Here is a 72089-nt window from a genome sequence, read left to right as displayed (position 1 = left end):
AACAATACGCTGCCTATTTCTCCAACTTAACACAAAATCATACTAACAAGCAAGGTGTTGCTACCTTAATAAAAAAAGATTTCCCACACAAACTTCTCCCTACATGTTTCAACATTGCCACAATAGCAGTAGAAATATTTATTGGATTTAAATTAACCATCCTAACTATTTACATTCCTCCACACCAAAACTTTAATATCAAAGAACTACGCGATATAATCGGACCTATCCAAACACCCGTACTTATACTTGGTGATTTCAATGCCTGGAGCCCTCTTTGGGGTTCCACATGTACTAACCAAAGAGGAAAAGTCATAGGAGACCTTCTTTTAGCGGAAAACTTTACAGTTCTAAACGACGGTTCTCCTACACATTTTTCTACTCATAATTCATTCACGAATGTTGACTTGGTCATTTGTTCTTCTGCTATCGCCCCCAAACTTAACAGCCAAACACTAACTGATCTTTATAACAGCGATCACTTCCCCATTATAACCCACTTATCAACCCCTTTATCCAGAAAAGGGTCGGCGAAGCCAAAATTTCTGTTGGACAAGGCAAATTGGTCCAAATTTCAACAACTCTGCGAAAATTTGTCTGCTGCAAGTCCCATTGACGATAATATAAATAAAGAAACAGCTACGATTACCAAAATAATCAGAACTTCTGCTCACCTCTCTATCCCCCAAACGGGTAAAAAAATCTTCAAAAATCATGTGCCTTATTGGTCTACGGAGTTATCTAAACTTAGAGAAGAAAAACAATCACTATGGTTAATTTACAAAAGAACTCGCTCTATTGATAATCTAATAAAATACAAAAAAGCCAATGCAGTGTTTCGGAAAAATATTAAAGAAGCTAAGAGGGCTTGCTTACAAAAACTCACCGAAGCTATCAATCCGTTAACAAATCCCAAGAAATTATGGGCGGACATAAAAATGCTCTCAGGCTCCTATACCCAAGTTAATATTAAATGTATTAACACTCCAAATGGCTCAATTTTCGACTCAAAAGACATAGCTAATCATTTCGCCTCTGCATGGTCCGATTATTCAAGCGACTCAAATTTCCACGCTTCTTTTGTATCAAATAAAAATAAACTCCTTAGTAGAAGGTACAGCAAAGTACAATCACCCCCTTACATTACCGAATCTGACATAACCATCGCCGAATTCGACTTTACCTTATCTTCAATGTCAGGCAAGACGCCTGGTGCAGACAGAATTTCATATCCCATGCTAAACAACTGTGCTTTAAGCCTCAAAAACAGAATTATTAAATTGTACAACAATATTTTATCACAAGGTGTCTACCCTCAAAGCTGGAAAAACGCGGTGATAGTAGCCATTCCGAAATCCAATGTGGTGTCTACAGATGTTCTTGGTTACAGACCAATATCACTCCTCTGTTGCATGGGCAAACTATTAGAAAAAATAATATCAAAACGTATCTCGTGGTTCGCACTAAATAAAAACCTTCTCAGTCAAAACCAAGTGGCATTTAAGGCAGGGCAAGGCACTTTGGATGCTTTACTCTTGTTTGATGATTTCGCCAAAACTTCCTTATCCAAAAGAAACCACATATCCACTCTCAGTTTGGACTTCGAAAAAGCTTTCGACAGAGTTGGTTCCCATGTTATTCTGCGACAGCTTGAGAAGTGGCAAATTGGTGAAAAAATATTTAACTTTATTAAATCTTTCCTAATCAATCGGAAATTCATGACTAAAATCAATAACACTTTTTCGAACACGTACAATATGTACAACGGAATACCACAAGGATCACCACTGTCTGTCATACTATTTATAATCGCATTTAACGAAATCAGTACGATAATCTCTAAATATAAACTCATTTCGCATATTATTTATGCTGATGATGTGCTGATCTTCTCCAAACAAAATAATCTAAATACTGTAAAAAATACCTTCTTAAAAATCGTTACTGAAATTTCAAATTGGTCCAATGTTTCAGGTGCGAATATTTCTATAAACAAATGCAAATTATTCCATATCTGTAGAAAACACAAATGTAATAACTTCAATCTAAGCTATAATAATGTAAATATTGTAAATACTACTAGTCTTAAATTCCTAGGTATAATATTCGATAAGAGACTTACTTTTAAGGAACACTGTACAAATCTACGTAAGCAACTAATTTCTAGGCTTAATATAATTAAGTATCTATCATCAAAACACTGTTTAATTCACATTTCTTCTCTCATCAATATTACAAGAGCTTTAATTTTATCTAAGATTGATTATGGTCTCCCTATCTACGGCAATTGTGCCAAAAGCAACATAAAGCAAATCTTTGCACCATATCATGCAGCTGTTAGAAGAAGTATTCGGGCATTCCCAACATCACCAATAAAGTTCACATTAACGGAAGCCGGACTCCCATCCATCGAGGAAAGAGTTACATATACTTCGCAAAGGCTTATTCCAAAACTACTATTATGTAATAATAAGCTTTTATATAGTATAGTAAAAGCCAAATGGACCGACGATACTAACTCCACTACTTCTTCCACTATTTCTAATTGCATTAAATTAGCTAAGGATTTAGGTATTACAACTATACCGGAGGAAAAGTCTATTTCTTTTGCCCCATCATGGCTACTCAAAGAATCTTCGTTCGATCTACATCTTCAAAAACATCATAAAAAGAACACCAATTCCAGGGTTTATCAAAGTTTGTTCAAAGAGCGCATTGTACAACACTACGTAGATTGGAAACTCATTTTTACTGACGCTTCGAAGGCCGACTTCTACACGTCTTTTGCTATTGTTGATAACGTTGGAAAGACATTAAAAGCTGGACACCTGCCCAATTACAGCTCAGTATACACCGCAGAAGCAGCAGCCATCTATAATGCGCTATCCCTAGTACAAAACTCTAACTTAAAAACATTAATATGTACTGATAGCAAGTCTACTATCTCAGCTCTCCTAAATGCATCCAACAAATCCTACCTCATTGCGCAAATTAGAAACATACTAATTGGGAACACAAACATTAAAATTATGTGGATCCCTGGACATGCCGGTATTACCGGAAATGAATGGGCCGATGTAAACGCCAAATTGGCGGGAAAACAGCCATTGATTGTTTTTGACTACATCGAAAAAAACGACATAATCCATTTAATCGTTTCAAAACAAAAAGCCATAAAAGTTAATGCCTGGAAGAATGTGCAACACCACTACGCCATCTGCAACCAAGAAGGGGAAAAACCTGCTTATCCGCCAACAGGCCATTGCCAAGATATAAAAGCCTTCGTTCGCCTTCGTCTTGGTCATACGTCATTAACGCATTCCCATTTATTGAATGGAAATCTTATTTCATCCTGCCTATACTGTACATCTACTGGATGAATGCCCCTTCTTCAACTCAGCAAGGGCCAAGTATATTTCAGAATAATAAAGCTCTTGATCTATTAAAAATAACATCTATTGTAAACATCACAAAAATATCTGAATTCCTATCTCATACAAAGTTAAAAAAATATATTTAAGTTATCCTTCCTTTTTAAATTTATTTATAACATATAATTTTTAGTCTGTAAAAACATATTGCTTGTAAATAATACCTACATGGAAGGTTCCATCTTTATTATTTAAGTCATTTATAATTAAGCCGTGAGCTGAAAGCCTCTGTAGCTAGTGCTCCTTATGTTTAATGTATAATAATAATTGTATTATTATTTTACAAATAATAAATAAATAAATATAATATAATAGTCATGTTTATGTTGTTACCTAAATATTTAATTAATGTAGGCAGGGTTCTCATTTACTACTCCCTAGCAGCAAAATTTCTAAAATTATTGCTATGCTATCGCTACCGCTCTCAATTTGTCGGCTATGCTGTGCCTTAGCATAACTATGTCAAAGTGTATTCAACAAAGTGAACTAAGTATGTATATGACATTTAATTTTTCTTTACGCTTATATGACATGAATGTTGTCATTAACTTAACCCTTACATTTATTCAAAAATTCAAATTCGGAAATTCAAAAGTAAGCAAATTTCAAAACGGAAAACAATATGTTTTTAAATAACTGAATAAAATGCCGAATACTTGTTGCCTATGCAAAACAACTCATGGAAGCAACTTACCAATGTTTTGTGCTCCAACTGACAAATCGCAACGGAAGGAATGGGAAAAAGTATGTGGCGTACAACTCAGTTTGTCTTCGAGAATATGTGGGCTACATTTTAAGGCAGAGGAAATAAAAGAATCTCCCCTTAAAAGAAGACGACTAAGCGCCGATGCAGTACCCTCATTAAACTTACTTCCCAATCTTCAAGAAAAAAAGTAAGAAACCCTCATATTTTGATAAATAGAAATTTTACGTTGTTACTATTGATTAGGTCTCAAGGCAAACTTGTTTGCGCGAAAATTTTAACAACTGATCGGAAGCTATACATGCTGTGCTGTAGTTTTTGTGGTAAGGAGTTTCTGTTGTGGAATTGGTGTAAATTTCTGGTGCACATGAACGAGAACCACGCGTTTTTTAATAATGTTCTTGCCAACGCAGCTGTTCAAATCGAGTAAGTTATTTTTGGTTGTCTAGTTTAAACAAGGCCATGCATCAAGCCCTCTCTAACCTGTAGAGGAAAATTGCCTTGCAAAGTATCACATGATAATACTTGTATAATGAACATCATTTGAAAATATAACGCACAAACACTGGTTATTTTACCTACATATATATGGTAAGATATCGTGGTGCCATGCGTTTGTATTAATACTCCTCGTTGTATAATGTGAATATACTTTGGGGTGTCTTTAGACTAAATTTTAATGTGATATGGCTAATACGTTTACATGTAGGGGCAATCATTTGTCGGAACCGATTAAATAAAATGACAGTAACAAACAGCCCCCTTACAACATGTCATACATTTTGCGTTATAATTTCACCTTCTAAACAACTAATTGATCATACAAAGCATGGTACTTATTACATATATGTTCATGAAAAGTATAAAGCATTCAATATAACGATTTTTCTTAGTTCTTAATATCTTTCTGAGCTGAAAACCGTATCATTTTCTTATGTATTAGCGATGCAGAACATATAGTTGCCACGGAACAGAAAAATTTAGAACTTCAAGTTAGGTCGCTAGAGAGTGAAGTAGCGAGCTCGAGTAAGCTTGTAACCGCAGTGAAAAAGTTTTTTACGGAAGGTCAGATTATGAGGCTGGTTGTAAATAAAAATATACATTGGTCATGGTCAGACATTTCATCGGCCGTTATCTTACATGCATCAGGACCGAGAGCATATAGACATTTGCTAAAAAATGGTTATCCTCTTCCGTGTGTGGCCACTTTGAATAACTGGGTGAGAAAATTGAAAATGGATGAAGGGCTTTTAGAAAATGTGATTAAACTTATGGAACATAGTAAATTAGGTAAACAGGAACGGATCTGTGTGCTCTCCATAGATGAGATGAAAATAGCTTCATGCTATGAGTACGATCCGATGGAGAGAGTCGTGAGAAAACCATCAAACTATGTGCAATTTGTATTCGTTCGAGGTTTGGTGTCCTCATGGAAGCAACCTATTTTTTATGGATTTGATTATAAAATAAAGAAAGATACATTGGAGAACATAATCTCAAAACTATATTCAGCACACTTTACAGTCGTTGGAGTCGTTTCGGACATGGGGCCTTCTAATCAAGCAATGTGGAAAGATATCGGTATCTCAACTTGTAAGTGGTATATTATTATATTTTTATGAGAATGCTAGAATGCTTCTTAATTTTTTTTTTCAAAATAAGCGATGAGCATTTGGAAGTAAAAGGCGCAAGCCGTCAAAAAGTGAAGCTTGCTGCGCAACTATTTTCGAACACGTGTGCTAATGCTATAAGAAGATGCTACATAGATGGACATAAAATATATACCGCAGTGGAATGTGCAGATTTTATCCAACTTGTTAATAACTGGTTTAATATTTTTAATTCTAATATTCGTTCTAATCAAACTCCGTTCACAATGCCATATGGAAAAGCACTTTTGCAACAAAACGAAGTGCTCGAAAAAATGTCAAAAATAATGTCTGAGCCCTTGATTCCAAATAAATGATGCTCCTTTTCAAAAGGGAGTAAATATTTCCACAATGTCTCTTAAGCTATTACTTGAGTACCTACATGGAAACGTTGGGATGGAATATATTTTAACGCAGCGCCTGAATCAAGACATCTTGGAGCATTTTTTTGGCGCTATGAGAAGAGTTGGGGGTCAATATGACCATCCGACACCGCTACATTTTAAATATCGACTTCGAAAATATATGTTTGGTAGATATATTTAAATGATCCTTTAAAGTGTTTTTATTTAATTTGTGTTTTTTTTTGTAGCACGGAACACCGAAAGTTTAAGCTCAACATTGAACGTACAAGAGGACGATACAAAGTGGCTGACACTAGATCCGGAGCCGGAATATTTTTTAAAAGATGAGATATATATACATGAAGAACACTTTTTAAGTAAAGAGCTTGACAAAATTAATAATCAAAATTTAAGTAGTACAAGTTTGGGTTCATTTTATGAAGATGGACTGAAATATTTGGGTGGTTTTTTAATACACAAATTAAATTTAGGTGACAGAATTTCAACTGATAGTACATGGGCATGGGTAGACCAGCGAGGGGGGACAGGACTTAAAAAACCGAACCAAAATTTTTTAGACCAGTTAAAACTTTTAGAAGACGTGTTTATAAATGTGAATAACGACAACATTTGCAGTGACAGAAATTTGTAGACATACTTTTTGATAAATGCAAAGATATTGCTCTTGAGGATAATGTCAAGAAATTGTTTTTTAGGTGCAGGATACATTTTCGAATCAAGCATTTGAACAAAAATTTGAAAAATAAACAGTTGCACCAAAAATATCACAACGACAAAAAAATGTTTTATCCACTTACTTGAAAATACAATATTAGAAACAAAACTACTCATTTAATTTTTGATTTATGCTTTGGAATGAACTATATGAAAGAATTATAATAACTATTATAATTTAAAGAGTCGCATAAACATCTGTATACAGTTTCTAATAGTTTGGCGGGGTACTGGTTACGACATATATATATAGTTACAATAAAATTTGTGAATAATGTTGCATTTATACACGTATGTAATTGTTTGTAAAATAAATATGAAGTATAACGTTGAGAACAAATAAATTGGTTGTCTCTATTTCTATTACGTTTATATTAACATATATATGTATGTAAAGCAAGTGGCTTCATATTGTTCAAGAATAAAAAAAAAACACACGGGTTAATATAAACAAATACATGAATTCTTTACTATTTTATTGTCAAATAAGCGTAAGTCAAATACTTAGTTCACTTTGTTGAATACACATTGAGCAATGTAAAGTATGTGCTCTACTCTGCTCCGAGTTTTGTTAGGTAAACAACTATAGCTGAAGCGGGAGCAAAAAATTAAATTCTGCGCTATGCTCTGGCGTAGCGGTAGCAAAAAATTGGGAGCGGTAGCACAGCAGAGCAAATGAAAATTTTCATGTGCTACAGCTCCCGCATGTGTTTGTTGTTTTTTTTTCTTTTTGCTATTTTCTGGCATAATATTTGAATTAATTGAATAATTCAAACAAAACAATGTTATGCAAATCATTTTGGCACTTGTTGCGTCAAGTGCCTTTATAAATCTAAAATCAAATATTTTAAGAAATATATTAATAAAGCGAATTAGATAATAATTGAATAAATTAAAATTTTTTTTTATTATGTAAAATATTTACCATTTTTATATTACCAATAACATCATCTATTCCAAATGTATTACAATACTCAATTACTATGAATTTTCGAAATTAACTTTAACTACATATACTTTCTCCCTTTTTATATACATTAGGGTGTTTTGTTTTTTGAACTATTAATTTTTTTCAGTCCTGTCACGAAATTTCCTTGGAAATACGCCAAAAAAAATTCCCTGAAAATTTTAGCCCTACATATTAACATTAAGAACTGGACCGAGGCATGTAAAATTTATCTTTAAATTCCCACAGATCAGAGGTATTTTATGGCATCGCTTAATAGTTCAAAAAAAAAAGACACCCTAATGTATATAAAAAGGGAGAAAGTATATGTAGTTAAAATTAATTTCGAAAATTCATAGTAATTGCGTATTGTAATACATTTGGAATAGATGATGTTATTGGTAATATAAAAATGGTAAATATTTGACATAATAAAAAAAACAAATTATAATTTATTCAATTATTATCTAATTCGCTTTATTAATATATTTCTTAAAATATTTGATTTTAGATTTATAAAGTCATTTGACGCAACAAGTGCCAAAATGATTTGCATAACATTTTTTTGTTTGAATTATTCAATTAATTCAAATATTATGACAGAAAATAGCAAAAAAGAAAAAAAACAACAAACACATGCGGGAGTTGTAACACATGAAAATTTTCATTAGCTCTGCTGTGCTACCGCTCCCAATTTTTTGCTACCGCTACGTCAGAGCATAGCCCAGAATTTAATTTTTTGCTCCCGCTCCAGCTATAGTTTTTTACCTAACAAAACTCGGAGCAGAGTAGAGCACATACTTTACATTGTTATGCTAAGGCAATGCTGTGGCTCCCGACAAAGTGAGAGCGGTAGCAAGAGTAAAATGAAATGCTACGAGAGTAGCGTAGTTTTTCAAACGCTGAATGTAGGTCAGTGGTCGGCATGAGAGGATCAGTCACTGTGTTGGTGAGCACGAAAAAAAAGTAGCTCAGTGAGAAATTGGAATTAAAATTAAGCAAATTTTATAATTAATTAAGAGTATAATGAAAATTAACAAAACCTCTTCTAAAGATATATTCCCTATTATCTTCAAAAGACTTGGATCCGTGTTTGAATAGTTCGGCCGGCAATCCGTCGGCCCCTGCCGCTTTGTTGTTCTTCAGGCGGGCGATTGCTATTCGAACTTCTTCATGGTCGGGCAATGGAATGTCTGCTCCATCGTCATCGATTGGGGAATCGGGTTCGCCTTCTCCTGGCGTTGTGCGTTCACTGCCATTCAGCAGGCTTGGAGAAGTGTTCCCTCCATAATTTAAGTATGCTCTGGGCATCGGTCACTAGATCACCTTTGGGGGTTCTACAAAAGTATGCTCCGGTCTTGAAACCTTCTGTAAGCCGCCGCATTTTTTCGTAGAATTTTCGAGCATTACCCCTGTCGGCCAGCTTATCAAGCTCTTCGTACTCACGCATTTCAGCCTCTTTCTTTTTCTGTCTACAAATGCGTCTCGCTTCCTTCTTCAACTCTCGGTATCTATCCCATCCCGCACGTGTTGTGGTCGATCGTAACGTTGCGAGGTAAGCAGTCTGTTTTCTCTCCTCTGCGACACGGCACTCCTCGTCGTACCAGCTGTTCTATTGCACTTTCCGAAAACCAATGGTTTCGGTTGCAGCTGTACGTAAGGAATTTGAAATGCCGTCCCACAGTTCCCTTATACCGGGTTGTTGACGAGTGCTCTCAGAGAGCAGGAGTGCAAGCCGAGTAGAAAATCGTTCGGCTATCTGTTGTGATTGCAGCTTCTCGACGTCGAACCTTCCTTGTGTTTGTTGGCGTGTGTTTATTGCTGCACAGAGGCGGGTGCGAATCTTGGCTGCAACAAGATAATGATCCGAGTCGATGTTAGGACCTCGGAGCGCACGCACATCTAAAACACTGGAAACGTGTCTTCCGTCTATCATAACATGATCGATCTGGTTGGTGGTTTTTCGATCCGGAGGGAGCCAGGTAGCTTGATGAATTTTTTTATGCTGGAATCGAGTACTACAGATAACCATATTTCGGGCCACGGCGAAGTCGATCAGCCTCAACCCATTTGGGGATGTTTCGTCGTGGAGGCTGAATGTACCGACCATAGTGCCAAAGATACCTTCTTTACCCACCCTGGCGTTAAAGTCGCCAAGCACGATTTTGACATCGTGGCGGGGGCATCTCTCATAAGTGCGCTCCAAGCACTCATAAAAGACATCTTTGGTCACATCGTCCTTCTCTTCCGTCGGGGCGTGGGCGCAAATCAGCGATATATTGAAGAACCTCGCTTTGATGCGGATTGTGGCTAGACGTTCATTCACTGGAGTGAATGATAGTACTCGGCAACGGAGTCTCTCTCCCACCACGAATCCAACACCAAACTTGCGCTCCTTTATATGTCCACTGTAGTAAATGTCACAAGGACCTACTCGTCTCTGTCCTTGTCCCGTCCATCGCATTTCTTGGACGGCGGTGATGTCAGCCTTTATTTTTACGAGGACATCAATCAGCTGGGCAGCGACATTCCAGGTGCATGCCCTCAATTCGTAGTCCTTATTTCGTTTGCCATGGTCATCATCAAAAGGGGGGTCTCTCATCTGAGGCTGTGTTTTCTTTGTCATTGGTACTGATTTTTACGTGGCGGGTCCCAAACCCAGCGCACAAACCTATGTAGGGGATGTTTCGCCTTCTCACATTAGCTCGCCCTCGAACGGATGTTCTTAGGCTACCCAGAGGATACTTGGTCAAAGACCGGAAGTAGTGAGCTGCTTGAGCCATGTGTAAAATAATCGTTTCTGGCCACTCCCAAGTGAATGGCGATCAGATAACTTTCCTCACTTGCGTGAACTTCTACACATGACTCCATCCTCCATTTGTTACGGCTTACTAAAGCGGTGGCATCCGCGAAAGTGGATGTCAAAACGTTAATAGCTGTTGGAATGTCTGCTGTATAAATTATGTACAAAGTTTGGCCTACCACGCTACCCTGAAATACACCAGCCCATATTACTCGTTCTTCTGATATGAAGTCTGCTACTTTAACTGTAAATTTCCTGTTTCTTAAATATGCCTCCAAAGTTTTATGCAATTCATAAGGCAAGACGTTTTTGATGACCGTTATAGCAATATTTGGTAACTCATTAATAAGCATTTTTGGAGTAATATTATTGTGTCCTGATGCCTTTTTCGGATTTAGCTCTTTTATGATTCTACAGTGTAATCCGGTTATAATGGACTCCACGGGACCATGTCAAATTGTCCATTATAACCGAGTGTCCATCTAATCAGAATATAAAATTTTTAACTCAAAAAGTAAATTTAATGTGTTTTTTATTAAAGCAATAAAGTTTATGAATAAAAATACAAAATTAAGGAAATAATAAGTTTAATTAAGTCTTTTGAAAAAAGTCAGTGATTTTCTTTTGGGTGAATGCCTTATTGGCAAAATCTCTTTGTGGTTTGATTTCGAGTTTATTGAGCAAATTGATTGCATCTGAACTATTCTCTTTTTGTTGAAAATATAGCTTCAGTTTCCTAGAATAATTCGTAGCGTCTTCTATTTTTATTATAGTTTCGGGCTGTGCTAAATCTTCACCACCGGAGTCTTCTTCAAGCAGCTCATGCAGAAAGTCTTGAATTAAGTCATTGTCTGAGTGTTCTTCTGTGGTTATAATATTCTTATCAATCCTTGAATATTCATCAAACTTGCTTAAAACCACTACGTTATTAATTTCGATAATTTTGCTTAAAGGTTCATCGTCCTCCGGGGCGAAATTTAATCCATCAGGAATGTCTTTTACCAGACCAGCATGTCGAAAACAGTTTCCATTGGTTTCCTTAGAGACACTTTCCCATGCAACACTTAACATATTGACAGCATCTAAAAGACTCACAGCTTTTGCCGGGTTTGCTTCTTCAAGAAGGTCCATAATTTTCATCAGAAGCTGCTTTCTATAAGATTGTTTCAAGCTATTAATGACGCCTTGATCCATAGGCTGAAGAACCGATGTAATATTAGGCGGAAGAAAATGTGGTTTAATGTTGTGAAGATGAACTTGAGGATGAGCAGAGCAATTATCTACTAATAGCAAAATTTTAGTCTTGGCTTTTATAAGTTCACAATCCCATTTCTTTAAATAGTCAGTAAAGGTCTGAGAAGTCATCCAGGATTTGTTGTTAGCACAATAATCTACCGGCAACGTTTTAACGTTTTTAAAGCATCTGGGGTTGTTATATTTTCCTGAAAGCAGGCATTGTGCAGAAACAGCGGATTGTATTAAATTGTATTTAAAACTTACCAATAACCAATAATTTCCGTTTTACCGTGCCCGATGCATTAGCACAAATCATGGCAGTTATTCTTCTTTAGACATTTTCCGCCACTGTATGTTTCACCTTTGATCTTATGTGTTTTGTCAGGCAGCATCTTATAGAAAATTTCCGTTTCGTCCACGTTAAAAATGTTGTCTACGGAATAGTTGTTACTTATTGTAGGCCAGGTTTGTAATAGCCAGTAATTTGTAACACTTTGGTCCACAGAAGCCGATTCACCACAAATTTTGCCGAAGCAAATGTTATGCCACTTTTTACTGGAAAATTATTGGCCCTTTTCTGCTGAAACCATTTAAACAGTAATTCATCAACTTGAGGATGTGTCGCAAATCTTATTTTTTTCTCTTGTCGTTGACTTTCCAATCATTATTAATTTTTTCCCGATTAATCCATATGTTCGAAACAGTCTGTTTTTTTAGGTTTTTGTTCAAGCAAATGTCAGCTTGGGAAGTTCCTCCTTCAATTTCGATTATAGCTTTCAGCCCACCGCAGAAGTTGTTTGCCTTCTTTTACTTATTTCCAAGAAAAAATGAACATTTTCTGCTGCAGAGACTGATTGTGTTTCTTGATCGAATTCGGGGAAGAACAAAATTTTGCTTATTGCCAACTGATTGCCAACTTTGTTTTGAAATTTGATTTTGAAACCTTCGGTTATAATGGACAAAATCCGATTTTATTGTCTATTATAACCGGAGTCCATTATAACCGAGTCTACTTTAACCGAGTTTTTTACATATGTTTGAACTGGGACTTGACAAAGAGGTACATAATAACAGAGTTTCCATCTCAAGCGAGTCCATTATAAATGGATTACACTGTATTAACTTCAGAAATAGAGTCTTAAAAGACTGGAGTGACTCGTTAACTGTGTTGGGTAAGCTGGACAGCTCAAAGTTGTTCTTTGGGCAATTAGGTTGAAATACCTTTTCTAATTGATTTGCAAACCAGTTGCCTTTTCCTCACCACTGCGTGCCCAATTACCATTCAACTGTCTTAGATAGATAGATTATTAACGAGGTAATGCTCCGCGACCTAGGGTTTATTGTGCCCTCTCCTATATCACATGACTTCCCAAAGTTCCAGCAGCCTGAATAGTTCCAGGAGTTTGCCGGGCGCTATTGAGGTGATGTGATCCCTGCTAATGTACATGGAGCCCAGGGCCTTAAGCTTTCTTCTGCAGATTGCTGCACAATCAATAATTAGGTGTGCTGGTGTTTCCTGTTCCAGGTCGCAGAACCGGCAATTAGCACAGGAGACTATGCCCATGTTGGACAAGTGCTTCCTGAGCTTGCAGTGCCCTGTGTAGATCGCGACGGGAAGGCTGAATTTCAGCTCATTAAAGGTGTGTGACCCTTCCGCTAAGAATGATTTTGGTCCCATCATCTTGGAAGCTGCCGCAGAGCGGGCCAGTTCGTCGGCCCTCTCATTTCCTTCTATTCCTTTATGCCCTGGAACCCAAATTAGGTGCACCAGGTTGCTCAAGGATAGGCGGTTTAGCCTTTCTATACATTCCTCTACTAAAAGCGATTTGGTCTCATATGCTGAGATCGCTTTAGTGCCGCTTGACTATCGCTGAGAATGGCTATGCGCTGTTTGCGATAGTTGCGGCGGAGGTTGACTTCTGCGTACTGACATATGGCAAAAACTTCAGCCTGGAAGATACTTAGGAAGCATCCCAATACTAGCCCCAATACCTTCCGGTGTTTTTGAGCCGTCAGTGTACCACTGGAGTACCGTCTTCAAGCAGCATTTCCAGCGTGGAATCGCTCCACTCCGTCTTGCTGCCCAGAGTAACTCTGTAGTTCCTTTTGAAATTAATCATCTTCGTGGTGCCGTCCTTTGGGAAGAGGGCCAGCGGTGTGCTTTCCGCTAGTGCCTCCATCTGTCGAGAGGACATTAGCTTCCCTCTTCCGCAGCCCTCTGCTGACATAAGCAGTATGTTGGAATCTACTAGTGGCTTAAAAGACTTTTGGGCTTTCCAAAGAAAGTTTTGCTTCCTAGAATTTGGACACAGTTTCTTTACATAATTTTCAGTGCTGCGTTCTTCCTCGCGTTAAGGCGCTTGTTTTAACTTACGTACAGCAGATTTCAGTTGAAGCAGAGTTGAAGGGGAGCGACTTAACTGTCTACCTCGCCATTTCTCATTTACAAGTTTTTCTATTTCATTATTAGTGAAATTTCTAATTTTTCTAATTCTAATTTTTTGGTGTTCCAATACAGCTGCATTAGTTATTACATCATTAAACTCTCTTAAATTCCATTAATATCTCTTCCTGTATTTATTTTGCAATCAATATTGATGTGGCTGCTGATATATTTCCTATACTTCAACCAGTTAGTTTTATGAAATGTTAGAGAAGCTTTTGGCTCAAATATGGTGGGCTGTTCGTATAACTTTATTAGTACAGGTGAATGATCAGATGATAAGTCTGTACATGTATCAGCTTACTACAGCAAAATCTATTAAGTCTGGTATTTCTTTCTATCACTGGGTCAGTATGTCCGCTTACCAGGAGATATTGTGTCCAGGTTATTATATTTATTCATAATAGTGTTCGTTTGTTTTGCGTTGTAATCTCCACCTGCTAGAAATCTTTGACCTAGCGTTCGAAAAAAGTCTTTAAATTCGCTATCTGTAATTTCAAAACGAGGTGGACAGTATATAGCCGTAAGATTTAAGTCACAACCCCAATTTTTTAGGGATATTGTTGTAGCTTGTAACTGTGCTGTAGCATAAGATTCTAGAGAATAGTGGTTTAATCGATTTCTAACCAACACTGCCATGCCACCATGCGCTTTTCCATCCGCATGATTTATAACATAGTCTTAGTCCCGGTATATTGAAATTATTTTTATTTGTAATACTATGTTCGGACCGACAACGAAAACATGTTTTCGTGGGAGAAACTGGTTTTCGCACGAAAATTTGTGTTTTCGTCCATGTAAAATCTGTCAAACAAAAACACAGTTTTTGCTGAAAACTACTTGAAAACTTACATTCCACTCATTTTAATCGGTGTCTGCTCTAGTTTAATCGCTGTTTTTGGAAGACATATTTTGGCGGTCCTAAATTGTCACTTGATATTTGTTTACATTCCATATACAAAAACATCTGTCGCTTGATATTCTCATATTATATGTTCATGTTCAGACCGAAAATTTAAAAGATTATTGTAATAATTGTTCTCATTGCCGTTAGAATGCTCAAAAAACAGCTGTTATTGTCATTCAAGAATTCACATCGCTTAATATTTATCATAAGAAAAGATAGTCATAAAGTATTTTGAAATAAAAAGACGGATTTTTTTAATATTTTCCATATAATAGAAATAATGGATTCATTTTTCCATTTGTTAAGTCGATTTTCAGATGAAATTAGACCCATTGCTTTAAAAAAAATTTGTTTGTTTACATTTTTTCCCTTTGTAGTGTCTAAATCAGCTGTGATAATGTAACAGATTTCCAGTGCTGACAAGTAGATTGCGCAAAATCAGAGTCGCACAGAGAGATTTAGCGTGGATCAGTTTCAAATCATTTCAATGAAGTGATTTGGAACTGTCATTTTTGTATGGCGAAATCTTGATAAATTTTTAAGATTAGTGGGATAATCCTTTCAACAGCCGAAATCGTGTGATTAAGTGTCGGTCTGAACATGGTATAACGGTGTTAACCAACGTAAATTAGAGATTATTATATTTCTGTCTGAAAAAAATATAGATGTAATGCTTATATCAGAAACTCAACTTATACTATGTTCGGACCGACTCCGGACTCAAAACGGCTGCTTGACGCTCATAAGCTCAAGATTGGATGGGTGGTCTGCAGAATAAGGGAAAAGCCGAACCTCAGAAAGTGTTTCAGGTGCCTGGAATACGGCCATCTGGCGAGGACATGTACGAGTGAGGAAGATCGAAGGACATGTTGTGCTAAATGTGGTGAAAAGGGACATTTCGCAAAGGAATGTGACAAAAGCCCATCGTGTGCAGCATGCAAAAGCAGCGGGAAAAAGGAGAACGGACACCGGATCGGAAGCTGGAAGTGTCCTCTATATCAAGCGGCGTGCAAAAAGACAAACTGAGAGTTGTCCAAATCAACCTAAACCACTGTGAAGCGGCTCAAGAGCTGCTGAAACAAACGATATTCGAAAAAAAGATAGATGTGGCCATAGTGTGTGAGCAATATAAAGACATAAACGCTGACACGTGGATCTCAGACAAGGAAAAGAAAGTTGTCATATGGGCTTGTGGGGGCAACGCCTTCCAAGATAAGCCGCTTCTGGGAAGATCTTACTATACTTACTATAGCGAAGATAGGTGGCATTTATTTCTACAGCTGCTACATATATTCCCCCCGAGTGTGATGCAAGGTGACTATGAAATAATTCTAGATGAGCTAGTGCAAGACGCCCTCACTACCACGCCAAACGTGATAGCAGGCGATTTCAACGCATGGGCAATTGAAATTGTAGTAGCTACACAAACAGACGGGGTAATGCTCTACTCAAAGCGTTTTCTGTGTTAGACGCCGTGCTGCTCAATACCGGAATAAGAGAAATAAGAATGGACGGAGATCAATAATAGACATCACATTCGCCAGCAGCACGCTGGTTCGATCTGCAAACTGGAAGGTGTGCGACTTTTACACACATAGCGATCACCTGGCCATCTTGCTGGAAATCCGCAAACATACACAAACTCGATCCAGCGTAAAAAAAAAAAAAATAATATGGAAAAAAGTATGGAAGGTGGAAACGTTCGATGAAGAAACTTTCAAACTTATGTTGGAGGGGAACCTAGATGGTGCGATCAACGTTGACCGACAGGCTGAAAAACTGGTGAAGCACCTAAGCAAAGCCTGTGATGCTGCTATGTGTAGGAAAAGGCATAACATAACCCAAAAGCCCGCATACTGGTGGAACAAGGAGATCAGCACATTGAGAAGCGAATGCCATAAAGCGAGACGCCTCTGCCAAAGGAGCCAAGGTACGCCACACCATACAAGATTGCGATAAAGTTTTAAAAGAAAACGTAAAAAACTCAAGAAGGCTATCAAAAGAAGTAAGTCTTCGAGTTTTAAAGAACTTTGTGAAAAGGTTGACGAGAATCCGTGGGGTGACGCGTATAAAATAGTGATGGCGAAAATAAGAGGAGGTAAAAGTCAAGCACCAACCTGTCCGAGCCTCCTAGAAAATGTGGTGAAAACGCTTTTCCCAACGCAAGAACCACAATCGAGTAGAACGTTACCAACCATGATGGAGTCTGCAACTGTAGGCGAGAAGGAGGTAATGGAAGTGGCGGAGAGATTTCGCAACGCAAAGGCTCCAGGACTGGATGGCATCCCGAACAAGGCACTGAAAATTGCCATCAGCCATAACAAGAGGGCATTCGCCGAACTCTACACACGATGTCTGAATGAAGGAGTTTTCCCGAAAGTATGGAAGAAACAGCGGCTGGACGGACAGTGACGGACATTGCGGCCAAAGCCATAGAGGGCACCAGATGGATGTTTGGTGATAAAAAATACTGCGCAGTTGTTACGCTGGACGTGAAAAACGCATTTAACTCGGCATACTGGCCACATATACTGAGAGCATTAGAGGTAAGAAACACCCCGGGGTATCTTCTAAGGACAATTAGCAGCTATTTGCCTGACAGAATACTGTTGTACGATACCGATGCAGGTCCAAAAACCTACACGGTGACAGGTGGAGTACCACAAGGCTCCGTACTAGGTCCACTACTTTGGAATGTGCTGTACGACGGGGTGTTACGATTACCGCTGCCAAAAGAAGCACAGATAATTGGCTATGTGGACGATATTGCCGTAACGATCGTAGCTAAAGAACTCTTGCAGATACAGAACATATGCAATGAGACCGTTTCAAAAATTAAAGACTGGCTAATGAGTAACAAGCTGCAGCTTGCAGGTGAAAAAACAGAGGCAGTGCTCATCACGAGCAGAAAAAGGCTAGAAACGGTCACCTTGAACATAGATGGATATAACGTTGTAACTCAAAATTCTTTGAGGTACCTTGGCGTTATGATCGATACGAGGCTCAATTTCAAGGCGCACATTGAAAAGGCCTGTGGTAAGGCGGCTAAAGTGACTGCGGCCCTGTCGAGGATCATGGCAAACATTGGTAGCCCAAGTCAAAATAGGAGAGCTCTGTTGGCCAAAGTTAGCCAGTCAGTGCTTATGTACGCAGCTCCCATATGGGGGACAGCCCTGCGTCAAAAAACTTGTGTAAATAGGGCAAAGGCTGCGTCCAGGCTATGTGCCCTGAGAGTTACCTGTGCGTTTAGAACGATGTCGCACGAGGCGAGTGCTATCATATCTAGGCGCCTAACGGTCGACGAGCGCAAAAGGAGAGGAAGACAAGTCTCGATGAGTGGCAAAAGCAATGGGATGCGGCAGATAAAGGAAGATGGACCCATAGATTAATTAAGAATGTACCAACCTGGATCGACAGACAACACGGAGAGACAGATTTCTACTTAACGCAGTTCCTATCGGGTCATGGCTGTTTCAGGGAATACCTACACAAATTTGGCCACGATGACGAAACACAATGTTCCTTCTGCGGAAATGCCGCTGAAAATGCAGAGCACGTCTTTTTCACCTGCTCGAGATATGTAGTAGAGAGAGAGACTATAGAAAAGCTGACAAATGAAAGCATAACGCCCGACAACATAGTGAGTCACATGCTGGGATCACAGCTGGTGTGGGCTAAAATGAAAGAGCGGGCCGCAATAGCGCTCTTAGAGCTCAGAGCGAAAGAAAGGCAGCGAAGAAGCATAAGACCACATGAATAAGCCGAGTGGTAGGTCGTGAAGAGCCAGTTATCGCCCTGCTTGGCCCTGCGATGTAGTGCTACCCGCAGGTCCGAATACAAGCTACAGCAGCCGGAGTTAAGGGTTTAGTACGTAGGCATTCTGTTTCGCAATTCCAGCATAGTTATTTATTACTGTCTGGGCGTGGTCCCGAAAGAGGTGTCCCTAGCGGACAATATGAATCGTGCATGCTATCAGTCCCACCCTGGTAGTATCTTTAGAAGATTCCCCCTTCGGAAACAAAAAAAAAAAAAAACAGGGCAACCCCTGTAGTTAACTGTGTGATTTCCTCCACAATTGCTGCATTTTTTATTTAAATCCTCTTTTTTAAGAGTACATTTTGAAGTAGGATGTAGATCACCACACACCACACAGACACTGCGTAGAGTGGACTATGCTTTCGTGTGTCCATACTCTTGGTAGTTTGTGCATTGTACTCGACCATTTTTTTATGTGGTTCCTCAACGGTGCTTCTGCGATGGAACAGATATTATAAATTGTAAATCGGGTGTATTTAATTTTTCTTTAGTTGGTTAGAATTTGTCATCAATTGTATTTTGAACATTGATTGTGATAGTTTGTTCCTGTTAAAAATATTTACTACTGATTTAATGCTAAAACCACCTTCTTCCAGTGGTTCTTTAACATCATTAGAGTCTACCGAAGACTCTATACCTTTTAGGAGAACAACTAGGTCTTTTGAGCTCTTCAGTTGGTAAGAGTAGGAATTTTTGTTATTGTTTGACAAGTACTTTACAATATCCATGAAACTTTTTTCAGTGTATGTTTGAATTTTTGTTTCATCTACATATGTTGCCTTTTTCCAAGGGCACAATATGAAAATTGTTTGTGCCTATTAAATTACTTATTTTGGAGATAAGTGCATTTGAGCTACGCTCACGCAAATTTGTTGTTGCCCGATTGTTGTTTACTGCTACTTCTACTGACTGCGCTTGCTTAATTTTCATTTCGACTGATCGTTGCGATGACTCGTCATCGCCGTTACATTTTTTTTTTTGCCAGGCGTTGTTTTGTTGCCTCGACAAACCTGAAGTAGGCCTACGGCCTTACTGGTGAAGCTGCGAAGCATTCATTACTGTTTTTATTTTATTTTATTTTTGTTTTTATCTATTTATTTCGCGCACTATTTGTTTATGTTTATTAATAATAATTTGTGAGCACTGACTTTTATTGGTTGTTTGTTTTTATTTTATTATTATTGATTTTTGCACAACCTGAATCCACGAAGCGAATTATTTTATTTAGAGTTCCCGATTGTTTTGCAAAAATATTGCGCAAAAATGACGTTAGAACGTGTGCTTAATGAAATTTATGCTATGTGGTTAGCGCTGTACATGTGTATGCTATACATTGATTAAATTTAGCCTCTTCAGTTTATATCTCATTTAAAGTTGCCGCGAAGTAAAATTTAGCAATAAAACTATGGGCTTTTTCGGCAATGCATTAAATGCTAGGAACGCTGTTGACTTCATGCCCCGAAATACTCTTAGATAGCAAAAATTATCAATTCCTATTAAAAAGGTACCAAAAAAGTAAGAATAGTGTAAAACAAGGGCACAATTCCGATTTCTTTGGCGCCGCGCGATATTCGACTTCAAAAATCAGAAATTTTCAAAATTCGAACATTTCAACAAGCTATTTCACTACATTTAACACACATTATGCACATTTTTCACTTCAAATCCATTTAATTAAAGTGTAGACATTTAAACAAATTCACAAATTACACTTTTCGCAGGTTTTATAACTGAGATTTATATTTTAAAAATTACTTTTTACACTCGTAGTGAGCATGATTTATGTGCTAACAATTGTGAGGAAATGGATCGCTGCCATATGATAACAAGCAAATATGAGCGATTCGCTGAAATTTTTCTTTTTCGCTATAATTCCTCTGTTTTTATTTGGCAATCTTAGTTCTAATAAAAACATGTGTGTCTATAAATTATATTTCAAAATAAATTAGTATAAACAATATTTCAACGCATATGGATATTTTCTTATATAAATTTAATAAAATATAGTAATATTATACGATAATATTACGAAAGAAAATGAAAAGTATAGAGTACAAACTCTCTTTTCATACATATTTAATAATATAACAAAATAATAAAGTACTTAGGTTACTTCGGGTATTGCCTCGATCAGGATTATTTTTTGAAAGAAGTACTACGCGAAAGTACTTCAGTCACCCTGGGTATTGGCTTGACCAGGGTTATTTTGTCAAAGCGCGGCCGAAGGCCTCCAACGCAGAAAGCAGTCTGAAGCGAAAGTACTTCAGTCTCCTGCATATGATATAAATTTTATAATATTATCATAAAGTCCACTCGTTTTCCTCACAATTGTAAACAATCTAACCTTTTCAATGATGAGTGTGCTAAGTGATTTTTAAGTTAATTAAAACAACAACAAATTAAAAGTGAAATATGAACGTATTTTAATGTTTACACACTGTATTTAAATATACAAAGTGAAAAATGAGAAAAGATTAAGTGAAACCTTGTGAAATACTAAGTGTTATTTATACAAACTTTTGAATTTTTAATCGGGAATACTTTGAAAAATATAAGTGTTAGCAACATTATTTTTGCATATTCCTCCTCTGGAGAAGCTCCCCTATCCGTACATACCCCATTTATACCGACTTTCCGGATTTTTACCCGACCGCCAAAGTCAGGAATCGTGCCAAAACAAGAAACTTATTATTCGCGAGTAGCTTTAAAGTCAAAAGGATAATTCCAAAAGTGATAGTTTAATGCACTTGACGTAATCTTTTTCTTCTATATTCTACAAAATTAAGAAAATCCTCATATACAATAAATCAGTAATATTAAAATTAAACTTAACATATGTATATAACTTACAATGACATCTTAGCTAGCAGAGTTGGCTGTGATATCATTTTTTTGTGCAACTACTTTTCAAATTTTGAGCATTTCTGCGCAACAGCTGCGCCACTGATGCTTTTCTGAACTCTAGATTTCGGCAAAAATGTCAGTTTTGCTTTTTCGAATATGCATACTGCCCAGTTTGCATTACCTGCAGTGTTCCCAACTTAGGGGTTTTCCCCCAGATTTAGGGGGTAAATAAGTGAGATGGGATTTTTTTAGGGGTTTAAAATTTTTAGGCGTATTTTCAGGGATTTTTTGACTCTTTAATATTTTTATATTGATAACATTATTATTTTTTGTTTTATAAGATAAATATACAAATGGCTGTGGTGTAAACCAATGTAGCCAACAGAGACATTAACATTTATTTCTCGACCTACCGACTCATAACGACATCTAGTTCGTAATTCTACAACCACTCTGTGGTGACTGGCGGCAATACTGGCGCCACTGGCGGTTATTTTATAGCCTGTGCATATGGCGGCGTATGTTGGTATGTTTAACATTATTGTCAGGTAGGATACCGCCAAAAAATAGGTTAAGAATATTCTTACGACAGTTGTTATTTCAATTTTGGTTTGTATTGTGTGTCGAAAATAAATTTGTTAAAGATGCCGAAGGACAATAAAAATAAAAAAACGTACAGTCAGAAGTACACGAAGATTTGGGAAACAGATCCAAACCTAAAAGGAAAATAGATTTCATTGCATGTTTGTAATTTATAAATGATCCAGAAAAATAATTAAATTCAATATTTATGATTTTTTATTAGAGTACCATAGGCGTCATCTAACTACTGCTGTACGGCAGTACTCGTTCTTCAATAAAATTAAAAAAGGTTTTTTTTTTTATTTAGTTAGGTATACAGGTAGTTGTTGGAGTGGGTGAGCTGGTCAGCGGTGTTGGTAATATTTGACATGTTATGACTTTTTCAAAATTTATTTCGGATTTAGACATAATGCATACTTGAACAATGGTTCTGTTCAGACTAACTCACCCTGCTCAACGTTGGCCAACGCCGAGTTTTGATGTGCATCGCTGCTTAAACTTGGCATCTCGGACACAGTTGCATCGATAGATGTGTGATGAGTTTCTGAGCCCGCCATTTTAAAAAAGTTTATTTAATAAGATTCAAATCGTATTTAATGAGCATCATAGTCATTAGTCTGAATAGAGCCAGTATAAGTGTATAATGACTGTGACGCAGCTGGCTGTAAACGTTTTGAAAATATCTCAAAATTCGGATTAGCATTTGCCACTGTTCCAATTTCAAACGCTAGTGTAGAAAGTGCATTCTCCGTCTATAATGTCATAAAAAATAAGTTGCGGAATAGACTATCCATTAAAATGTTGCAAAGCATCTTGATGGGCTTGACATTACATCGAAATGGTGGATCGTGTACAACATTTAGTCCATCCAATAAAATGTTAAAATTGTTTAATGTCAATATGTACGATTTCAAAAAATGTGAATCTTCAGATGAAGAAGAAATATTTCATATGTTAAATATTTTACAATAAAAAGACTTTTGAAACATTGTAACGTGGCTTTTACCACCTTACAATAATTTACTTCAATACTGTACATCATTTACCCTCACCATACCTCAACAGAGAGCTTTCCACCATACTAGAATTATGCTGCACGTAGTAAACTTCACCTCACCGCATTGACCAAAGCTACGCACACAACTTACCTCACTACGCTGACGAAAGCTGCGCTATGCTGCTATACAAGCAAACACTTCACACCGAATGCGATCATTTCTTCCAGCTCTCCTGCGAGGACGGTTGCCCAGCAGTCAGCAGCAATAGGCAGCGGTAAGTGAAGTAGCTAGTTGTGGTAGACATTGCGTTGAAAAGATATCACGCCTTGGCGTGATGCCAGTGCTCGCAATGGCTCTGCCCTATATACAGTAGAATTAGATATTTCGATGGGATTCGCAGGCATTGCGTTGAAAAGGCATCACACCTCGGGGTGATGCCAGTGCTCGCAATGGCTCTGCCCAATTGATGTTGTTAGTCTTCGCAGGCGTTGCGTTGAAAAGGTATTACACCAAATCGGTGTAATACCAGTGCTCGCAATGACTCTGCGGTTATGTTAGTTTTCGCAGTCGTTGCGTCGAAACTCGACTCGGTGTGATATCAGTACGCGCAATGGCTCGACCGTAGTTGCGTTGTGATACAGCGACATCACAGCTGCGCGGCCTCGAGCAGCGTCACTACCGCTGCCCGCATGCTAGTGCACCGTTGCGCTGCCTCGAACAGCGTCAGTACCGCTGCTTGCACACCGTAGTGCACCGTTACCAAACTAACGCGATTAACAGGCGACTCGCACGTAAGTACAGGCTAGAAAAACGGGATAGTGCTGGGTCAGTTGCTAACCGGAGGTCACCGAGTGCAGGCGATATTTAATTATATCTCTCCTTCATCAGAAGCCAGAAGACCATCACCGCCGTCTGGGAGTAACTACTCCTCACCAGAAGCCAAAGGACCATCACCGCCGTCTGGGAGTAACTACTCCTCACCAGAAGCCAAAGGATCATCACCGCCGTATAAATCACCGTGCCAACTTCAACAAGCGTCAACGCCTGGCGCGCCAATTTCGCTCGCTTCCATCTGACTCGCCGTATAACCACACGCTGGTCTGGCTGTCCACATAAGGGGGTGTGGATACATCTTTACGAGAGTAAACACTTTTCTTTGCTAAGAGTTCGTGGGTCCCAAGGCTGACCCTGGAGCGGCTGAGCATACCTCAGCTATGGACGAAACCCCATTACAACATATTTTATTCTATATCATTATGTATTTATATTTACAGTAGACGCTCTATAAAGTTACGTTTTTAAAAGTTTCCTTCCCCCCAAATTAGTTCCCCATTCCATTTCATATACTCAAAGAATTGAGAGGAAATGCACATTATCATTGGCTATTGGTTACAAATCTCTTAACCAAACCTCTAAAAGTTCGTTTTTAAAAGTTACGCTACTCCCGAAAGCGTAACTTTATAGAGCGTCTACTGTAAATATTTTTTAGGGGGACAACTCAATAATTAAGGCGATTTTAGGGGTTTTTGACAAAAATTTAGGGATAAATATTTTTGAGAGTTAGTAACACTGATTACCTGAAACGCTCTATATGAGCCTAAAATTTAATTTAATAAATTATCAAATTTGGTTGAAATCTATTCACGATTTCATCAAAAAATAATTGTTAAATTCTATCGCAACTTTTTTTTTAAATGTTTTGCTTTTGATTCGTGGAAGTTTGAAGAGTATAAAATGTTCGGTTACATCCGAACTTACCGAAGTGCCAGTATAGTGTAATACATATAGAAAATATTTCATCTATCAAGCGGATTAAAAACAAATCATACAAATATTAATCCGCATATGCATTTATTAAATATTCATTACATGATACAAATAAAGACGACAACAGCATTATTCAGTTTTTATAGCGAACTTTGCTTAGGTGTCTCCCAATATGCGCAAAGGATTACAAATAATTTCAATACAAATTTTAGAAATGGAACTCAGCAGGCATCTATCATCCACACACGATTTTTGTACACATGCTATTATGCTTCCAAAGGAATAAAACTTCATATAAATAGAAATAAATCATTAATAAATATAATTTGTAATAGCAAAATGAAATCCTTAATAAGGGATTTCAGCATAAATCCAGATAAAGCTAGGCTATTTTCATTATGCCCAAATTGAAGATAAATCCCAGATTTTAATAATACGATCCTGTCCGACGGTCAATAACAACTTTCGATTCTCATCCAAGTCCATATTAATGATAGAATGTTTTGCATCATGAAACGAAGCCAATGAAGGACGTCTAAAACTTGTCGCTTTTTTAATATATTCTCACAACATATAAATAAACATACTCAACACTTTGTAATTGCTTATAGCAAGGATCACAACAACGGACATCGAATTCAAATCCCATTATAGGAATATTAATACGGTTTACAGAGCAACTGTCACATACTGCCTTTCCACAGTGTCGACAATGGTGCTGTCGAATGCCTGAAAATTATAAAGCATATTATAGAGTATTACTAAATTGAAAGCAAACACTACTAGACTATTTCCGAAAAACCTAAAGAGCAACTGAAGTTAATTTATTATAGCTGTCTTCAATTCAGAAAGGTTTAAAGTGGAGTCGATTTTAAAGAAAACAAACCGAATCAAACAAATTACCAGCACTTCCGTTGGAAACCTGTGCCACAATATATTATCACATGATTACACAATTGCGTTGCGTTTTTTCTATGATGGATAAAACCTTTTTCAGCAACAAAAAATATTTGCGGAATCTAGTAATTTCATGAATATATAAATATATTTTAATAAATCAAAACATAGATAGGATCCCAATAGCATTACAAAATTGCGGTGCAAATGTTCCAAGCTTAGTTCAAATAGGTTCATTGGATACTGTCAGTTTTAGACTAATCCTTAAGATAACTTCCTGCTACAGTCACCGAAATAAGTAAAGTATACAAGCGTTTTTTTGTTCATTGTTGATCAATACTTATTAGTGGCACCGGTACTTTTGTAGTACCGTTACTTTCTGTTTAATTTGCGCACTTGTACATTCAGAGCGAAATAATTATAGCGTACAATAAGGAAAAGTATTCCGTATCGGCAAGACGTTCCATTTACTCTTTATTTTTAAGGATTTTTAAAGTGAGTTTGTTTTAAATAAATAATCAAAAAAATATTTAAAACTAATATTTAATTTAGTAACTAATTTAGAAATGCCTCGCGGAACCCATTTATCGCTTGTTGAGCGCACTAAAATTCAAACAATGCGGGAATGTGGAGCTACAATAAGAAATGGACATCATCCAAAGGTTGATGAACGGTCGAAACCGCAAATAAAGCGTTTGGCAGTCAGTAAAAACATTTCACCAGCAAAAATTAGACTTCAACTAAATCTTGAAGTGTCCACCCATCGAGTTCAGCAGATTTTAAAAGAGAATATTAACATCCAGTATGCCAAATGAGCGCCTCAGCCTAAGTTGCTGACTCGGCACAAAACTGGGAATAACAAATAATGGAGAGATATTCGACGACCACTAGAAACAAGGCTTTCGAGAAATTGCAAGGGAGGATCTCATATGGTATGGGGAGCTTTCGGATACAATGGTACAACCCCAATTTGTTTTGTAACGCTTAAAATTAATTCTTTGAGTTTTATTGAACTGTTAGACAACGTCATAATAGACTTTTCGGAAGGATTTTGTGAGGAACGATAGATTTTTCAGCAAGATAACGCCGCGATACACAATGCAGCTGCAAAAAAACGTTTCTTTATGGACAGAAATATAGCATTAATGGACTGGCCCGCTATAAGTCCCGACTTAAACCCCATGGAAAATCTCTACTATACTTTCGCAGCAAGTTTATTCCGGTGGTCGACAAATTGATACTGTTAAAGATCTAAGGAAGTGCATTGAAGCCGAATGGAAGAAAATACCCATTTCCACCCTTCGCTCTCTAATTGAATCCATGCCGAGGCGCATAAGTACCGTTATTTTGGCTAACAGTAACCATATTAGTTATTAACACTTCGAATAAGTTTGATTTAATATGAAATATTTGTTTGTACGCTATCCTTTTTTCGTACCAAGTGAATTGAATTTTTGAATTATTTTATTAATAAGTAGTCATTTTTGTTTTTAAATATTGTGTAAATAATTTTCGATGTTGATTCCATTAATAAATAACATAAAAAATAATCATATGAAATTTAAAGATGCATAAAAGAGATTTTTAGCTTGTACACTATACTTATTTCGTGGACTGTACAATTTACATCGTCGAACAACGTAATAGTGATGCCTACATTTCTGCTAGGAAGTTTTCACAGAAATCATCATTGCAGTCATCAACTTGGAGCAGCCCTGCTTCCTAGGGACATTACAACTTTTTACAATACCCAGCGAGCTTCAAAACACCTACAAAATTTCGGTCTTGGACAACTTCCAACATGTACTGAACACTATTTGAAGTAAAGCAACTGCGATCTGGATGCTGAAGGAGTGCGCGCACGATATATTAGGTCTACAACTTTGCTTCCGCCGTTTTTTTGTAAAATTAAGGCAATTTTTCAGTTTTTATACAATAACGGTGCAAATATGTTTTCCCTTATTCCCTCAAAAAGCAATGCTTAATTAACACACGAAATGCTTTATGATCCATTTCTTTGTAAACTAACACAAGTTGCTTTAAAAAAATTCTAGATTTTTTTAATACCTAATAGAAATCAAATAGATGGTAGTAGTAGAGTAATAGTATTATCTATGTATGTGTCAGCCTCAGTAAAACGTGGACGGGTCCTCAGAAGAACTTTTCTTGGAATTAAAAAGAAAAGCAAAATTTCCCGCAAATGTCGAGAATTCGGCTCAAAAGTGACATTTTCAGTTGAGATTATTCTGGGATGCAAACAGATCTCTACAAATATTTTGTTGGGTTAATGTTGACACAAATGTCCAATATCGATATAAAACGATTTAATCGACCAGTGCTTGACCCTAGAGACATCTATTGAAAACCGGCGGAAGCAAAGCAATTCATCTCTTACCATTGTCCCAATAACCTAACTTAATACGATAGAGGCATGCCTATGCATTTCTCCCACCAGCATACATTTCATATTACATGAACACCTGGCCGTAAAAAAGGTTTCGTGTGGATTGGTGTAAAGAAATGCTGAAAAAATACGATCGCGGTGCTTCAAAAGACGTTTATAAGATCGTCACAGGTGACGAATCATGGATCTATGCGTATGAGCCCGAAACAAAACAGCAATCGACAAAAAAAAAAATAAAAAAATAAAAATAAAAAAAAAAAAATTAAAAAAATTTAAAAAAATAAAAAAAAAATTAAAAAAATATAAAAAAATTTAAAAAAATAAAAAAAAAATATAAAAAAAATAAAAAAAATAAATAAGAAACCCATTTTCGTTGATAAATATGCCTATTTACATTATTAGGCCAGAAATATATGTATATACAGGTATCCCTCGAATAACACGGTTAATTGGTTCCGTGTTAATCGAAATCGTGTTATTTGATACTAATAAATCATACAATTTTGGAGATTCCGTTCCGTGCTATTAAAAAACCGTGCAACTCGGAACTCGAGATCCATACAAATTTGTACATTTGGTTGCAACGATTAATTAAGAAAACATTAAAAATAAGAATTTTTTTTTTTTTTATTTTTAGTTATAAAATTTAAGTTATACAAAAATAACAAAATTCATTCAATTTAGAAAAATGAAACTTAAAAATTTAAAAGGTAAAATTTTATAAACGCAATAATTATTAAATTACATATGTATGTTCAACCACTGATTCAAATGCATTATTGCGTCATACTACAAACAGTCGTTCGAAGAAAAATTATACTCAATTTTTAACAGGAATTTTCGCGACTTCGTGTAATTCGAACTCCGGTTTATCCGAGGGTTGTCGCAATTTTTAACCGTACTATTCGAGATTTCGTGCAACTCAAGTACCGTGCTATTCGAGGGATACCTGTAGCAACCTACGTATCCCTTTCTCCGTCGAACAATAAACAGCTCCTTTCCTGGATCTACAGCTAAGTGATTTCGACGACAGTTAATTTTGTACTTTCCTCAACCACGGCTTATACCCTTTTTACGATTTTATACTCCACACGGAATTGGAATTGAAGTTAGAGCAATTCAACTCCAGTTTCACCCTACTCTTTTTGGTACATATTACGATTTTGAACTATTTTCAGTCGAAGTTTCATTGGAATAGCAAAATTGTCCACTCGAACTTCCTAACACCAAGGAAACAAAAGTTTTATTGACAATTAAATGGCTTTTAACTAATGTTTATTGCATATTCATTAGTTATTCTCGTTTAAATCGGGAATTATTTTGCTTTTTTTAGTAAATGAGATGAAATAGGTTTCCACAAACTCTTTATTTTCTTGCTGTCGCTAGTTATCAATAATAAAATGCACAATAGTTTTAATTTTATACTGAGAGCAACCTACGATATCTACAGATGGTTCAAACGAAATTAGTTTTTAAATGTTATGAAAAAATTAAACACAAGTGACTGAAAAGGAGCAAAATGCTTCAGAAATATAATTTTACTTAATATGCATATTTCTAGAAGTAGTAGATTGTATTACCTCTTTATGTTCAAAACACTTCCCACGGTCCCTTAATTTTATTTTAATGTTTCTAAATTGTAGTTTGTTTCGTCCAGTTTCGCGATTTTACTCGACGGCATCAACAAGAGTTTCTCTTTTCTATTGTTTTCTATTATTTTTAACCATCCTCTGCTCAGAGGAAAAAAAACTTCCACTCCGCTGGAGAGATCAGGTGGAGAAAGACCTAGTTGCCATTGGTGTCTCGAATTGGCAAACAGCGAAAAGAAGAAACGACTGGCGCGCTCTTGTTAACTTGTGTATAACCGCGTAAGCGTTGTCTTTGCTAGTAAAGAAAAAGTCTACCCCACTGACAGAGTTGAAAACCGTAATAACAAAAAAAGTTGACGTTTGAAAAAACTTCAAGGGAAATTGTTTTTGACGGCTTGAATTTAAAACCACATTACCAAATTTCAAAACTCCAACCTAAATTTAGATGAGTTTAAAACCTTAGGTGTTCGCTATAAAAGCAATAGGCTGCACTCTGCATACTGCATACGATATTATAATACCGCAATCCGGACAATTACTGAAATCCGCTTAATGTCTCCTAACGAACAGGAATGCAACATGGTTCAGCTGTACGGATACCTGATACCCGCTTGGTTATCCTCGAAATCATTTAACATTAAGCCCAGAAAACGTGCTTTTTCAACGGGGTCGGACCATAGAGAGAGGTGTAGTAGATGAGTAGGATTTGCTGGTGATTCAAAGAGATGGTTAGTCATGGGGGTTCTTATAGTTGGTATGTCGGGGACTATTCTAAATAAATAGGCGTTTAACCTGTTATAGTATCAAAGAACAGAAGTTGAGCAAGAGTCATTTTATATTATCGCTGCAACTTGAGCAAAGGGTGGTGACTTGACTCTAATACGCCACTCTTAATACCTCCACAGTGAATGGCCGTCAGTGCGTGTCTAAAATGAGTTGCGTTCGAAGTCTGGTCGGCGTTTCTGTGAAAACATCCCAGCAGAAACCTTTTGGAGAGAAGTTCGTTATGGTCCTTAACCGAAACCGTACGGATCTCGCTGTGTTCGACCGAAGACATCAAGAGGCATTCTGTTAAAGTCCGGAGTGCTATATTCCGACATGTCTGAAGCTTCTTCGTCTGCGTATCACTGCTTCCAAGCTACAGAATCCCCAGAATGTGTTCTATGTCCCAGAACTTTCTCGCTTCCTCGCGTTAGGAGTCTAAAACTTGCTAAATCCACGACCACCTTATTCACGAACTGGACGAAGAAGAACAGACTGAGTACCGAAATCCTAATATTCTAGGAGTAACATTCACCATTGTCACTAAAGTACAGAGCCGCAGCAATATTCTGAAGTCGCTAGCCGGCAGCCCTAATGACAATTACGGTACGCCTCCTAATGTCTCACATCGAGCACATTCAAAATGCTACGTGTAAAGGAGCATAAAATCCTCTTCTATAAGCAGTTCCTTCTCGCCTTATAAGAACATGCAGAGATTACTATTACAAGAAAAATCACTATCAAAAAAATCGAGAGTTTTTGACGCATTCATTTGATATTATCGATATCCAATTTCAAAACATTGACCAATATGCAGTGGAGGTGTAGACCATACATTTGAAAAGGAAAATCGTCACCATGTACAGTATATCTTAAAAAACTACTACACTTAATTTTGTTAAAATATTCTACTTTCTGTCCAAAATAAAGATTTAAATCATGGGTTAAATTATGTCAACGAGAACTTCGATAATCAGTATATATCCGATTTTATCACACTTTCAGTAATATTGAATATAACTTCAACTTACCGATCCCAATAGTTTTAAATCGCCGTAATGAAAGCCCCTAGCTTGGTAAAATCTGGGTCATTTCTGATAATGTAGAATAGACTGATGTGAGGATTGTATCAAGGGGTGTTATTTCGGCGATATATTCTTCATTGGGCTCATAAGTAGAAAGAATTAGGCGTGGTTATTATTCTAACATCCAGTATGCCAAATGAGCGCCTCAGCCTAAGTTGCTAACTCGGCACAAAACTGGGAATGACAAATAATGGAGAGATATTCGACGACCACTAGAAACAAGGCTTTCGAGAAATTTCAAGGGAGGATCTCATATGGTATGGGGAGCTTTCGGATACAATGGTACAACCCCAATTTGTTTTGTAACGCTTAAAATTAATTCTTTGAGTTTTATTGAACTGTTAGACAACGTCATAATAGACTTTTCGGAAGGATTTTGTGAGGAACGATAGATTTTTCAGCAAGATAACGCCGCGATACACAATGCAGCTACAACAAAACGTTTCTTTATGGACAGAAATATAGCATTAATGGACTGGCCCGCTATAAGTCCCGACTTAAACCCCATGGAAAATCTCTACTATACTTTCGCAGCAAGTTTATTCCGGTGGTCGACAAATTGATACTGTTAAAGATCTAAGGAAGTGCATTGAAGCCGAATGGAAGAAAATACCCATTTCCACCCTTCGCTCTCTAATTGAATCCATGCCGAGGCGCATAAGTACCGTTATTTTGGCTAACAGTAACCATATTAGTTATTAACACTTCGAATAAGTTTGATTTAATATGAAATATTTGTTTGTACGCTATCCTTTTTTCGTACCAAGTGAATTGAATTTTGAATTATTTTATTAATAAGTAGTCATTTTGTTTTTAAATATTGTGTAAATAATTTTCGATGTTGATTCCATTAATAAATAACATAAAAAATAATCATATGAAATTTAAAGATGCATAAAAGAGATTTTTAGCTTGTACACTATACTTATTTCGTGGACTGTACAATTTACATCGTCGAACAACGTAATAGTGATGCCTACATTTCTGCTAGGAAGTTTTCACAGAAATCATCATTGCAGTCATCAACTTGGAGCAGCCCTGCTTCCTAGGGACATTACAACTTTTTTACAATACCCCGGCGAGCTTCAAAACACCTACAAAATTTCGGTCTTGGACAACTTCCAACATGTACTGAACACTATTTGAAGTAAAGCAACTGCGATCTGGATGCTGAAGGAGTGCGCGCACGATATATTAGGTCTACAACTTTGCTTCCGCCGTTTTTTTGTAAAATTAAGGCAATTTTTTCAGTTTTTATACAATAACGGTGCAAATATGTTTTCCCTTATTCCCTCAAAAAGCAATGCTTAATTAACACACGAAATGCTTTATGATCCATTTTTTTGTAAACTAACACAAGTTGCTTTAAAAAAATTCTAGATTTTTTTAATACCTAATAGAAATCAAATAGATGGTAGTAGTAGAGTAATAGTATTATCTATGTATGTGTCAGCCTCAGTAAAACGTGGACGGGTCCTCAGAAGAACTTTTCTTGGAATTAAAAAAGAAAAGCAAAATTTCCCGCAAATGTCGAGAATTCGGCTCAAAAAGTGACATTTTCAGTTGAGATTATTCTGGGATGCAAACAGATCTCTACAAATATTTTGTTGGGTTAATGTTGACACAAATGTCCAATATCGATATAAAACGATTTAATCGACCAGTGCTTGACCCTAGAGACATCTATTGAAAACCGGCGGAAGCAAAGCAATTCATCTCTTACCATTGTCCCAATAACCTAACTTAATACGATAGAGGCATGCCTATGCATTTCTCCCACCAGCATACATTTCATATTACATGAACACCTGGCCGTAAAAAAGGTTTGTTCTCATTGGATCCCGCACAATTTGACAAGCGCTCAAAAAAAGGCTCGTGTGGATTGGTGTAAAGAAATGCTGAAAAAATACGATCGCGGTGCTTCAAAAGACGTTTATAAGATCGTCACAGGTGACGAATCATGGATCTATGCGTATGAGCCCGAAACAAAACAGCAATCGACAAAAAAAAAAAAAAAAAAAAAAAAAAAAAAAAAAAAAAAAAAAAAAAAAAAAAAAAAAAAAAAAAAAAAAAAAAAAAAAAAAAAAAAAAAAAAAAAAAAAAAAAAAAAAACCATTTTCGTTGATAAATATGCCTATTTACATTATTAGGCCAGAAATATATATATATACAGGTATCCCTCGAATAACACGGTTAATTGGTTCCGTGTTAATCGAAATCGTGTTATTTGATACTAATAAATCATACAATTTTGGAGATTCCGTTCCGTGCTATTAAAAAACCGTGCAACTCGGAACTCGAGATCCATACAAATTTGTACATTTGGTTGCAACGATTAATTAAGAAAACATTAAAAATAAGAAATTTTTTTTTTTTATTTTTAGTTATAAAATTTAAGTTATACAAAAATAACAAAATTCATTCAATTTAGAAAAGTGAAACTTAAAAATTTAAAAGGTAAAATTTTATAAACGCAATAATTATTAAATTACATATGTATGTTCAACCACTGATTCAAATGCATTATTGCGTCATACTACAAACAGTCGTTCGAAGAAAAATTATACTCAATTTTTAACAGGAATTTTCGCGACTTCGTGTAATTCGAACTCCGTGTTATTCGAGGGTTGTCGCAATTTTTAACCGTACTATTCGAGATTTCGTGCAACTCAAGTACCGTGCTATTCGAGGGATACCTGTAGCAACCTACGTATCCCTTTCTCCGTCGAACAATAAACAGCTCCTTTCCTGGATCTACAGCTAAGTGATTTCGACGACAGTTAATTTTGTACTTTCCTCAACCACGGCTTATACCCTTTTTACGATTTTATACTCCACACGGAATTGGAATTGAAGTTAGAGCAATTCAACTCCAGTTTCACCCTACTCTTTTTGGTACATATTACGATTTTGAACTATTTTCAGTCGAAGTTTCATTGGAATAGCAAAATTGTCCATTCGAACTTCCTAACACCAAGGAAACAAAAGTTTTATTGACAATTAAATGGCTTTTAACTAATGTTTATTGCATATTCATTAGTTATTCTCGTTTAAATCGGGAATTATTTTGCTTTTTTTAGTAAATGAGATGAAATAGGTTTCCACAAACTCTTTATTTCCTTGCTGTCGCTAGTTATCAATAATAAAATGCACAATAGTTTTAATTTTATACTGAGAGCAACCTACGATATCTACAGATGGTTCAAACGAAATTAGTTTTTAAATGTTATGAAAAAACTAAACACAAGTGACTGAAAAGGAGCAAAATGCTTCAGAAATATAATTTTACTTAATATGCATATTTCTAGAAGTAGTAGATTGTATTACCTCTTTATGTTCAAAACACTTCCCACGGTCCCTTAATTTTATTTTAATGTTTCTAAATTGTAGTTTGTTTCGTCCAGTTTCGCGATTTTACTCGACGGCATCAACAAGAGTTTCTCTTTTCTATTGTTTTCTATTATTTTTAACCATCCTCTGCTCAGAGGAAAAAAAAACTTCCACTCCGCTGGAGAGATCAGGTGGAGAAAGACCTAGTTGCCATTGGTGTCTCGAATTGGCAAACAGCGAAAAGAAGAAACGACTGGCGCGCTCTTGTTAACTTGTGTATAACCGCGTAAGCGTTGTCTTTGCTAGTAAAGAAAAAGTCTACCCCACTGACAGAGTTGAAAACCGTAATAACAAAAAAAAAGTTGACGTTTGAAAAAACTTCAAGGGAAATTGTTTTTGACGGCTTGAATTTAAAACCACATTACCAAATTTCAAAACTCCAACCTAAATTTAGATGAGTTTAAAACCTTAGATGTTCGCTATAAAAGCAATAGGCTGCACTCTGCATACTGCATACGATATTATAATACCGCAATCCGGACAATTACTGAAATCCGCTTAATGTCTCCTAACGAACAGGAATGCAACATGGTTCAGCTGTACAGATACCTGATACCCGCTTGGTTATCCTCGAAATCATTTAACATTAAGCCCAGAAAACGTGCTTTTTCAACGGGGTCGGACCATAGAGAGAGGTGTAGTAGATGAGTAGGATTTGCTGGTGATTCAAAGAGATGGTTAGTCATAGGGGTTCTTATAGTTGGTATGTCGGGGACTATTCTAAATAAATAGGCGTTTAACCTGTTATAGTATCAAAGAACAGAAGTTGAGCAAGAGTCATTTTATATTATCGCTGCAACTTGAGCAAAGGGTGGTGACTTGACTCTAATACGCCACTCTTAATACCTCCACAGTGAATGGCCGTCAGTGCGTGTCTAAAATGAGTTGCGTTCGAAGTCTGGTCGGCGTTTCTGTGAAAACATCCCAGCAGAAACCTTTTGGAGAGAAGTTCGTTATGGTCCTTAACCGAAACCGTACGGATCTCGCTGTGTTCGACCGAAGACATCAAGAGGCATTCTGTTAAAGTCCGGAGTGCTATATTCCGACATGTCTGAAGCTTCTTCGTCTGCGTATCACTGCTTCCAAGCTACTGTATTATTTCCAGTGTTAGAAAGTCCTTGTAATTTAACTAAATGACAGCACAAAAAAGAAATAAAACTAAGCGAATGGAATTTTCATTTAGAATTTCATATTGGAAACCCTGCTAATAACAGCCGTTTTTTGTTTACAATCATCAAATTAAAAACGAAATAACAATTACAAAAAGCATCAAAAAAAGTAAATAAGAAACATAAAGAAAAAATAAATACATATTTTGTTATTTTTTTATACACCAATTTTAGTGTCTACAGAAATACGAAAGTGTCTGCGAGAAAAGGAGGTGAAGAAATGGACGGCAGCCGAAATTAAAACGGTGCTGTGCTATATGCAGGAACACAGAAACATCGAGGCGAGTTTTCGGGATATTCATTATTTATTTTGATTTAATTATATCCCCTTTACTTTCAGTAACCCGCAACGAAAATATGTTACAGCAAATTGCTTGCGGTAACCTAAATTGAAGCGACGTGGAGTATTTTAAAATGTAAGGTTCGCTACTTAAAGAGCCAAATGATATCGGCAGAAAATTGGATAAATTCCACTGGCGTTCGAGTTGAGGATGACGATGTGGAGCTGACAGTGATGGGTACATTTTATATACATACATATGTATATTTTGATATCAACTTTAGAATTAAATTGTAATTAGTGCTTTTCTTAATTGCAGATAAAGTCCTTAAAAGTTGTCCGCATTACAAATAATTAGCGGACATTTTTGTTGCGGAGAGGGAAGCCGAGGTGGTGGTAATAAGCTCCTACGCAGTGGAGCTCGACTCTGCGCAAAATGTGGGTAATTTGGAAGACCCCGAAGCGCAAGAAGAAGAACATGACATTTCGGAATTGGCATCTGGCTCATTTGCGGCGAGCCCGTTTGCAAAAAAAATTAAGGCCAAGCGGCACCACACTGCCATAGATAAACTGGCTACATTAGAAGCTGAACGAATGAGCTTCAGGGAAAGAGCTTCAACTTGAAATCGAAAAATTTAATTGGATGAAAGAAGTAGAAATAAACTAAAACGAAATTTAAAAGAAAAAGATTTAATACGATTCCAACTCAAAAGAATGGAGTTGGAGCAAAACGAAAGAAACCAAACGTTTCAGAAAAAAATTAAAAATAAAAATAATAATAATATTAAAATATAATAACCAATAAACACTTAAAATCAACAAATAAACAATTTTCAATTACTTGTTTCATATTAAAACAAAAATATGAATTTTTATTCAAAAATTAAATTGTACAGTGCTTGTTATTTTAGTTCGGGGTAGGTGCAACAATAGCACTTCCATCATATTGGCATTCATGGGCTTCGACACTTTGCCTTTCAGAGTGTGAAGAATCGGGCCTTTTCAAGAGTATGTTGTGCAGCACACAGCAGACAAGTACCCATTTATTAAAAAATTTTTGACTCCCTCGGTGTTTTATTTTTAGCCGCATTTGTTTCAAACTACAAAACTTTTCTTTAAGGATTCCGAAACAATTCTCGACTCTCAAAATGATACTGGCGGCTGTGTACTTTGTCGAATTTAGCTTGTTTTTTAGAGTCTGCTAGAGAAGAATTGCTTCGTTATGGTGTTATCAAATGACAATTTCTACGACAGCCGGTTCTGCCATTACACCATTAGATCAACACCTAGCAACAAGGTTGCTCTATATCGTCCTAATCTGTGATGGCATTGATTACAACCCCGCATGAATTTTTCTGCTTTTCCATGGCTCCACCATAATTTCATTTCGATTAGATCCAGTTCATGAAATGGTTGGAGCCGTCTTAAGGCGTGCTCAGACCTTAAGACTCATAGGGAGTGTAGCCCCATGCTGCCAGCGACTTATGCGACAAAGTCTCAACGCCTATGCAAGATGCAGCCTAGTGCACAAAAAGGTCCCACTGATCTCAACTAGACAATAGGACTCCCAGTCTGAAGAGAGAACTGTCCTAGTACTGTTGGACTTGTCGAAGGTCCAGTTAACAATACAATACTTGAAAAGATCAGACACACCACGCTTCTTCCAGGACATCATGGGCCATGAACTATGTGAACGGTCGACATTCATCGGTATTATTATCACAATGACCTCAAACGCAGATGATTGTACGATAATGACGTCAGGCAATGGAATTGATTGAATATGTTCAAAAATGAAGGCCTATGTCCCAGAACTTTCTCGCTTCCTCACCTTTAGGAGGTGGACCATGAACTATGTGAGCGATCGACATTCATCGGTATTATTATCTCTATGATCTCAAACGCAGATGTTTGTACGATAATGACGTCGGGCAATAGAATTGATGGCATATGTTTAAAAATGAAAGCCTATGTCCCAGAACTTTCTCGCTTCCTCACGTTAGGAGTCTAAAACTTGCTAAGTCCACGACCACCTTATTCACGAACTGGACGAAGAAGTACAGACTGAGTACCGAAATCCTAATATTCTAGGAGTAACATTCGCCATTGTCACTAAAGTACAGAGCCGCAGCAATATTCTGAAGTCGCTAGCCGGCAGCCCTAATGACAATTACGGTACGCCTCCTAATGTCTCACATCGAGCACATTCAAAATGCTACGTGTAAAGGAGCATAAAATCCTCTTCTATAAGCAGTTCCTTCTCGCCTTATAAGAACATGCAGAGATTACTATTACAAGAAAAATCACTATCAAAAAAGTCGAGAGTTTTTGACGCATTCATTTGATATTATCGATATCCAATTTCAAAACATTGACCAATATGCAGTGGAGGTGTAGACCATACATTTGAAAAGGAAAATCGTCACCATGTACAGTATATCTTAAAAAACTACTACACTTAATTTTGTTAAAATATTCTACTTTCTGTCCAAAATAAAGATTTAAATCATGGGTTAAATTATGTCAACGAGAACTTCGATAATCAGTATATATCCGATTTTATCACACTTTCAGTAATATTGAATATAACTTCAACTTACCGATCCCAATAGTTTTAAATCGCCGTAATGAAAGCCCCTAGCTTGGTAAAATCTGGGTCATTTCTGATAATGTAGAATAGACTGATGTGAGGATTGTATCAAGGGGTGTTATTTCGGCGATATATTCTTCATTGGGCTCATAAGTAGAAAGAATTAGGCGTGGTTATTATTCTATTTTACCTACTTTCATTCCGAATTGGAAATGCTACAAAACAACTATTTCATTTCGTAATTACCTATTATTATTTTTGCATTATTTTCGTTAAGTCAGAAACATTATTATTATATCTGTATGATTAGGGGAATGATTTTGTTTTATTCGTCATTGCGATTTATATTTACCTATTTGTCTTTGGTCCATCATTGCTCGGAAATTCCAAAAAAATGGACGTTGACATTGTTGACAACTATTGTTTTCAACCCATCCTGGTACTTCCTTTCGCATCGCATTCATTTCCCAAAACACAATAACAGAGTCTTCACTTCCGCTTATTAGTTGCTGGGTATGATTGGCATATGCAAGTGATGAAACTTTATTACTAAAGGTGAAAGAGGTGAATACAAAGAATGGAATGAAAAAAGATAAAAATCTACTTGTGTCCTTGTAGTTCATAAATTGTACCACGTTTTCCTCCAACATCCCATACAAAAACCATTTGGTCACACGATCCACTAAACAGTAACTGATGTTCTTCTACCCATTTCAAGCATCGAATACTGGCTAATAATTTATATGTCTATATTTTTAGCAATACAAATAAAAATAATAATTACTAGTATGTCCTTTAAAGGTATTAATGAATTGAACGCCTTGTACGTCACATCGTAACATTGTGATCATACCAGCATTGTCTCCAACGAATGCATATTTCGCCATGGTGTCAAATCTATAAAGAAAATAATCTTAACAGCTTATACGAAAATATTCGAATATTTTGAAGACGTACTGAAGTGAAGTACAAGGTGTCTCAAAACTGTAACTACCCAATCGCTGACCATTTTCAGTAGAGTAAAAGACGAATAATTTGTCCTTCCCACATGACAACACCCATTTCAATATATGAGCTACTACAACTTCCATTACACGACCCTGATGAGCTAAGTAATCTCGGACAAAAGAAAGACGATTGCAGTCATCAGAAAATAAGTATTGGGTTACCGTTCCATTATCCTGACCAATATACAATTGTCTTTCGGCCGCATTATAATATATAGACGTACCTCCTGAAGGCATACTTTCACATATACTAGGCCAATACTGCCCAGAGTCCCGTTTAAGCCACACACGTATAGTTCTAAACAAAATTTTTTTTTATATTTGGTTCTCCAGCAAATATATGTACAAACTTGTCATCAGATACGCTTATAACTCCGTTTTCACCGGGAATAAATATTGCAGAATTAATATCATCACCACTGCCCTCCAGTTTATTTAGCAATTCCAACTTCTTCTCCGAACTGAAACGATCATCACAACTGCGTTGAGCCGGCTTAATTTCTGCAGCCATGTTAATACAAAAGTTATTTCGGACCTATAGACTCATTTAATTTAATATCTTCTTTTATTTTCGATTAATCATCGATTATCTTTCCCATAACAAAGAACGATGTTGAACACATATACACGCGCAAACATTATACCCAGTCTACGCAATCAATTATTCATGTCAGCCTTCAGCAATTCTCTTTTATAATAAATTCCAAACACCGTTTTTATTATGTCTGGTAAAGCGCTTAAATAGAACTTCATTTGAATGTTTAAAAATAGTATTCTCATTTTCCCCTACATTTAGCAGATGTTTCCGGATCGCGGGTTTTTTCATTTTTATCATTCTCAAAAAAAAAATGTACGACATTTCGTGGAAGCTTTTCTTCTTATATCTCAAATCTTATTTTCAAATATTTAATTTTTCTCCCTACATTGACATAATATAAAAAAAGTGAGGAAGGGCCAAGTTCGGGTGCAAACGAACATTTTATACTTTTGCAACTTGCACGAAACAAAGCCAGAAAAATACTTTAAGGTGTAAAGCCATTCAAAGGTAAATCAAATTGAAAGGTAAATTTTGTCCATTTCACTTCCTTCAAAGTAATCGCCACCCGCTGCAATACACTTATGCCAACGAATGGCCATCAGAACCTTCTTCGATTCAGTGAAAGCGGTGTCCTCGGAATGGTCATGTGAATATTTAGAAGTTACATGAAGGTAAATCGGAAGAATGCGGTGGTTGCGTCACGAAATTAGTTGAAAATGTGGCGAAATGATCACGAATAACCAATGCAGTATTAGATGGCGCATTATCGCACTCCTTTGTTCAATAAATTCAAACATCTAAGACTTCATTTCACGCTCAAATTTATCTATTGTATAGTATTGTCTTTTCGTATTTCTAATCAAACTTCAACTTATTTTTTTTTATTTATACTAATAAATAAATAAACAAATATGTGCCATTTTGGTAGACCACTTTTCCGATTTTTCCGCAATAAGACATAAGACTTTATTCCATCAATGTAAAACTTTCATCACTTTAAATCGAAATTTCCAGAACGGTAGCGACCGAACCTTTATTGTGCTGTACGAACTGATATAGCATCGTCTTCGTAAACTTCACAAATTTCCTTGGTGGCTTGAGTGGTATTCTTCCCTTTTCTATACAAAAATTTTTAAATATAGCGAATTTCTGCATTATTTCCACTTATTTAATTTAAATGCCCAAAAATTCTTATTTTGTTCGATCTAGCCACAATGGACAATATTATTAAAAAGCTTATTTTGAGACGCTCTCACACTGGAATAAGTTGGGCATTGCACAATCGAAACACTGATTTCATCGAAATTTTTTACAAATTCACAAACACTTTTTGCACTATTTAATGTTTTTCACTCACCGTTCGAGGTCCGTTCCACTGTTTGGAAAACTAAATGTTCTTCCTCCCTCGTTGCAGGCAACAACACATGTTCTCCAACTGCTGGTTGTTTTCGGCATTTTATCTGTAAAATAAATAAAAAAGTATTAAATAAATGCAAGTTTATTTAATAAAAGTTAAAATAGGCTCACATCTTTCAACTTATGTGCTGTTTCTCCTTCGTTATTCTTCGAAGTAATGGCCGTTACAAATGGAAAATGTTTCCCTTCCAATAATAACAAGGCGAAATTTTAATCTGGTCGTCCCTCTTTTCGAATTACAAAACGTCAAAACCTCCCCAATCCAGTCAACTGTCAAAGTTTAGGTGGTTTTGACGTCTAGCAATTGTTCTCTCACTTCCAGTGAGAGAGGAGTTAGACATCTCTTTATCTCTGGTCAAGACGAAGCCGTGAATTATCCAATGGAATTTCTAAATTCTTTGGACATCCGGTATGCTGCCGCATCATTTGCCGAAACTGTGTAATGGAACCCGACTGATTGTGACGCAGATATCGAATACAAGGAGGCAGAGTGCTTGATTCTATGAATTCCTTTGAGTTCTAACGATTTGCCATTTCAGTTCAAACGTATTCAGTTTCTAGAGAAAATTGCATTTGCGATGACAATCAACAGGACACAAGGATAGTCGCTAGAAATTCGTGACAAAAATCGGAAAATGCCAGGTTTTTCACACCGCCAGCTATACGTGGCATGTTCACGAGATTTAAATTCATCTTCTCTGTACATTTACGCACGAGAACAGAAACAAAAAAATTGTGTTTATCAAGCTGCGTTACATTGAAAAAATAAATTCAATTATCTTTTCATTTCAAAACACATAATTTCACGCAGGACAACAACCGCGGGCAAGCTAGTTATATATAAGAGAAAACTCGTAATATGTATGTATGTATGTGTACATAAAACATAATTTAAAACTTAACGGGGCATCTCGACAGGATAAAATCTATGTCTTGCGAACTGTCAAATCTATTGCTATGGCCATTGCCAAATCTGTATGTGGGCATTTGTTATCATAAGATAATCATTTGCGCAAAGGCGTAGGGTAGGTAGGTTCGAGCTGATGTAGCGCATGCTTTGAGCTCTTGAAAAATTTATTTTATCATTTGCGAAGGTAGCATTTGGGTAGGTAGCTGATGTAGCCCATGTTTTGAGCCCTTGAACTGTTTAAATCTTTTATGTGGAAAATAAAAAAAGGATAAAGATCCTTTTGTTTACAAATGTATTTCTGGGAAAAATGAAATAATAACAAAGGATAAAGATCCTTTTTTTACAAATGTATATTTCTGGGAAAAATAAGATAATAAGGAAAAGATCATTTTTTTACAAACGTATTTCTGGGACAAATAAGAATTCATATTTTTGGACTACTATGTCATAATTGAGGCATACATTTTATATACCAATTAAAACAATAAATTTAAAATGAGCAATGCTATTTTGATTTTCGCTAGTATAAGTTTATTAAATTTAAGATTTCGCTTATTCCCAAACCAATTTGCATAATTTTTCTGTAAATTAACAAGATTAAACTAAATAATAATTTTTTGAAAAAATATTATTTTAAAAATGTACTTTATTTTTATAATATAACACAACCGTCTCAATACTCGCTCTTCTAATTTTCATATTACCGAAATGAAAATGCCGTCGGCATATGTGCAAATGGGATATGTTGCATCTTCGAAAATTTCATAGAAATTAAAACTGCGCTGTCAAACTGCTGAAGTGACAGCTTATAGCTTACGATATATGGCATACGAATTAGTTTGCGATATATTGTAAGATATAAGCAATGTGGAGTCTCCACAGGCAATAGGCACGGCAATACAGTTCGCAAGACATAGATTTTATCCTGTCGAGATGCCCCGTAAGTATTCATACATATGCACATGTAGCATGCATATGACATGTGTACGCTTTATGTGTTGCATACTTTACGTTTATATGCAATAACATGTGTTGATATAAATATCATTTTGCAAACTTTTATGAATGCAAGTAAAACCGATAGCATTCTAATAAAAAAATTATATATTCAAATTAATATTTATGGTTTGTTTGGACTTGAACACCTTATGTTTCTTATCATTTCTTTGATATTTACATAATGTTTTTTTTCTGCTAAATAGCATCAGCTTCTTTGTAATATATATGTATGTAGTCGGACGAAAGCATGCCCAACGATTGGAATTTAAGTGTGCTCTGCCCAATCCATAAAAAATTAGACCCCACAATCTGCGCCAACTACCGTGGGATAAGCATCCTCAACATCGCATAAAAGGTTCTATCGAGCGTATTGTGTGAAAGATTAAACCCCACCGTCAACAAACTGATTGGACCTTATCAGTGTGGCTTTAGACCTGGAAAATAAACAACCGACCAGATATTCACCATGCGCCAAATCTTGGAAAAGACCCGTGAAAGGTGAATCGACACATACCACCTCTTCGTCGATTTCAAAGCTGCTTTCGACAGCACGAAAAGGAGCTGCCTTTATGCCGCGATGTCTGAATTTGGTATCCCCGCAAAACTAATACGGCTGTGTAAACTGACGTTGAGTAACACCAAAAACTCCGTCAGGATCGGGAAGGACCTCTCCGAGCCGTTCGATACCAAACGAGGTTTCAGCCAAGGCGACTCCCTATCGTGCGACTTCTTCAACCTGCTTCTGGAGAAAGTAGTTCGAGCTGCAGAACTAAATAGAGAAGGTACCATCTTCTATAAGAGTGTACAGCTGCTAGCGTATGCCGATGATATTGATATCATCGGCCTCAACACCCGCGCCGTTAGTTTTGGCTTCTCCAGGCTGGACAAGGAAGCACAGCAAATGGGTCTGGCAGTGAACGAGGGCAAGATGAAATATCTCCTGTCATCAAACAAACAGTCGTCGCACTCGCGACTTGGCTCTCACGTCACTGTTGACAGTCATAACTTTGAAGTTGTAGATAGTTTCGTTTATTAAGGAACCAGCATAAACACCATCAACAATGTCAGCCTGGAAATCCAACGCAGGATAACTCTTGCCAATAGGTGCTTCTTCGGACTGAGAAGGCAATTGAGAAGTAAAGTCCTCTCTCGAAGAACAAAAACCAAACTCTATAAGTCGCTCATAATTCCCGTCCTGTTATAGGGTGCAGAGACTTGGACGATGACAACAACTGATGAGTCGACGTTGCTAGTTTTCGAGAGAAAAGTTCTGCGAAAGATTTATGGTCCTTTGCGCGTTGCGCGGCGAATATCGCATTCGATGAAACAATGAGCTGTATGAGGTACATGACGACATTGACACAGTTCAGTGAATTAAAAGACAACGGTTACGCTGGCTAGGTCATGTTGTTCGAATGGACGAAAACACTCCAGCTCTGAAAGTATTCGACGCAGTACCCGCCGGGGAAGCAGAGGAAGAGGAAGACTCCACTCCGTTGGAAGGGCCAATTGGAGAAGGGCCTGGCGTCGCTTGGAATATCCAATTGGCGCCACGTAGCGAAAAGAAGAAACGACTGGTAGGCTGTTGTAACCTCGGCTATATTCGCGTAAGCGGGTCCTTCGCCATTAAAGAATAAGAAGAAGAATGTTTGTTTATTTATTATGATATTTTTCTTACATAATGATGTATCTGCTGATACATATACATATGCATGTATGTAAGTAAAAGTCAAATTTAAATCATGATATCACTTATCAATTATAAAATGTGCGCGCACTGCTTCATTTGTAAATACATGCACATATTGCCGAACAAATATTGTATACACAAACCTACATGTATATAAGCATACACATATAAATATGACACCCACAAAAGCTACAAACATTGTTCTACAAAAACAACAAAGGTCTCATAACAAGTAAATATGGCAGCCAAATAGCCAATGCCTAAATTTATAGTAAAACACGCAACAATACCATTTTCATTCATGAACGAAAGGGTATTTTCAACAGGCTTACGCTTCATTCATAACAGCAAACACCATTACATTTCCCCCAACGTGCCTTTTCCGACAAACGTCTTTTCGCAACTATGGCAAAAGCTAAATATCATAAATTAAACAATTTATGATATTCGTTCTAGAAGGAAAAGTGTCAACCCCGCAAAGTGTAAAAACAAGTGTCAACGGTTTCAACATTGCTCTTGGCGATTTTTAATATTTTACACTTCTAAAATATTTTTCCACGGCTCTCAAAAATCTGCGTCGATATGTATACAAGCTCATACAAAAACATACATATTTGCGCTAGTTTGGAAGCGAAGCTGTTACAGCGGCAATGGAAGAGGCGACAATTGGTTTGTTTGTGTTTTTCGGCACACGTCGGATTTTCTAGCAAGTTGTTATTCCCTTATGAATGTTTCTACATATGTACATATGTGGCTCATATTTGCTTTCGTAAACATACAGACAAATATGGCAAAGAAAGTTGGTTGCCTTGTCGTGGCGAAGGGGCTGAAGTAATAGTAAAATGAGCATCCCAAAAGGAAACGCAGTCTACTCTTACGAACTAAGAGGGACAACTCATAATTCCCACAATGGTGATATGGATGAATAAATCCTAGGTTTAACGCCCTTCTCCTAATGTGGAAGTATAAAGATACCCGCACCAACACCACCCTACACCAAGGTTTTGAGGTATCCGTGCCGATGGCTGAATAGGTAATTAAAAGCTGTTCGGGAACAGTCCCTTCCGATGCCCAGGAGAGGCCGGGGGTTTCAAATGCCTTGACAATGGCAAAAAAAGCAACACAACCCAGAATAAGCTGAGGAAAAACCGGTAACAGAAGGCAGTCCTTATACTGGGTAAGTTCGCAAAAGATCAGGCAGCCGGCATCCCAGTTGATGAGCAAAAACCTGGACAATCTCCAAAAAGGAATCACTCAATCACAGAACAACAAGGTACTCTGACCAACAAACCTAGGCGGAGGAAGGGGAACATAGCAGCTAAACAACGGCAAGGCACTTCTTCGATGTAGCAAGAGATACAACTGCGGGACCTCACCCGGAGTTTGACTTCTCTGAAACCTTTAGGGGTTACAAGGTCATCAAATGCGCGGACCAGGGCTCTTTGGAATTCCTGACGGGTAGTGTTGCCAATCGCCTTTGTAGGCCTCCAATTGAGGCTTATACCCGCCAAGGATATCCCAAAGAGATCTCATGCTCACATTTGGCTACCCCCTCTAGAGGAGGCGGGCAAAAAACTCCTGAGATGCATCAAGCTGCAGAACAAAACTATACCTGGTATAGATGAGTGGCAGCTGATTAAGGAGGAGAAACCTCTTAAAGCAAGTAGACTAATTCTGGTGGTCATTGGCGATGAGTCCATAGAGGCTCTTATGAACACTGACTGCAAAATCAGCTTCGGCATTCGCAAGGCCAGGGTAAAAAAACTTCCATCGCGAAGATGACGCGGAAGAGGTCGATGATGCCAGCCAGCGGCTAAGGAATGTGGACATCGAGGAAACCCGGGATGTACAATAACCTAAGATGTGTACAGATTAACCTGCAGCACTCGAAGTGGGACATCGACATCAGTCTAATACAGGAGCCCTAGGTTAATGAAGACACCATTAAAGTGCTAAGCAGCAACAACTGCAACATTTATTAAACAATCAACAGAAGAAGTATAAATGCAATCCTTTGTCCTAATTACAGCACAGCAGATATCACGTAGGTAAGGGTGGAACAAAAGGAAACCCATTTCTTCATGGTCTCAGCCTACATGGCCCACGATGAGGACATACCACCGGCACCACTTATACGACTTCTAGAGGACAACAGAAAGGAAAATGTCCTAATAGGGTGTGATGCAAACGTAAGGCACACCGTATGGGGTAGCTCCAGTATAAACACCAGAAATGAGTCACTCTTACTGTATATTTTGAATAGCAATTTAAGTATATGCAACAACGACGATAAGCAAAATTTTATTTTCCCAAGCTCTGATAGATTTCCGAGGTAAGAGGAAGAGCTGGACCTCACGCTATCAAAAGACACAGACAATCTCGTTGTGGATGACTGGAGGGTATCTGATGAGCCTTCCATGTCGGATCACTCCTGGATACTCTTCTGCATTCGCGAGAAATACAGTACTCTTCTCAAATATCGGAACCTTAGAAGGACAGCATGGGAAAAATTTACTAGAATAGCAACAAAATGCATTGGAAAAGGAGGCAATAAGAGTATCAGTAATCCTCATGAACTAGATTCAGAGGTAGAGAAGTTAGAAAAAGTCTTAACAACAACTTTCAATGAATCCACTCCGCTTACCGTTCTGAAAAAAAGGTGCGTGGAGTCCCTACGCGCGGATGAGTTATACTTCTTAGTGATACTCCAAGAAATGCATATCATTTTGTATGAAAGAAAACTAGAAAACTTAAATTCACATTTTATAAATTTATTATCTCCCCGAGCATGCCTTTGCCAACAAGTAGTCTTTTCGCGACGATGGCAAAAGCTAAAAATCATAAATTGCACAACTTTCTGGTGCTTCTCGCAAAAATCTTCGTCGATATGTATTCACGATCATATGTATACATACATACATATTTACGCATGTTTGTAGGCGAAGCTGCTACAGCGGCTAGGGATGACAATCGGCGGCCATTACTTTACTTATGCTATAGAATTTCTATTGCTAGGAATATGGAAATGACAACGAAATAATGCAAATATGCGTATTTCTAAAGGTCATTAATTTCCTTGAAGAAATGAGTGATCCTGAGAAGTACAGTCTTAACTTTTCAACGGCCAACGCAGAGCATTTCAACCAAAAGGAATTCATTCATTAAAATCACTACTCAGAAGTCGTTTTATTAGTTGTAAGCGAACGATTTTCGAAGAAACATCATTTCTAATATGCCACAAGACAAAATTAGAAATGAACTTCTTAAACCTCACGCTGTCGGATAAAACGATATACCTCGTCATCGCGGGTCGATATCCAAAAAATGGACCCACGCAGGGTATTTCAACAAAAGGGCACATAAAATAGTTGAGAATTCGCAGAAGTGAAAGACAAAGGAAAGAAAAAGCAGTATAACTTCAATAATGAACAAGCATACAAACATACATATGCGCAGCAGCAGCAAGGAAAGAGTTAACAATCGGCGATCCATTGTATATTTCTTTCATGCATAACCAAACCATAATTAGGACAACGCAATACAAGTGTCAATGGTGGTCGAGGTGGTAAGCGCTTCAAAAGTTACGACGAGCACGTAGGTACGTAGGTTCGAATCCCAACAGAATTTATTTTTAATTGAATATGTTATCTTATTTTATAATAACTCATTTTAAATATATAAAAGATTTTCCTAAACATTACGATGATATTTTCATGATTCATACGCAATGTACGAATGTAAGCAATTTCGTTTTGCCGTCGGCATTTCAATTTCTTATGCTTCAATTTTTGCTTTCAACCAAGAAATCGCTTGTATGTAAGTATTTATGTACAAATGTGCAATATATGCCTTTGCGTTTTGCCGTCGGCATTTCCATATTGACACGCAAAAGTAATTATGTATTTCATTGTTTCGTTTTGGCCCAATTTTGTATATTAAGACAAGTGTCAATAATTGCGCCAAAATCAAATATATTATATATTCATATGTAAACATGTTTTAAACTTTACATAAAATTGAAGTGTCAATAATTGCGCCAATTTTCATAAAGTTGGAAATTTTGCGCGAATAAGACGTGTGCGGGTTAAGTCGTGAATTTTACTTATATTAATTAATTTGAAAGTGCCGAAAAATGCGAAACGAAATTTCAATAAATTTAAGTAAATTTACATGTATTTTCATTTATATTTAATTGTCAATAAATTAAAAAAAAGGCGATGCTGCTACAGCGGCAAGGGGTGACAATCGGTGGCCATTACTTTACTTTTGCCATAGAAATTCTATTGCTACGAATATGGAAATGACAACGAAATAATGCAAATATACATATTTCTAAAGGTCATTAATTTCTTTGAAGAAATGAATGATCCTGAGAAGTATAGTCTTAACTTTTCAACGGCCAACGCAGAGCATTTCAACCAAAAGGAATTTATTCATTAAAATCACCACTCAGAAGTCGTTTTATTAGTTGTAAGCGAACGATTTTCAAAGAAACATCATTTCTAATATGCCACAAGACAAAATTAGAAATGAACTTCTTAAACCTCACGCTGTCAGATAAAACGATATACCTCGTCATCGCGGGTCGATTTCCATATAGTCTTAACTTTTCAACGGCCAACGCAGAGCATTTCAACCAAAAGGAATTTATTCATTAAAATCACCACTCAGAAGTCGTTTTATTAGTTGTAAGCGAACGATTTTCAAAGAAACATCATTTCTAATATGCCACAAGACAAAATTAGAAATGAACTTCTTAAACCTCACGCTGTCAGATAAAACGATATACCTCGTCATCGCGGGTCGATTTCCAAAAAATGGACCCACGCAGGGTATTTCAACAAAAGGGCACATAAAATAGTTGAGAATTCGCAGAAGTGAAAGACAAAGGAAAGAAAAAGCAGTATAACTTCAATAATGAACAAGCATACAAACATACATATGCGCCGCAGGAGCAAGGAAAGAGTTAACAATCGGCGATCCATTGTATATTTCTTTCATGCATAACCAAACCATAATTAGGACAACGCAATGCAAGTGTCAGTGGTGGTCGAGGTCGTAAGCGCTTCAAAAGTTACGACGAGCACGTAGGTACGTAGGTTCGAATCCCAACAGAATTTATTTTTAATTGAATATGTCACCAACCAAAAATTGAAACATTGGTCTACAAAAACAACAACAGCATAAGCATGGCAACATTGTGTTGTTGGTAGAAAAGTCGAGCTGTGCCGAAAGAAACGAACAAACGGTCGCTTCGCTTCGCTTCGCTTCGCTTGCTGCTCGAACATCTTCGCAGACAAGGTTGCGTAGATTCATATTGAGCAAGGGGTTGCGTAAATTCATACTGAGCAAGGTTGCGTAGATTCATATTGAGCAAGGTTGTGCAGCCTGAATCTATCGCAACCTTTTCCGAACTCGTATAAGAAGTATATCTTCAAAAAGTCTCTTCCTTGGTGAAACAGTGAAATCAAGAATTTGAGAACGCAACCAAGGAAGGCTTTCAATGAGAGTTTTAGAACCAAAATCTGGCAATCATATAATGATATCATGAAAAGATACAAAAAAGCAATCTGGAAAGCTAAAACTGACTCATGTCGATCTTTAAATAACGAGGGTTCAACCAGATCCACCGGCTAACATGGCTGATTACTGAGGCCAGATAGTGGACAGAAGTAAAATCAAATACGCCATAAATAGTTTCTCACCATTTAAATCGGCTGGTTCAGACGGGATTATGCCCATAATGCTGCAAAATCTGGAAGAACCAATGGTCCTAAGGCTTGAAAATATATACAAAACTAGAATTAAACCGTCACAAGAAGTTGGAAAAGAATTAAATTGGTGTTCTTTCCAAAACCAGACAAAAGAACACATGATAATGCAGAGGATTTTAGACCTATAAGTTTCACACCCTTTTGCTGAAGGTACTAAAAAGGCTAATGGACTTACATATGAGAACAATCATGGCTGTACAGTTGAGACACTTGTTTACTTAAGTACGTGCGGAAAGTGTAAGTGGAATGTGAGAGCGCAAACAGACGATATTATTTAAACGTTATAAAATGTATTGTTCACTATAATAACAATTATTAAAACTGCACGTTATATTATTCTTTAAAAATGTTTTGTTTCTGATGGGTCACTATACACACACACACTGCGCGCGACATTATTATCCGTATCCTTATGGTGGTGGACGGATGGACTACGATTTCTTATTGGCGACACGATAGAATCGGGTATGCGAAAATATCAAACCTTTGGCGTCACAATAGACTCGGGTATGCGAAAATATCAAACCGTTGGCGCCACGATAGAATTGGGTATAAGCGTAAATATGAAACCTTCTGGTTCACGGATGGAATCGAATGACATGATCTCGTTCGGATCTATCTCTTTTAATTGTTTGGGTGTTGAATATTAGAGACGACTCGTTGATGATCGTGTGGTTGTTGTGTTGTATGATGAGCGGTGTTACGGGTGTTTGCGATTTACCGACGGATTGGCTCGGATGGGAAATCGGTGAAATAGAGAGTGATGCGGCCTTTGGCAATATTGACAGGCACCGTCGCCCCGGCACTCTATGGTGGTGTGGTCATCTGCCAGGCAGGTCATGCAATGCCCATGGGCTCTTGCAAGCTGTTGTTTTTGAGAGGGCTTTATACTCTGGAATATGGTGCATCGTTTCATGGCGTGTGGGCGATGACACAGGGTGCAACGTGGAGACCGCTGTGGTGGTCGCATAACCCTGGTCCTTGGAGCCGCAACGGGTGCAGCTGACGCTTTGGTTTTAGCGATTTCAGACCTCAACGTCTAGGGGACAATTTGTACGTCTTCTGGGCCCTAATTTGAAATAAGGTTATTTTTGGTTGTGGGGACATAAATCGCATATCGATATACTTGTACATACATTATATAATAATTTTATTTTATTCACGCTTGCTTGAGTGTTTTGTCTCTTAAATTATAATGATTTCGAATTTTACGAATTCTCGATATTGACTATTCATTTTTTGATTAATTTTGCCAGTTATTTTGCGATTATGGTTGAAGTTGTTTTTCGTTGTTTGGAAGAAAACACAGTTTTCCGACTGATCGAGTTAATATGCCGGTTTGTGTTCGTACATCGACTACTTTTATGACCCCTCTCAATGCGGCCTAGTCGCCATTCCGTTGGAGGAAGGCATTCGACCCGTAAGATGACACATTCTCCTGCATTGGCTTCCTTTTGAGTAGTTTTCAATCGATATCTCTTATGGAGATCTTTGAGATGGTCTTCCTTCTTTCTGTGGCTGAATTCGTGATGGAAAATCTTGATTCGTTCCCATCGATTTATTAAAGTGAGTGAGGCTCGATCTGTATCGAGTATGGCGAGAAGAAGAGCTCCTCTGAGGAAATGGCCTGGTGTGAGCGCTGTAAAATCGGATGGATTTTGCAAGAGGAGTGATATGCGTATTCTATACGGGCGAGAGTGTGGTAAACACCTCATAATTGAATTTATGATTACCTGTCGTTTTCTTTAAATGGGACTTAAAGCTTTATTCCCAGAGTCCGCCCATGTGTGGAGAACGTGAGGGTATAAATTGCCAATCGATCCCTTGGAGTGCATATTTATTAACATTTTCAGAGGGGACTTCCTTCGTGATGTTTATAAACTCTTTCTCTGTTGCTATTTTGGCTCCGACAAAGTTTTCCTCATTGTCGCTCATTATCTTGAAGGAACTCCGCGTTGTCCGACAAAGCGTGCAAATGCTGCAAGAAAAGCCGCAGTATGCAGATCTGAACAAAGCTCGAGTTGTACTGCCTTTGTCGTAAAACATACAAAGACAGCCACATACCCTTCTCAAAATGAAGAAGACCTTAACATCGAAGCCTTTATCTGGAAAGGTCCAGCAAAATCAACCCCTGTGATGGTAAAGGGTAGAGCATAATTGCAGCGTTCAGATGGTAAAGCTGTCATGATCTGCGTACGAATTTTGTGTTTGTACATGGTACATGGTACATAGTTTACACATGAAAATCGTCGTTATGATTTGTGGCTTTAGTCGCGGTATATAAAATTCTTGACGGACCATTTGTTGCATTAAGCGAAGCTCACCATGCAGTGTAAGCTGGTGGAGTTATGATAGAAATAGATAAATAAAAAGGGGTTTCTCCGAAATAATTATGTCGTTCGATATAACTAAGACTTGAGTTTGCTAGTCTTGCATTTGCCCATTAGTGTTCAAGAGTGGATTTCAGGCAAGAAGGGAGCTTCCCTTTTCGAGTGGTCGTCTTTCGAGCAACTTTATTTTCTCTCGACTGATATAACGAGTTTGGGTGTATGTGATGAGACTAACTTTCTAACTTCTGGAGTGATATGAAAATTGTAAAATTTCCGACTTTCTGGCGGTATTATATTCAGAACGGAAGATTTGGTCAGAATTCTTGTGATTCTGTTAGTCATGTGGGACCGTTCCACAAGAGTGTAGAGACTATGATTTGAGATATTTGGTAAGATACATAGGTCTTCCAATTATAAGGTGTTTTTTTTCAACCACGTTTAAACTATTTCTGAATCTGACCAACGATACGTTTTATGATCGGTTAATTTCAGATGGGTTTGAGCTATTGAAATTAATTTTGCTAACAGAAGAGCACTTAGTTCAAGACAAATTAACCCATCGAGGGATTCTAATTTCCGAAATAGTGTACAAGTTGTTAGCAAATTGAACCCATTTTATTAAACGCACAGGTTTTACCTGCTCATCCCATTCAGTGCCATCTTGCCACAATTCTTGATTGAGGATTTTAGCTTGAATCATTATTGGCGAAAGCCATCTTGCGGGGTCAAAAAGTTTTGCCTCTGAGGAAAGTATTTGGCATTTGGTTATGACGGACATTGCAGATATTGACTCAATTGTATATGAGAATTGATCTGTTATCGCATTCCATTGAATCCCTGGGGTTTTTGTTGTACTGGTCTTTTCAAATTTAAGAAAATATATATCTAATATGTCTTCCTTTTTATTTTTTTTATTATTTCAGGTGTTTCCATGTATTTTTCTTAAGGGGGAACCCCGCTGAATTGAGTGCTTTGATCACTTGTGATAGTGATTTGCACGTTAATGCGATACTGTGGCTACCTGATAGTATGTCGTCCACGAATGTTTGTGTTTGCAACACAGAGGATACTAAAGGCAGATTTGTTTCATTTGCTTTTGCCACTTCATGTAATGTTCTTATGGCCAAAAAAGATGCGCAATTGATGCCAAAAGTTACTGTCTTAAGTTTATAATCGCTAATTAGACCATTGTTTCATTTGCGGAAGACTATGCGTTGGAAATCTTTGTCATCTTCATGTACTGGAGTTTGCCTATACATTTTCTCAACATCCCCGTTAAAAACGTATTTAAACATGTGCCAATTTAGTATTAGCAACATGAGATCAGGTTGTAATGTTGGCCCTGTGTATAGTACATCATTGAGTGATTTGCCTGGGCTCGTACTCTTTGAGGCATTGAAAACCACTCGTACTTTTGTTGTAATTTTATCAGGTCTTATTACCCCATGATGTGGGAGATAAAAAGATAAATATCTACCTTTAGATACTTTTTCATTTGTACAGTTTCTTCCATATGATCGAGGTCAAGATATTCCTCCATCACATTATCATATGCTGATTTAAGCTCACTTTTCTTTATCAGGTTTTTTTCCAGACTTATAAATTACTGGACTGCTGATATTCTAGAGTGACCTAGAGCTATGGTTTCAGGAAAAGTTTGTTTGAATGGTAGTCGCATAACATAACGACCATGTTCGTTTCTTGTTTTTGTAGACTTGTGCATGCCTGGTCTTCCTCCGAAAGTTGGGTAATCTTCTACTTCCCAGAATTTTTTAAGTTCAGTATTTAAATATTCGTTTGTCATGTATTCCACTTGTGTTGGAATAGGATTTATTTTTTCAATGAATTGACCACTTATAATCCACCCAAAGATTGTTTTTTGGCGATTTTCTCTATACCTTCAAGAATTATTTGAGGTATTAAGTCACTACCTTGTGCATCTATTCTTATATCCGCATTTGGAGAAACTCTGGTGATTGGGCATATTTTATTTGAATTTTGAATATGTCCAATGGTGATGACCGCAATGGGTAAAATAATTTAGCTTTCATTTTCTGAATGAAGCGCTTGAACTTTTGTTGCTTTAGAACAACATGGTTGTTCTTCCTCTTTCGGGATTTGAGGTTTTGGGATTACTTTATGTAGTTGTAGCGACTAACCCCGGTTAATCTAACATACTTTGAAAATTGGAATATGAAGCAATGAGTGATGTCTTCGTTGACAGTATACAAATTATATGTTTGTTCAGCACAATTACTTTTTAAATATAAACTTTATTAAATTAAAGCATTTTTACAAACGAAAATCTTAAAATATTATCTTCTTTTTGCAACCGGTGTGTTCTGTCAAAAGGTCTATTTGCAACCAACCGCACTGCTGTTAATTCTAATTGGAATAAGCTGAACCTCGCTCCCTGTCACATCTCGCTGTTAGCTGCTCAGTTTGCTCTCACAATTATTCAATTCAACTTGTATTGGAGTCGTTTGATGCTAAATGCACTGATCGCTCTCACATTAGTTCGCCCACACTTGTTTTCGAACTATTGGCTATGTTAAGTCGCAGTTCTCCAACAATTAGGTTTATGTGAATGATGTCTTTGCTGCTGTTATCCAATGATCGCTCTCACGGCAATTGGTTCGCACTTGCTTTACAACTAATGGGATGTAAAGTAGTAGCTGTTAACTACAGTGATCGTTCTCACGGCGTTCGGTACTCACTTGCCTAACAGCTTCTGGTAATGCTGCAAGGTTGTATGCTCGTCATTTTCACTAGATGGAGGGCATTAGAAAGCAGAACCTTTTACGTGGGTGACCAGAAGTTATTACTGCTTAACTCCTTCCCTTCTAAATGAGGGACGTCCGCGATCCTCAACAATAATGCCTAAATTAATATCATTTGTATGATTTGATAGGTTATCACAACGATATTATTGCATAAACTTCTGACCAATTACAGTGTTGCACATAGAATTGGTTGAGTTATAATTTTGTATGGTGATGGTTGAGTCACTTTACTTTTAGCATTAGGTCCGCAGACCCATACATATATTGCAACAGGAATGAATCACAAGTTAATGACTGAGATATAGAGAACGACGATTATGAGTGGTCGAGCATTGAGAAATTTTACAGCAGTTTAGCAGCGGTATAATAAATCTATGAGAGCTCCAATATGCTGGTATTTGTGAGCAAATTGCAATTACATGGTTGCCAAGTCGGTTTTTCTTAAATCTACTAACTATCGTTATAACTTAACATACATTTCCATTTCATTATAGTTAACAAAATTTTCAAAGTACAAAAGTTTTACATAGTGGAAATGAATATTCGTGAGATGCTCAGTTACCAAGTCACCATAAAATTCGATGTAGAGAAATTTAATTTTTTTAATAAGCCTAGGTTTCTGTTGTTGGAGTTTAAAAGAAGAAATGGGGCCAGACTAGTATTTACTTTAAATTGTTTTTATGGCCCACCCTCCCTTTAATTAAAACTGTACTCTCTAGGTCTTTTTCAATTGTATGTTCCTCATAAAGTGGTGTTAACTTATTACCTAGTCTAGTATTTCTTTTTACCATAACTTTATCTCCTTCTTTAAAAACACGCTCGGTTCTGTTTTTGTTGTGACTTGTGAACTCTTTTTATTGCGCACATATAATACGTTCAGATACTTCATTATTCGGTTCATCATTGGTGGATCAAAATTCGTCTACTGGCCTCATTTTAGTAACAGGATGTATTGTTTTGTTATATTCAATGGTTGACAGCAAGATTAGATCCATCGTATCAACAATACATCTTTCCAACTTCAGGCATCTAGCAATTTCAATTAAAGTGCTGTGAAACCTCTCTACATGACCATTGGAGCAGCTATGCAAAGGTGGAGCATTGATGGTATTAATACCAAAATTATTGGAAAGAAGTTGAGTCAAAATTTCTCAAGTGTACCAACATTTTTTTGACGGTCGAGCTTTTAACGTTGAATAAACGTTTTTCAGTTCACAACAATAAATAAAAAATACAACTTGAACAATTTTCCAAAATTTCAATTATTTTTCAAGTTATTGTTATAAACTTTTTTTTGCATGAGTTTACAATTTATTTATTTTCTCAAGATGGATAACATCGATCTTGCTCATTTTTAAAACAGCTATCGTTAATGACTTTCTCTTCCTATTTCAATTTTTTATTGACAGGAAAAACGTTATTTAAAAAAGTTATAAACAATTGTTATAAACAAATTGAAATAATTTAAACTTCTCAATCGATTTACAATATCGCTTCAATTTAATATTGTTGTACATTTTATAACACGTTATTGACAAAAAGAAAAACATGAAAACTTGCAACGCAACCGAAGTTATATTGTTTTTGCTCCTGATGTGTAATGCGTGATTGTTGTTCAAGTTGTATTTTTTATTTATTGTTGTGAACTGAAAAACGTTTATTCAACGTTAAAAGCTCGACCGTCAAAAAAATGTTGGTACACTTGAGAAATTTTGACTCAGTTGTCTGACAGTGTTTGAATTCAACGATTTTTCGTTGTCACAATAAATAATTTTTGCTTTTGGAAAAATGTTAAAAATTTGTATTAATTGGGGTTTTATGTCCAAAATTGTTCTCGACACTATGGTCTAAACGATTGCGAATTTTGAGATGTCTACACAAGTCAAGAAATACTTTGAGTCGATAGAAAAAGTGTCAATATGCAGGATCTCTCCTGAGTATAGTGGAATGGGTGTATCTGCTATTTTATGTTTCCGATGCTGCCTATTGTACTTCGATTTAGAGCAGATCCTATAGTTTAAAACAACCTCTTTTGCTTTCTTTTCCATCTTTGGGAAAAAGTAGTCCCTCAAGATTTGCTTAACATTTTCCTGTGCTGCACGGTATGCACTAGGGTGGGTCAATTCCGAACTTTTTTCGATTCGGGATTTCTAATAGTGCGGAAAAGTTGCCTTAGTACTTCCTGAATCCAATGCAACTTTTTGTTTTGAGATCGGATTGCATCTTCAACCCCAACTTCGGTCTTGAAATTTCGGAAATTCGCCTAAAATCGTTAAATTGTTAACCGTCTACCTAGCGCCTGAAATACGCATCTCATGGCAAAATGTATCAAACAAAAGTTATTTGTCACGTCATTTGCTACCGAAATGGTATACGTGATCATGGCCGTAGGACGAACCGTTCCCGAGATATGATCGAACAGGCGGCACGCCACAGCGCAAGGTGAAAATCGGCTTGCGGCCACACTTCTTGACGTTAATTTCGCCGAGTGCTATCAGTCACATTCATTCACCTACGCCAAGGGACACGTTCGGATAGGTCTCCACATAAATATTTTTTCATCGAGTTCCTTCACTCTTGTCGTTGATTTCGCTGAGTGCTATCACTTATATTCTCTCAACAGAACACAGAACTCAAAATGTCTGTATCTAAATTTAAATTTAGACAGAAATGTCCTGTGTTTGGCATATATCCGTACAATCTCTCTGAGCCCCAGTTACCTACTTACCAGTATGTTCTTTTGTGTTATCAGTTTGAAAGATTTCGTATAGGGCGACTCCAAGGCGACAACTATGAACCTAGGAGTAAAGAGGTTACAGAAATAGTTGCAAAAAAAGTTGAAAATACTTTCAAAAAGTCATCTATTCCGATAGTTTCACACACCAGAGTTGTATAAATGCTCACCACATACCATAAGAAATCTCTGACTCTTAAACAAATGTTTTTAAGGAACCCAATAGGTTTGAGCTCTAAAAGAGACGACTTTGTCTCTTCTCCCGGATTATTATTTTTTTATATTAAATTATTTGACATCGCTGCTTGTAAATGCATTTATTTTTCTTCTTGCACTTGTCCGAAGGAAAGGAAAGTTCCTATCAATGAACAACCATTTCACTTGGACCAGAGAACCAGAAGAATTGGTCGCATTGGAAGTGTTGATCTACCTGAAACAAAAAAGATTACAAAGAAAAATAAACGTAAAGAAAAGCTTTCAAAACGTCATTCAACATCAACACTTACCAGAAAAGTATCAGCTAGAACACGTGACCATTCAGATCAGCCGGACTCTCATACAGACGACAACAATGTAGGTGCGTCGCACATGGATTCTTCCAAAAACGATGCTGATGATGAATTTTCTCTTCCATCCTCTAAAACCAAACAAAACACACTAGTATTAGAACACACTGCTTTAGCTGCCCAAAGATTTGGAGTAAGTGATAGAGCAGCGGCCTTGATTGTTTCATCTGCTTTTCTGGATGCCAAAAAAGCAGGTTTGATAACGGAGGATCAGGGTAGCTTTGTCACTGACAAATGCAAGATTAGTCGGGCAAAAAAAGTGTTGGAGTTAAGCTCCAAAACACCGAAAGTATTGACTCTGTATATGGGCTGTATTTTGACGGCCGCAAAGACAATACACTTACACAAGTCAGCGAAGGTGAAAAGTACTACCGCGACACTGTCAAGGAGGAACATATTTCTCTTATAGCGGAACCTGGTTGTCATTACTTTGGCCACGTCACCTCTCCTTCCGGGTCAGCTGAGGATGAGACGCAAGCTATATGGCAACATTTACAAGACAATTCAGTTGATGTGGAACATCTAAATATTGTCGGTGCTGATGGCACCAACACGAACACAGGATGGAAAGGTGGAATCATTCGGAAACTAGAAGAAAGAATAGGTAGGCCATGACAGTGGGTTGTTTGTCTTCTACATTTCAACGAACTTCCATTTCGTGCTCTTTTCGAACACATAGATGGTGTCTCAAAGAGTTCAAATACATTCTCTGGCGACATAGGTAAACTGCTCCCTGATTGTGAGAAATTGCCTGTTGTCAAATTTGAAAGTTTTCAATCCTGCCAATTACCTTCTGAGGTTATTAATCCGACCCAACTTAGCACAGACCAAGCTTATCTCTATAAAATATCAGAAGCTGTTATTTCCGGTTAATGTTCCTCAGATTTAGCGTCGATGCATCCAGGTAACATGTGCAAATCTCGCTGGCTCACCTGTGCAAATAGAATTCTGAGATTATACATTTCTACTGATAAACCAACAAAGGAAATAAAGATTTTGGTCAAGTACATACTTGCAGTTTACTCACCTTTGTGGTTCTCAATAAGATTCAACAATTCAATCAAAGATGCCTCGCGCCATCTCTGTGCTACAATTCAAAGGTCGAGATACTTACCTGCTAAACTGCACAAGGTTGTCGATTCATCCATTCAACAGAATGCTTTCTTTGCTCTTCCAGAAAACATTCTCTTTTTCAGAGAAGCAGAGTCTGACACTGTAAATGGAAGGGTTAGATGTAATAAAGTGCCAAAGCTGAATTTCAAAGCTAATAATTATTACGATATGATTAACTGGAAGACTATTACCTTGACTGTTCCACCAGTTCTTTGTTCAGTTTCTAACAGAACTCATAAAAGGGCTGTCGGGAGACACTGCAGAGGTATGGAAATTTAGTGAATTCCACTCTTACACCGTGGCAGTCGAGAGAACCGTTAAACTGGTGACAGAGGCATCTTCTAAAGTTATTGGCCCCCAATCTCGTGATCGTTTTATACACTCTACACTGAAATCTAGGCTACAAGTGCCAAAGTTTAGTACAAAATCTGATTTTATCAATAAATTTGACACAGATTCAGACTAAAACAAGCCTGACATATGGTTGGTTGGTTGGGTTGGGCTTGGGAGGAACCCGAAGAGCAGCCACCTTCACGCGGTGGGTTCTGGGTGACCAATACAGGTTAGCTGAGAGCTGCAACAATTTTCACCTTGCGCTGTGGCGCGCCGCCTGTTCGCTCGTATCTCGGGAACGGTTCGTAATACGGCCATGATCACGTATACCATTTCGGTAGCAAATGACGTGACAAATAATTTTGTTTTATACATTTTGCCATGAGATGCGTATTTCAGGCGCAAGTTAGACAATTTCACGATTTTAAGCGAATTTCCGAAATTTCAAGGCCGGAGTTGGGGTTGAAGATGCAATGCGATCTCAAAACAAAAAGTTGCATTCGAATCAGGATGTACTAAGGCAACTTTTCCGCACTATTAGAAATCCCGAATCGAAAAAAGTCAGGAATCGACCCACCCTGGTGTGCACGGTTATGCTAAGCAGCTATTATTTCCAACTGATCATTCGGGTCAAAAATGTCGGTTACATATGTTTTAGTGTATCTAATTTTTGTACTTGGAAACATTTGCTAAAATGCATAAATTACAATGAATTGCGTTAACTACATTAATGCTCACAATGTCCTGAATAGTTCCTAAGAGCTTGCTTCTGTCACAAAACTGTATGCAGTGTCTAGTTTTATTCCCAAAAATAATGAAAGTTCGTTTTGATGGAAACTCACTTTCTTCAATAATTATTTGGTTCGTACAACAATTAACCGATTTTTTAACTACCTCTATGGTGTACGTTAACGATCTTTCGCTGTGAATCGTGGCTGAATCTGAGTTCATATTTTCGTTCACCACATTAACTTGCTGTATCGAAAGAGCATCGGCAACGTAGTTTTCTTTTCCAGGCATATAATAAAGCTTCGCATTATGTTCGTCGATAAATGCTTTCCAACGTTTAATATTTGCATTTGGATTTGTGTCAGACACCGCAAACGTTAGCGGTTGATGGTCAGTAAAAATATTCAATTGGCGTACACCATGAAGATAGTTAGGAAGGTTTTTTAATGCCCAGACTATGGCCAAAAGTTCCCTTTCATTAGTGGCAAAGTTAAGTTCATTGGCTTTTAGGGTTCTGGAAATCATAGTTATTGGTCTGCCCTCCTGAGAAAGAACGGCACCCAGGCCACGGTTGGACGCATCCGTAGTTAAATCAAACACTTTTATATAATCGGGTTAAGCGAACATTACGTCTTCCGATAGTAAAATGTGTTTAAGTTTCTCAAAGGCTTGCAGTTGCTTTGAATTTATAAATATTTTCACTCTTTTGGATCTGTAAGCTCTAACTTTTCCATTTTCCCCCTTAAAAATATCAGTCAGTGGTTTGGCTATACTGGCAAAGTCTTTCACGAAGCATCTATAGTAGCTTGCTAATCCTTGAAAGGACCTGAGACCATACAAGGTTTCGGGGGTTGGGAAGTTTAGCATTGTGCTAACTTTATCTGGGCACGTCTTAATGCCACTCCTTGATACAATAAATCCGAGATACTCTGTTTCAGTTTTGAAAAATTTGAACTTGTCGACTGACACCCTCATGTTAGCGACATATAGACTTTTCAAGACCTATGTCTTTAATGTGTTGTTCGGAATAAATAATTCGTGATTCGGAATAAATAATAACGTCATCTACATAAACAAAGTAGCTTTTTCCTATATTTTCCCTTAAGATGTCGTCTATGGCTCTTTGCAAAATACTCGGAGCGTTTTTTAATCCGAAAGGTAGCCTACAAAATTCATACTTTCCGTTGCTAACGGAAAAGGCTGTTTTTTCCCTGTCTCGCTCAGCGAGCTCGATCTGGTGAAATCCAGACTTCAAATCAAGCGTTGTGAAGTATTGTGCATTCCCCATATTTGATAAACTCGAAATGACATTTGGTATTGGGCATTTGTCGTCAATGGTATTTTCGTTCAGTTTGTGAAAATCTACCACCAGACGCTTTTTTTCATTGCCAAACTCATCAATGCCCTTCTTGTCCACGACCCAAATGGGGTTATTGTAGGGAGACGTAGATCGTCTTATAATACCATTGCGTAAAAGCTCTTTTATTTTATTGTTAACAAAGTCATTGGATATGGATGAATCTTAAAATAAATCGGTTCTTCATGTTTTGTACGAATCCTAGCAACTACATTTGTGTTATAGGGCAGTGATTCGTTCGGATCGGCGAAAACCTGTGATTTTTTTTTAATCATATTTGAAAAATCCTCCCTCATTGCAAGAGGTACACTTTCCTGTTGAATTTTCAAAGCATTAATGTTGTCAATTTTTATAAAATATAATTTTTCCATTCCAAAATCATGAACTATTTCACCTTTTTGAAGGTCCACAACTGCATTGACTTGCGTTAGCAGGTCAAGCCCAATTATCGCGTCAAAGCTTATTAAATTTGGTAATATTATAAAATCTGAAGTTATACCAAACAAGTTAATTTTACATTTTATGCCCTACTTTGCTTTGGACCAGTACTTCTGTCTGATACAGGAGGTCGCTTAATTTGCTGACCTTGATTGCCTGTATTAAAAGAGATTTGCCGATTATTAGAGACATGTATATTTTGGTACTTTTTTTTAATGTAAAAAAATTCCTGTGGGATTGTGGTGCTCAAACTTCGTCGAGCGGCGGAAATGAGATGTGGATGGATCTATGTCCATTGGTTCGGTGCCCTGATCTCTATTATTACTCGAAAGGTTGCGCTTTTCTTGTCTATTTTGATAGTAGGGGTTTTTATGACCGCTACGTGATTCTATTTGGTTGCTCTTGGTCTCATCTATTCTCTTAACTGAAGAGTGACCTCGGTCCTTGTCTTCAAGATGTTTAGAGTAGTTTGATGCAAACATGTATCGTTCATGATTTGGTTCTACTTCCTGGGCAAGTGCCCAAGCAAAAGGCAAATCTGTTGGACGAGTGGAAAATAGTATATCGCAAAGGGGCTTCCTAAGGCCAGAGACAAAAACACGTAATGCATCTAACCTATATTTATCATTTATTGAGTTAGCTATGTGACTTTCATATGTCATGATAGTTTTATTAGTAAGCAACGAAAGCTTTCGTTCGACTTCGTCGTAGAAATTCAACACTGTCAGATTTCCTTGCCTCAAGGTACTTAGCTCCTGTTCAATTAAATATATTGATCGCTTATCAGCGTACGTGAAATCTAATCATGCCACTATTAATTAAACAGCATCTGCAGCGCCTATAATTTTGTTTCTTATAATGGCCACTGCCTGATAATGTTTAGTGCTTCCATCATAAGGTTCATATAATTTATAGGCCGTATGTGCGGCTTGCCTCCATGAGACGTAAGTCTCTTTCCTACCATCGAATTCAGGCAAAGATTTAACTAGGTCAAGAGTTTCCTCGCAACGCACGGTACCTGAAATCCTAACCTCGTCGAAAATCTCTACGTTAGCTGTCGACGTACTTGTAAATCTTTTAAAGATTTCGTTCAACTTTTTTTCGAATTATTCTTTTTGTGGCTTAAGGCGGCTGATACCGCAGCTGTTACTATAGCAGTTAACTCCTCAGTATTCATTTTTGGTTGATCTTTATCTTTTAGAACTAAACTATTAAAAGGGCTGGCTAAATCTACGTCGCACATTAAAATGTTGACCGCACAAAAACCCGGTATAAGAAAATACCGTCTTATCTTAATCACAAATCAAGTTAGATTTATAAAAAACTTTCAAAAATACATCGAATTCCAATGATGATCATAGTATTTAAATATATTTATTAAGAAAAAAGGCACTGAGCAAGTCACCTACGTAATTTACTTTCTCTTAGCTCGTGGTTTAGTTTGCTACATCCATAAAATTTTTTTAAAGGTGAGCCAAGGCCGTAAGATAACTCAGCAGGTGTCTCAAAAATTGGTAGAACCCAGTGATTTTTTTAGCAATGGTTAGCTTTTCATGCTTTTCTCCCAAAGCACCGAATTTAAAGCAAAATGAAAAACTTGGTTTAAGCTCCTCTCTCTGTGGACGGGTTCTCTTTTGGTCAGCAAACAGCAATATTCACGTATTTAGTTTTTCGGAACTTTTCAGTATTTCAAGAAATCCGAAATTTTAATAAAAATTGAGGCTAAAGATTTTGCTAGCCCCACGTTGGGCGCCAATTATAAGGTTATTCAGCACAATTACTTTTTAAATATAAACTTTATTAAATTAAAGCAATTTTACAAACGAAAATCTTAAAATATTATCTTCTTTTTGCAACCTGTATGTTCAGTCAAAAGGTCTATTTGCAACCAACCGCACTGCTGTTAATTCTAATTGGAATAAGCTGAACCTCGCTCTCTGTCACATCTCGCTGTTAGCTGCTCAGTTTGCTCTCACAATTATTCAATTCAACTTGTATTGGAGTCGTTTGCTGCTAAATGCACTGATCGCTCGCACATTAGTTCGCCCACACTTGTTTTCGAACTATTGGCTATGTTAAGTCGCAGTTCTCCAACAATAATAGCACAAAAAGTGGAAAACGTCGAATCGTGGCCCGACTAGGCTGATACGAGCTATCTTATGGGCGGGCAATGTAAGTGAACAGTGCAAAACGCTACTCCCTTCTCTCTTTGACGTAGGATGCCGTGAGAATTCGCGGCATTTGGATTTTTGCTGTAGAAACGTGGCAGCTGATTGCTCTCTTACAACCCATGGTTGCCAATCTCGATATACTGTAGTAATTATCAACTTTTATAATTCTATTATTTATAAAAATATAAACTATTTTTAATAGTTTGTTTTCAGTTTTGATATTTTATATTATAAAAAATTGAAAATGGAAACATAGATATGTACAAAACTATATATGCGTATTGAGCAATGGCAACATTGTGCAAATGAAAACAAACAAAGATGGCTGATTTCAGCGTTTTTGACTGGTTCTGCTATTAGGTTTATGTGAATGATGTCTTTGCTGTTGTTATCCAATGATCGCTCTCACGGCAATTGGTTCGCACTTGCTTTACAACTGCTGGGATGTAAAGTAGTAGCTGTTAACTACAGTGATCGCTCTCACAGCGTTCGGTGCTCACTTGCCTAACAGCTTTTGGTAATGCAGCAAGGTTGTATGCTCGTCATTTTCACTAGATGGAGTGCATTAGAAAGCAGAACCTTTTACGTGGGTGACCAGCAGTTATTACTGCTTAACTTACACAATTGAATTTGCTTTCACAGTATTTTGTCATATAAGAATTCGACAGACAGTTTATGCAAAGTTTGTGTTGACGGACCAGATTGTTTCTATCTGAAATGGATAACTTTTGGAATCTCTAGCAAGATCTTATTTTATGACCTTATATTTGGCTTGTGGTTTAAACAAGTTTTTACTTGAGTAATTTTGATGACTTTTTGCCTTTATAGTGTTTTGTCTATTCGCTCAGCTATCTCGTACTGGGCAATGAGGAATGCTTTCATTTTTTGCCTTCTGGGCATTATTTTTCTTTCCACTAGTGATTGTTCCCATCGTAATAACGCAGTATCAGGGAATGTTTCTGCACAAATGGTTACTGTCATAGTGTCCCACGATTCTGTGGAGAAATTTTGGGTTTTAACACTGATAAACAGTTGGTCACTGTCGAGTATAAATTTTGACTAGTTTGTTTTAAAATTTTGGCGAATGCAATAAAGTTTTTATTGGGTTTTCTATCATAACCCTTTCATTTTTGTACTTTTCGACCAGTGCTTCCCAAGCCAGTTTAAAATTTTCGTAATTTAAAGCGAATTGCTTGACGATACTGCCTGCTTCCCTCTTTGTTTTGCTGGTACTTTTAGATATATGCCTTTATCTAGGTCTGCTTTTAGTATTGTAACTACTCTGGGAGGTGGAGTAGTGGCTCTACTTGGCCTTACTAAACTTATTTGTTCAGTCATCATACCCTCTGTTAACTCGTACTGATCGCGGCAGTTATCACTCGTGACTGTCGCCGAAGCTTTCGTGTTTTCTGGAAGTTCTGTATCGTACGCTGACAAAAGGCGTGCGCATAGATTGTTAACACTTTCTAGTTTTATATTCAAAACGGATTCTGTGAACCTTGAAACCTTGTGCAATATCTTATAAAAGTATCACTTTCAGTGATAAATCTGGATATTGTATGATCTTTTTTGTTTTATACTCTGCTTTGAGCGTGTAGCTTCTGCAGGTGTGCCTTGTGATTTATTTTCATCAGCCATTTTTGGAATTTCTAATGATAGAGGTGTTTTTGGTTTAACCTCTCTTGATTTTTGAGATTGTATTAATTGGGATTGAGTTTGAAGCTTTCAGCTTAAAGATTTATCTATTAAATATATGATTGAAAATTAATATTTAACTACATTAAATAGATTTTTGAAAGAATGTAATTTAAATTTTATTAGTAGACATTTTGTTTGTAAAAAAAAAAATATTTTTCTGATCACAAATTCTGTTTTGATAATTTGTATATTTTAAACTTTTGATTTATTGTGATCAAATTTTTTACTCGCTACCGCATAAAATGACTAAAGTTTTTATTTATATTAAACTTCGATAATAATTAATAATTTTAATATGACAGAAAATTTTTTGAAGTGTATCAATGTATCTTCAGTTCACTCGCGTTTCTTTTGTATATTTGTATCTGTAAACGAATAAAGAACGCTAGAGAAAAATGCAATAAGTAAATTGTTTCTATGTATCTATTTATTTTCATATGTTTGCATATACCTGCCAGCCACGACTAACAACTTTTCTCAAATATTTCAATACAACTACACATTTTTTCTCTCTGCACTCTGCACACCAACGCACATGTTCGGGTTATTTTTTTGTTTACCTAGATGCGATGAAAAAAGTTATCTCATTTCTTGATTTATTTGAATGAGTGCGAATGAGAAAATTTAACTGTCAATTGTGCCAAAAGAAAATCCCAAAAAGGGTAATAAAAAAACTATTGTCAGACGCATGTCATTCGCGCTTGTACAACAAGAAGGTAAGTGAATGAATTTTATTTTATTTTTTTTAATAATTTGCAAATAATTACTTCATTTGTTTTTATAGCATTGGAAATCAGGAGACCAAAATTGGAAATAGCAGCAACAGCAATATCATCAGAAACAATAAATATAAATTGTTAAGTAAGTATGTGAAAATAATTGTGTGTTGTTTAAAGTTGGACTGCGCAGTCCAATATAACACGCAAAAATTAATACATATGGGTTTTATGCCTTTAAGGCGGCCTGCACAATCCAATAGTATATGTAATATGTGAAAACAAATGTTTGATAATAATATTTATCTTTTCTTTCAGATATTATTATCATTTTTATTTAAATAATCTTTTCTTTCAGATGCTATTAATATTTTGTGTGCAATTGATCTTTCCTTTCAGATTTTATCACTATTTTTATTTCATTAATCTTTTCTTTCAGATATTATTATCATTTTATATAGTTAATTTTTTTTTTCTTTAAGATATTTAGAATTCTGTTAATTAGTCTTTATTTTCCGATATTAAAAATTTTTTCATGAATATATTTGTATTTTTGTAAAATTTGAATATTAATGAAGAATAAATAAAAATATTTTAAAATAGGGATCAAAAAATGCAACCCTGCATCAGCTGACGATTAGGGTAATTAGAGCGGTTCGGCTATATTTTTATATATATTATTTATATGACACTGCTGAATGAGCGATTTAAGGAACGAATTCCCTATAATAGTATATTTTCAAAATATCCTAAACAAACAATCATCAAAACAACCTTATGTTTCAGTAAAGGAACAACATTAAAGAAAAATCATCAAAACAACATTAACTTGGAACAATTGAAGTGCATTATCAGAACAACAAACAATAAAAAACCAAATAGCTATTTCCTAGTAAATAACCAGCATCTCAATAGTATAAGCCCGCGATGGGCACATTTTTAGCCCGCAAAGTTAGCAAAGTGCGCACGAGGGCTAGATGAGGGGAATATCAGTTTACGGAGGGAAGGGCATAAAATGTTGCAAAAAAAATCAATTACATCCCTTCATAACTTAATAGGGGTATTCGGTTGCTCTCGCAAGATTGCGGATTGCAAAAATACTATACCGAAATATACAAGGGCACGAGAGCACCCATTGCAGAATCTAGTGATATATGAATGGCTAATTCGGTCAATTTGTTGTGAATGACTATTAAGCATGGCTATTGTGAATTGGCGCACCTTCTGCATATATTTTAAACAAAAAAACTGTATCAAATCTTTATATTTTAAATAGAAATAATAAAATCTATTTAAAACTTACCTTCCTCAACAATTTAACGACGTAATATGTCTTTATGTAAAATGACAGCTAAAACAGGGTTGCAATTATATTTTTACGTGACATTGCATGCAAATATACATAGGTTTTGGTCTGCCATATTTTACAGCCATTGCAAAAAATTTTCTGCGTGTATTTGTTGTTGTGCCGGTGCACCAAGAGGAAATATATGCAATTCTTGCACCGTGCAAGGGTTTTGCAAGAACAAGAGAATACACCTAATGTTCATCGCAGAATGGTTGCGGCAATACTGACATTGTACACAAATTAAAGAGCGGAAGTTTACTTCATGTCGGAATTGTACAGTTGTGTGAACAAAAAGAGCTAAACATAATTTGCAGGTTTTACAGTTTCGCATTAATATTTGTTTATATTTACCTTTGCATGGTGGGAAATTCTAATCACTGGTACCAAAAATTATATGAGTTATACTTGTATCTAAAAACAATTTTATTTAATAAGAAAACAGCACATTTTAAAACTTCACAACTTCAATGGGAGCAACCCATTTTGTTCACACCACTGTACATGCGATAGAACAGTAATGGTGGTGATGCCAGTTGTAAAAATTCATTTTAGCTACAATTAGGAAAACTTTTCACAAGTTGTGGACTTTTATACGTACATATGCAAGGCAGTTTTATATATCTTTAATGCAAATGCTTATATAAATATATATTAAATATATATATATATATATGTATGTATATAAATAAATATTAATATTTGTGATATTTTCAGTTTGGTTGTTTTATCAAAATATTCAAAGAATTGAGGGTTTTTTCTATAATTGTTCTGTTAAATTTTAAAAATCTAAGATGCCTCTGGAAATGTATTATAATAATAATACGCGCTATAGAGAGGGAACACATATTTTCAAAAATATAAAAAATCATTAAATAGAAATATATTTGCGTGGTATGGCATTACTGATTGAGAGTGGCTAAGTACACAAATATAATACAAACGCTAAAGGCAGAAATATCGTATTTCGCTACGAGCGGCAAGGGTTTTGTTCTATCGAGATTGGCAACCCTGCGTTGTGAGAGAGCAATCTGCAGTCGCGTTTCTACGTGGAAAACCCCAAATCGTTGGAAATTCTGTGGTAAGCGGGCGGTAGAAGCGGTGTTGGCTTACCATTCACATTGCGCTCTCATAAGATTCATTTGGGCATATGTACATAAGTGTTTGAAGAAACAGTGGTTCATAAACTGAAGTTATTATTAAAATTACTTTTTATTAAGAAGTTTAAAGAAATAACCTGGTTTGAAACTTTTTGATTCGAAAATTATATCTATGTTAGGGAGTACCTACACTTGTGAATAATTTTTTTCAATAATGAAATTAAACAAACATAAAATGAGAAGTAGGTTATCTGATTTAAATTTTGGTACAATAATGCGTGTAGCAACAGCAAATGAGATTAAACCAAACATAGAATTTATTATTTGAAATAAACTAAATTAAATGCTGTTATAAAGACATTGTAAAAAAAATTATTACTCAAATTAAATATTTATTATACTTTTTGTTATTTGTCTTACATTTTATAAATTTATATTAATTACAAAGAAACTTAAAATTGTTAGGCAATTTTACAATTATTACCCACAGTGCAACTTCCCATATATGCGCGAGCTCTCTCACTTCCCTCTTCATGTTTGCCCGCGATGATCCCCTCATCTAGCCCTCAAAATGTGCACTCGTGCCCGAACGGGCAAAATGCCACTGAGGGCTAATATGCCCATCCCTGGTATAAGCACTAAGATTTATATAAACAAACCTAAACAAATAATATAATCTATAACTAAACAAACTATCAACTAGTAATAAGTAAACATACTAGTTAGTATAAATAGAAGTAAGAACGATGTAATAAGTTAGTCTTACGAGTATAAATCAGGAATAAAGGGATGTTAAACTTATTCCAGAGTGAGAGCGCCTCAAAACTAGCGTTTTTTATAACATTTTCATTATGGCCAGATTGAACAAACAAACAATTTTTGGCCATTTATCAACCCAATACCCAACATTTTGTACGAATAAAAATTACTAAATAGTGGTTATTTATTATATGGAGAAACTATTTAAATATT

General features: G+C 36.7%; 1 protein-coding gene and 3 pseudogenes across 1 annotated transcript; all 4 read right to left on the bottom strand.

The window, feature by feature from the left end:
- Positions 1-25265: 25265 nt before the first annotated feature.
- LOC120781481 (WD repeat and FYVE domain-containing protein 2) lies at positions 25266-40981 on the bottom strand. Its single transcript, XM_040113700.1, has 7 exons — positions 40728-40981; positions 40328-40675; positions 40155-40267; positions 39975-40101; positions 39723-39919; positions 25792-25933; positions 25266-25739 (listed from the first exon to the last, which is right to left on the bottom strand). The coding sequence occupies exons 1-7, from the start codon at positions 40886-40888 to the stop codon at positions 25601-25603; spliced, it is 1227 nt and encodes a 408-aa protein (XP_039969634.1). The 5' UTR covers positions 40889-40981; the 3' UTR covers positions 25266-25600.
- Positions 40982-49099: 8118 nt separating this feature from the next.
- Positions 49100-49241, bottom strand: LOC120781908 (annotated as a pseudogene).
- A 1133-nt stretch (positions 49242-50374) lies between these two features.
- Positions 50375-50562, bottom strand: LOC120781903 (annotated as a pseudogene).
- Positions 50563-50592: 30 nt separating this feature from the next.
- On the bottom strand, positions 50593-50734 carry LOC120781904 (annotated as a pseudogene).
- Between the last annotated feature and the right edge of the window lie 21355 nt (positions 50735-72089).

Source organism: Bactrocera tryoni, unplaced genomic scaffold, assembly GCF_016617805.1.
Source record: "Bactrocera tryoni isolate S06 unplaced genomic scaffold, CSIRO_BtryS06_freeze2 scaffold_7, whole genome shotgun sequence".
Lineage (NCBI taxonomy): Eukaryota > Metazoa > Arthropoda > Insecta > Diptera > Tephritidae > Bactrocera > Bactrocera tryoni.
Note: the sequence above shows the minus strand (reverse complement) of the source record. Positions and strands in the feature narration are given on the sequence as shown.

Excerpts from the sequence above, each read along its gene's own strand:
- LOC120781481 (XM_040113700.1), bottom strand. The coding sequence starts at position 40,888 with ATGGCTGCAGAAATTAAGCCGGCTCAACGCAGTTGTGATGATCGTTTC. Across the intron at positions 40,268-40,327 it reads ACACCTTGTACTTCACTTCA|ATTTGACACCATGGCGAAAT; the intron begins GTACGTCTTCAA and ends TTTTCTTTATAG. Across the intron at positions 40,102-40,154 it reads TACCTTTAAAGGACATACTA|CCAGTATTCGATGCTTGAAA; the intron begins GTAATTATTATT and ends ATAAATTATTAG.